A 71842-nucleotide genomic window follows, 5' to 3' on the forward strand; every position below is an offset into this window, starting at 1 on the left:
AAACAGGTTGATTTAATTTCCCTCGCAGGGAAACTTTCAACCACAAACTGAAAAATAATTTTCTTCAAACCAAATCTGAAAAGTGTTAGCTACCTTACCTCAAATGCTCAGTCGGTTATACTTCAGTGGGTTCTATTCAATGTTAGTCTGCGAAAATCTTCTATTTCCAGCGAAGTTTTTTCAATAACACAATTGTTTGTTGATTTTTTTCCTCTGGTGAACAGCTGCCTTAGTCAGCGAAACACTAGAGCTTAATTTAATTAGAGCAAGGAAGATCATTTGCTTTAATTATTTATAACATGTATATTAGGAATATATTATATCATTCGAATAAAGGCTGATAGTTTCTAAAGAAACTGTTTGGGGCTGCGTCAGTGGGGGTAACGAAATAATTTGAATATATCAACAAAGTTGAAATGGTAAAATGGCCACCGTTTAAGTGGTTGTTTACAGTGACGTAACTAATACTTTTCACCAATAAAGTATTGCAGACCTGTTGCTCTCGTTGCAGATGTCTGTATTGGCCCATTGATTTAGAAGTTGTCAAATGTCAGTGTTTATTCTAGGGTACGACTTTGCGGGAACGATCTACTTAGAGGCGTCAACGGGGCGCAAAAAATGTGTGCAAATATAGGACTACTTTTATGTACTATTTTTTGAAATGTGCATCAGACTGACTAAAAAGCTGCGTTATAGATTTTACCGCCTTTTACTACCTCAATTGCCTTTCTCTTCCTTGTTTATCCCTGACTATACTATACAAGTGAGTTCAAACACCATATTCAGTTCTCCCGTAGGACCTCAGCAGTCACATTTAAAACCTTAATAACGACCGTAGTCATTAAGTGCATCAATGTAATTTTCCTCTGTCGTTAGAATAAAGTAAATGAAAAAGCTATCTTTTGCATCATGTCTGCTTACATCAGTCGATCATTTTCGTATCGATGATTATTTTTAAAAGCAGGGTAAATCTTGCTCTCTTCCCCCCCGCCACTCGCACCCCCACACCCCCCCCCCCCCCCCATTCATCCTTGCCCGAGAGTTTGAAAATTCCGCATTTACGTTTCAGTCATATCTATGTGGAGGACTTCCTTGGGTCGAAACGGGTTGTACTGATTGAATGTTGTTTGGACTGTTCGCGTGTTTGCTTTTAATCTCGCTTAACTGTTTCCCTAAAAACTTATATATTTTCATAAAAATATGAGATCATGTCTGACACAGCCCCTGAATAACAGAGTCTTTGTAAAATCTTATCATAGTTGACTAATGTGGCTTCCCTACATCTCTTTATGACCTTTTTGGCGTCAGGAACCTGAATACAGCTCAAGCTTCGTACCATTCAGTCTAAATTAACTCCTGCATACTTTCAAAAAAGGACCGGAACTATACAATTCACACCACATATTAGATTACTTCTCAGAACAACTTTAGATCTTTACATGGTTTTACGTTTACCTACAACTCCAATTGTTTTTTTAACTCGGTCAGCGTACTCCCACAAAGATTTTACAATAGTTGAGCAAAAACCGAGTTACTGTTCCTAATCCCTTTAACACGACTGACCTACAGGCATGCTTTCTCCATTGCAATCCCAATGTTGTGGAACCTTTTTGCCTGATCTTATAAAAAAATCCTTGGTTTTAAGACGGTTATAATGACTCGTTTTATTTTTTTTCCTATTGCAATCTCCTTAATGCATACCTTAAATTCTGTTTTTCTAATCATTAGACTTGTTATAAGATTTTAATCATTATCTTTGTCACTATTCTCATCATCGTTTTAATTATCCTTACATAACTATTACTCTTAGGAAAATGTCCATTCTATGTACGACTTGACCTTGACCTTGTGGAATAAAGTATTATTGAAAACTTAAGCTAATAGAAAGTTTTCATAATCCCTTAGTTCTTCGAAGTTGTTGAATTACTGATAGACTTCTCGCTTGCCAGATCGTTCAATTAGAGCCCCGTACAGTTCAATACCAGAAAGGTTGATGCCATATTTACCTGTAGAGTTCTCGCCCGTCTGAACAATCCTGAAATACCGAAAAGCTCCCACTTCTCTGTCAATTGACCAGGTAGCGGTGAACTGTGCATGTTTCAAGGGTCTGGAAAGCTTTGTATCGTTCTCGTGGTTCTTCAGCACTTCCCAGTTAGACCCGTCTAACGACCCTTCGAGCTTCCAATTACGGAGGAAGGAGTTGCCGTCGTTGAGCCCGTGTCTTAGAGTATAATGTGTGAGATACAATGAGTATTTCTCACTCAAGGCAACACACCACCATGATCTATTGTCATCTTTGGTGCCGCTTTCCTTCCCCGTCTTATAAAAATAATTAAGCAGATCACTAGCCGAGCCTAATTTGTCAGAGGATCTTGTGGCAGTTACTCTTGTCGATAGATCACTTTTGCTGCTAGGGTTTACCCAGCTAGTTGTTCGGAAGCTCGAGCCCATCGCGAAGATAACTCCATTTTTGTCAAAATCCTTTTCGTAATGAAAAACACCTGCAGTAGAAAAAAAAGTAAGCGAAAGAAAAATTTCTCTAGTGGACTCTCAAGAGCATTGGCAGATCAATCACGGAAATTAAAAATTAAACAGTCATTCTAAGACTTTTACCCCTGAACTGGAAGGGTCAAAGGACAAAGAATCTGAAGAAACATCTTTTACATTCATCACGAGCTTGGAACAAAGAAAGAAATCTTAGTCCCACACTAGAATTCGAACCTTGGACCATCCGCGCGAATTCGCGGTCCTATGTTATACTGCTACATGTGCCCAAAGAACGGGAGAATCCTAACTTCTGATAACTGTCAAGTTCCGGCTGATCTTTCAACTCTGAGTCGAAATCGTCAAATGCCAGATGTACAGACCTCCACGCCTAACTTTCCTTGGGGCTACTTAGCGTATTTAGGAAGAGAGGAAGCATAACCAAAAACCATATAATTCAGTCTTATCCCCTTCATCAAAATCTTTGTCATAACTTTGCTGCGCTCTGCCTTTTAAAACTCTTAAGAAAAATCTACCCATTCAAAAATTGTCACCAAATGTACTGAAAACTCGGCCATGACTTGTTTGTCGGATAATCTACTGATATTGTTAGGAAAAGTTAAATATGTTACTCGCTCATTTTCATCGTTAAACTGACAATCCTTATTTATTACGACCTCTTATCATATGGCTGTGTCTCACAAGGACTGGGAACTATCGACTTCACGAATTTGATTGGCTGAAATCAATATTGAAAGAGGTCTAGATTTTCCCATCTAGACAGGCATCTAGACCGGTCTAGAAAAAATGGTACAAAGAATATAAAAATTTGGCATACAAGACACAGCCATATAATAAACATCTTATTAACCGAGCTAGGTCGGTCTGTATGGGAAAATCTTGACCTCGGTCGCTGGTACAGACCTCACTGCGTTCGGTCTGCACTAGCGACCCTAGTCAAGATTCTCCCATACAGGCCTCCCGCTCGGTTAATGAGAACTAAATTATAATTTATACAAATTCGGGTGCCCGTGCTTTATGCTAATTGCAGGGTTGTGCGCGCTGTGAGAGAGGTGCACGTGCGAAGGTGACAATTACATAGTGTAAAAAACATAACTAAATATTGGAATAAAGTGTTTATGAAGGGGTTCCCTTTATAACGTTGATTAAATTTAGAAGTAGACACAATGTTTGCTTACATCTATAGACCCTGAATGGACGTATGCTTACCAAAAACAGGATACTTACGTTTTAGCCTGTAATTTTTGTCATCAAAACCCTTCGTCAACTGTTCATTATCTTTTTGGAGATTTTTAAAATCCTTCAAAATTCTTTCATTTTCCGATTCTTTTTTCTCTAACTGGTCTTTGAACTCGGCCAGTTCTCGTTCCTTCGCACCAATTTGTGACCTCTGTTCCCCTTCGTTTCTCATCTCATCTGATTTCTCTTGTAGATCTCCGAGCTTAGAGTTAACTTCTTCGATTTGTTCTTTAAAAACAAACGAAATCATCATTAATTAATCAGAACGGAGGAAAAATCAGATATCTTCAAGTGAAGAAACAATTGTGGCAGACTAGCTGAAAATTAAGTAATTGCATCAAGAAGCTTGAAAACATTCAAGCCTCAACGAGATGAGACCCAGTGCCTCCCTAGTTGGGCGCTACTTCCAACTGAGCTAAGAAGCCATTGGTAGGCCTACTCTGGGGCCCTAAGTCGCAGTAACTTTGGGAGACTTTGGGCGATTTAGGGCGACTTAAGGCGACTTAAACGAAATTGGCAGAAAAAACAATGCGACTTTAGGCGACTTAAGGCAACTTAAGGCGACTTAAAGCAACTTAAGGCGACTTAAAGCAACTTAAGGCGACTTAAGGCAACTTAAGGCGACTTGAGGCGACTTAAGGCGACTTAAGGCGACTTAAGGCGACTTAAGGCAACTTAAGGCGACTTTAGTTTTTGCCTCGACTAATACAGTTTCGTTGCATTGTTATTTCAGTTAACGGTCGTTTACTGACTCGTTTTTTAGCCACTCGGTTGTTTAAGCTACTTGGTCGTTTTAATACACTGGTATTCGTCAATAAATCTTCGTTAATCGTCGCGTTGGTTCTCGTGATTAGCGACCCGTAAAATATTTCATAACACCTTGGAAACCATAAGCCCAACGCGACGCCTCGTTTGAATTTTGCTTCAGTCACCGCAAGTGTAACTCTCGACCATAACTCATTTGTGGGATAATCTATTGATATTATACGGATAAGTTAGACATTACTCTAAATCTTGGAATAAAATGGCGTGCACTTACCAAGAACAGGATACTTACGCTTTAGCCTCTTATTTTCGTCATCAAAATCCTTTATCAACTCGTCTTTCTCTTTTTGGAGTTTTTCAAGTTCTTGCAAAACGCTTTCATTTTCCAGTTCTTGTTTCTTTAACAGTTTTTGGAGCTCGGCTAGTTCTTGCTCCTTCGCATCAAGCTTTGACCGCTGTTCCTCTTTTTCGTTTTCCATCTCATCTGATTTCTCTAGAGTTGAGGAATTTAGTTTTACCTTGAAACGATTTATTCTAATCTTTGCGCTTTTGAATATTTTATAGAAAAGGCGCAATACAAATAATAAATGTTATTGTTATTGTTATGTTACAAGCAAACAAACTTATCATTAGTCAATCATAACGTATGACGTTCGCTTACTAAAAACAGTATAACAGTAAGGGGTCCCCTAGATAACTTAGATTAAATTTAGACGTAGAAACAGTGTTCGCCCAGACCTGTCTCCCCTAAAGGACGTGCACTTACCAAGAACAGGATACTTACGCTTTAGCTTCTTATTTTCGTCATCAAAATCCTCCCTTAACTGGTCATCATTCTCTTTTTGGAGTTTTTCAAGTTCTTTCAAAACTCTTTCATTTTCCGGTTCTTGTTTCTCAAACAGTTCTTGTGGCTCGGCCAGTTCTTTTTCCTTCGCATCAAGCTGTAATTTCTGTTCCTCTATTTCTTTTTCCATCTCATCTGATTTCTTTTCTAGATTTTTGAGTTTAAGGTTAACGTCTTTTACTGGTACTTGAAACCAGTCGTAAAAAAGAAACAAACTCATCATAAAGTAAACAGAACATAAAAATGTTTAACAATCATTCACTAAAGGCGGAATGAATATTGTTGAATAATCCCCGAGACGAAGTCGAGGTGATTACTCAACACTGTTCACTGAGTCTGAGGCGAATAACTGTTTTAGTATAATTTCCAGGTGCTTTCGAATTCTGTTGTTAGTTCTGTAAATAAGAGCGTGCAAATTCATATAATCACCTAAGCAATTATGCTAAATATATACAAATATTATATCATAAAGTGAAGAAATAATCCTAACGGGTTAGCCAAATTTTAAGTCACTTCGTAAAGGAAGCCTCAACTCAAGCCCCAAGGATGCGAACGTTAAAAACACATGATATTTACTTCCGGACCCTTCACTCCCTAAAGATTTCCTCAACTCCTCATTCTCTTCGCTAAGTTCCTCAAGTTCTTCCGAAAGTATATCAAACTGGTATTTAAGGTCAACTAATTCTTGTTCCTTCGCATCAAGCTGTAACTTCTGTTCCTCTTTTTCTTTCTCCATCTCATCTGATATCTTTTGTAGATATTCGAGTTTAAAGTTAACGTCTTTTGTTAGTTCATGAAATCAGTCGTTGAAAAGAAATAAACTCATAATTAGGCAAAGAGAACGTAAAGATATTTAACAATCATTCACTAAAGGCGGAGTGAATATTGTTAAATCATTCCCGAGGAGAAGTCAAGAGGATTATTCAGTACTGTTCATTGAGCCTGAGGCGAATAACTGTTTTAGTATAATTTCCTGGTGCTTTCGAATTCTGTAGTTAGTTCCGTAAATAAAGAAAGCTTTGCGCATGTTTAGTTACAATTCTGTTGATTACCCTTATCAAGATGAACTAGCAGTTTAGAAGGTTGATTTAATTTTCTTCTATCGCATTTATCAGTCTCTCGGGATAATTGATAAGACGCGAGGCAGCCATTTTGAAATTTAGTGTTTTTCCTATACTCACCTCGCGTGAGGTGAATATAACGAGATATAACGCAATCCTGGGCCAATCAGAGCGCGCAAATTTATATAATCACCTAAGCAATTATGCTAAATACATATAAATATTGTATTTTAAAGTCAAGAAATGATCCTAACGGGGAAGCTGAATTTTTTAAGTCGCTGCAAAAAGGAAGCCTCAAAAAAATTTAAGCCTTAAAATGATGCGAACCTTAAAAACACAGGATACTTACTTCCGGACCCTTCACTCTCTAAAGATTTCCTCAACTCCTTAATCTCTTCGTCACGTTGCTCAAGTTCTTCCGAAAGTAGATCTAAGTGGTATTTAAGGTCGGCTACTTCTTGTTCCTTAGCATCAAGCTGTAACTTCTGTTCCTCGTTTTCTTTCTCCATCTCATCTGGTTTCTTTTCTAGATATTCGAGTTTAAAGTTAACCTCTTTTGTTTGTTCATGAAAGCAGTCGTTGAAAAGAAAGAAACTCATTACTAGGCAAAGAGAACGTAAAAATAAATAACAATCATTCATTAAAGGTGGAATGACATTGCTGAATAATCCCCGAGAAGTCAAGAGGATTATTCAATACTGTTTACCTAGCCTGAGGCGAAAAATTGTTTTATTATAATTGCGAGGTGCTTTCGGATTCTGTTGTTGGTTCTGTCAATAGAGAGAGCTTTGCGCATGTTTAGCTACAATGGGTCTTTTGCAGCTAGAGATGACGTGCTTAGATACCGCATAGCAACGCCATACTGGAGAGCAAGCACTCCAGTGATCTCAGACAGTATGTAGGTCACAGAGGTCTGCATTTAAACAAAGAATACAGCGGATAACAGGTCAAAAGGTATCCCAATTCGGGAAATCCAGTAAGAAGTAATCAACAGCGTCCTCGGAGTGTATCAGCAGCAAAATCACACCAAAACTGGTGCAAATTTTTTCGTTTTCATTTCTCACGTCTGCGGCGCAGGATAAACAACATGGCGTCTAACCAAGGTATGTGAGAAGAAAAAAGACTTGTAAAATCAACTAAGAGGCTTTGTATTTTCATCGGAAACAAGATAACAACTTACTATTGAGTAAATTTTATTTTTTGTGCGAAAAACGAATACATAATGCAGCTGTAATCCGACATTTGTGCTCAAACTTCGGTGTCTTTCTTCCTCTTCCACATCAGCTGAAAACTCCTCACAAGACATAAGTTTCCTGCCTGATTTAACTTTTGCATTTGTGGAGAGGTATGCAAAGGATAAGTCTGGGTGCCAAAGCTAATGAGTTCTTTGCTGAGCCTGGATATTTACACGACATAAAAGGTAAAATATGTCTATGTTGGTGATTTCGCTTAATTGGCTCGAGTTCGCTTGATCTTATAATTTTGCTGTTCATATTTTAGTTTCTTATGAGTTGGATGCTGCTGTAATAAGTGCCCGATGCTACCGCTCAATGAAGAAGAGTGAGCCGCCACACAATCTAGAAGCTAGGAACAATCTTGTTGATTGTTCAATGTCTGGGAGATGTTCGTGTGTAGCTGGTGTAGAAGGATACTGTCAATAAGTGGTTGGACTTCTTTACTACATGGCTCATTGCAAACAGCTTGGTCTCTGGTCAATTCCTGATGCTTTGACATGCACCGGTATGCCACAAAGATGGAGTATACCAAGAGAGAGAAAACTCGAGCCAAAAGAGATTCAAGGCATCTTAGTTAAGAAACCGAAAGTAGGTGCTAATTATAACAAATTTATCAAGAGCACTCTTTACTCTCCATCAGATGTTTACTATACCATGACAAAAGAAAATTTGTATAACTTTGAAACCGAACCACTGATAGCAAGTAACCTTCCAAGAACAGAAAAACAGCAAGCTTCCTTATATGTTCTAAGTCTGACGAAAGAGGCATCTCTTGACATCCAAGAGAAAACAGTAACACAAAGCTTTAATGATCTTTGGCACATGCTACATAGGAAGAGAATTACTGCCAGTAAGTTTGGTCTTGTTGCAAGACTTCGAAAACCTTATTAAGCAGCTTAATCTGTCTTGTCGTGTTGTAACTGCACCAACGAGACGAGGCATCGAATTCGAGCCAAAGGCTGCAATGGCCTATGCCAACAAAGCCAAGCGTGGCTTTGTAAATTTGTTTCCATCTGTATTAATTATCCACCCTAAATGCCCCTGGCTTGGGTGCAGCCCAGATAGCAGGGTGTATGATCTACAAGCAGTTCATAATGGCTACAATCCGTTGGGTTTATTAGAAATAAATGTTGTAAAGGAGAGGGTGACTGACTTTGCTAATGTCAGTTATCTGACCCAGGATGCCATCACAAATGAGTATACTTTGAAGAAAACTGACATTGATTATCATCAAGTCCAGTGCCAATTACCCCTGACTGGTCTTGAATGGTGCATTTTTTTTCCTATACAAGTGATGATCTTTTTGTTTGTGTGAGGATTCCTTTTGATATAATTTTTTTTCAAGAAGCCAAAAACAAGGTGGACAGTTTTAATTTTCAACACTATCTAAATCAATCTGATGAGCTGTTTTAGCCTGATCCTACATTTATTACACGACTCGGGCAGTCAGAGGACCAATGACTAAAATCAACCAATCAAAATCCTCTATTGCCGGTCAATATTCTCTCAGTATTGGACCGGGCACTGTCCCGAATGGTCCCGAATGATACCGCATTTGTGCTCCCTTTAAACTTCAGTCGTATAATAAATCTCTTATTAACCAAGCTTGCTCGGGACCGTACTGGAAGAACATCGGCCCTCGGTCTTTTTTGTACGGACCTCGCTGCGCTCGGTCCGTACTGTCAAGACCTCTGGCCGATATTCTCCTAGTACGGCCCTCGCGCTTGGTTAATAAGATATATATAATACCCATTTTACCAAGACATGAACATGTGTAAAGCACTTAGTAAGGGAGAATATTAAAGTATGTATTTGAGGTTATTATCTGAGTCTTTGCTTTGTTGATGGGACCCAAAAACAAAAAACTACCAAAAGAACATTTATTTCTGTTCATTGTTTAACTTTGAAAACTAACTTGACTTTAATGAAACTTATGACAGAGTAACAAGAGTAAAGCTAGGAATTATTTCTACAGGATCTAATATACAAAATAAAATTCTTCTTAACTTGGCCTGGTTACTGCTGACTCCCATTTGGATTAGCAATCAAAGGGCCTTGAAAATTTGTGAGAAGAAATGCCATTGTGTCTATCTGATTGATTGAACCTAATGCATTTAGTGGCACATCAGAATAAAAAAATTATACTTTTTGATTCTCCTAGTTACCCTTTCCACATGAATACGAATACTTGCTATTGTTTTAGTTTGCTGTACATCCTTTGATGAAAACTGAGCTTGGCTCTGTAGGAAAGGTGTGATATTGAGCTGTACTCCTTTTTCTAATAGCAAATCTCCAACATCAAAAAACCTTTGTCTGCCATGACTGAATCTCCTCCCTCGAGCAAATCCAATATACCCCTACACCTAGTGATTTCCTTGTCAAACATAGCACCAGTATACAAACTAGAAACAAAGGAAACTGCTCCATAAGGAGTTATCCCAACTCAATATATACATACATTGAGATTGTAGTAAGAGAGAGCTAGGGGTTTGAAATCGTGCCCTTCGTCTCTGCGAATTTTGATTACCCATCGTTTACGAGTTTCTTCGCTTTCTTTTCCGCTTGGAATGCGATGGAAGACAAGTCCTTCATGATATCGCGAGTCTCCATTGCACCAGGGGACACAGCAGTGGTAACTAGATTTCCTTTTTCCTTTCGATGCAGATAATAGCTGTGTTTGTTCTGGAGCCTTAACTGGATCATTCGCGGATTCATCCAGTACAGAAAGACTTTGAAGTTTGAGTACAAATGTCGTATTACGGCAGCGTTATGTATTCCTTTTTCGCTCAAAAAATAAACTTTATTCAATAATAAGTTAATATCTTGTTTTTGATGAAAATAAGAAGCCTCTCAGTTGATTTCACAAGCCTTTATTTCTATTCACATACCTTGATTAGACCCCATGTTGTTCATGTTGCTCCGCCGTGAGGGATAAAAGCGACAAAATTAGCAACAGTTTTGATATGACTTGGTTGCTGACACACTCCAAGGAAGCTGTTGATTAAACTTTACAAGATTCTCGAATTGGGATACCCTTTAACTTGTTATTCCCTGTATTCTTTGTTTGAATGCAGACCTCTGGGATCTCTATTTCTTCTGAGATCACTGGAGTGCTTGCTCTCCAGTATGGCGTTGCTATGTATCTAAGCACCTAATCTCTAACCGCAAAAGGCCTATTCTGTTGATTACTCTTATCAAGATAAACTAGCAGTTTAAACAGGTTGATTATTTTTCTTCTATCGCGTTTATCACTCTCTCGGGATAATTGACATGACGCGAGGTAGCCATTTTGAAATTTGGCGTTTTTCCTGTAATTACCTCACGTGAGGTAAATATAGCGAAATATAACGAAATCCTCGACCAATCAGAGCGCGCAAATTGCCTGAGCAATTATGTTAAATACATATAAATATTGTATTTTAAAGTCAAGAAATGATCCTAACGGGGAAGCTGAATTTTTTAAGTCGCTGCAAAAAGGAAGCCTCAAAAAAATTTAAGCCTTAAAATGATGCGAACCTTAAAAACACAGGATACTTACTTCCGGACCCTTCACTCTCTAAAGATTTCCTCAACTCCTCATTCTCTTCGTCACGTTGCTCAAGTTCTTCCTCTACTAATCAAATTCATATAAATCACCTAAGCAACTATGCTAAATACATATAAATATTGTATCTTAAAGTGAAGAAATGATCCTGACGGGGAAGCTAAACTTTTTAAGTCGCTGCAAAAAGATTTCCTCAACTCCTCATTCTCTTTGTTACGTTCCTCAAGTTCTTCCGAAAGTACATCTAACTGGTATTTAAGGTCAACTAGTTCTTGTTCCTCCACTTCAAGCTGTAACGTCTGTTCGTGTTTTTCTCTCTCCATCTCATCTGATATCTTTTGTGGATATTCGAGTTTAAAGTTAACGTCTTTTGTTTGTTCATGAAATCAGTCGTTGTAAAGAAACAAACTCATTATTAGGCAAAGAGAACGTAAAAATATTTAACAATCATTCACTAAAGGCGGAGTAAATATTGTTAAATCATCCCTGAGAAGAAGTCAAGGGGATTATTCAGTACTGTTCATTGAGCCTGAGGCGAATAACTGTTTTAGTATAATTGCCTGGTGCTTTCGAATTTTGTTGTTAGTTCTGTAATTAAAGAAAGCTTTGGGTATTTTTAGTTACAATTCTGTTGATTACCCTTATCAAGATGAACTAGCAGTTTAGACAGGTTGATTTAACTTTCTTCTATCGCGTTTATTACTCTCTCCGGATAATTGACAAAACGCAAGGCAGCCATGTTGAAAATTAGTGCTATTCCCATAATCACCTCGCGTGAGGTGAATATAGCGAGATATAACGAAATCCTCGACCAATCAGAGCGCGCAAATTGCCTGAGCAATTATGTTAAATACATATAAATATTGTATTTTAAAGTCAAGAAATGATCCTAACGGGGAAGCTGAATTTTTTAAGTCGCTGCAAAAAGGAAGCCTCAAAAAAATTTTAGCCTTAAAATGATGCGAACCTTAAAAACACAGGATACTTACTTCCGGACCCTTCACTCTCTAAAGATTTCCTGAACTCCTCATTCTCTTCGTCACTTTGCTCAAGTTCTTCCGAAAGTACATCTAACTGGTATTTAAGGTCGGCTACTTCTTGTTCCTTCGCATCAAGCTGTAACTTCTGTTCCTCTTTTTCTTTTTCCATCTCATCCGATTTCTTTTGCAGATATTCGAGTTTAAAGTTAACGTCTTTTGTTCGTTCATGAAACCAGTTTTTGAAAAGAAACAAACTCATCATTAGATAAAGAGAGCGGAAAAAATATTTGACAATTATTCACTGAAGGCGAAGTGAAAATTGGTGAAATATCCCCGAGACGAATTTGTGGGGATTATTCAACAATTTTTACTAAGCATAAGGCGAATAATTGTTTGAACTCAATTCCTCAAGTGCTTTCCAATTTTATTGTAAGTTCTGTAAAAAAGTTATATTTCAAATTCTGTTGATTACCCCTATCAAGATGAACTAGCAGTTTAAACAGGTTTATTTAATTTAATCACCAAGCACTTCATGCCTTTTCTTTGAAAAGTGTTCCACCAAACGCGGTGGCATTTTTTGAGCTTTCAGAGGTTGAATTTTCTTCTATCGCGTTCATCACGTTCTCGGAAATATCGAAATATAGTGCTCCTGCTATAATCACCTCGCGTGAGGTGATTGTAGCGAGATGTGATGCAATCCTCGACCAATCAGAGCGCGCAAGTTTCTAAGATCAACTTAGCAATTATGCTAAATATCTATAAACATTTTATCTGAAAGTGAAGAAATGATCCTCGCAGAGTAGCTGCAATTTAAGTCACAACATAAAAGAAGCTTAAAAGAGTAGAACCCTTGAGGAGATGCGAAACCAAACGAGCTATTAGCAGCTGAGCCACGAAGCCACTTGCTGGGAGTGAGGCAAATTGCAGTGGCTTCTTCGTTCCCGTTAGAGGATCTGATCACAATTTACATTACTTAAATCATAGCCTCAAATGCAAGCGTCTTATCAAGGCGAGTTTGACCTGGCAACCGCTGACAACAGGACAAGATGGCGGCCATTTTTCGTACTCCGACAAGTTTGGCCTTAAATGCCGTATTTTTCATGCAAAAAACTTGATATTTATCACAAATTATGGCGGAAAGGTTTGGAAAAGCTCCAATGATACAACAGATATGTAGTACGAATTTTCGAGCGGAATTAAACTCGGTTATCCGTCTTCGTACTGTTGGTCGGTTTGAGTCACATGGAGTGAGGTATCTCGTGGGGAGGATCAAGCGGTATCCAAATTCGACCTCCACATTTCAGCTAACTCGTGTGGCAATAAGCGGGGATGTGTCTCTGAACCCCGGGCCCTCGGAAAAGCCCAGTGTGATGTGTGTTCAAGAACGCTGGCAAGAAATCATCGGGCTGTACTCTGTGATTGTTGTAAGGGGCTAAGTCACATTAAGTGTGCGAACGTGACACCCAGCGAGTACAAACGAATTCAGGATTTGCCAAACAAGACTTGGGTCTGCTCAGCGTGTATGACTATCTCCACGCATAACGATTTACCATTTCATGGAATTGGAAACACCACTCTTGAAGATTTATTCATGAATGAACCAGCTGTCATGGATTATACAGATCAGATTGACTCTCAGGACCGTGATTTTGAAAGTTTTATGGATGTTCGAGTGAAGTACAGCTCTAATTTCTTGATAGCACATTTGAATATCAACAGCTATCAGAATAAATTTGAAGAGATGAGGGAAATTATACAAAAGCTAAGAATTCAAACGATGTTCATTGGTGAAACCAAAATTGACTCTTCCTATCCCGATGCACAATTTGCTATACCAGGGTACCAGCTTTACCGAAGTGACAGGATGAAAGGAGGAGGTGGTCTCTTGGCTTATGCGTCATCTAACGTGATCTGCAAACGGTTAATAAAAGTTCCTGGCAGCTACAAAACTATTGAATCATTGGTTTTGGAAGTTGAGCTCAAAGGGAGACGTGTAATTGTGGCTGGCTTGTATCGCCCTCCCAAACCTCTTGTCAGCAAGTATCAACTGCAACTGGAGGAGGAGATTAATCACTTTTGTAACTGGGCTTCAATGCAGGGACATGCACTTGTTTTATTGGGGGATTTAAACCTTGACAGACTCCGCCCTGATAAGCCTGAAGGCAAGTTGTTGATTGATAAAGAGGAGACCCATGGACTTGAGTGTGTAATTACGGAGCCAACTAGGATTCAAACTAGGGCTGGTAAGACTACCAAGACCCTCATAGACGTTATCTTGACTAATGAAGCTCATTTATTTGTCCAGAGTGGGATTTACGAACCGGGTCTTAGTGACCACCCACTAGTGTATGGCTTCATGCAAGACACAGCAGCTAAAGTCAAGCCTAGAATTATCAAATTCCGTTCAGTTAAGAACTTTGATAAGGAGAAATTTCAAGAACACCTTAACTCAGCACCTTGGCATGTTGGGGAAGTTTTCGATAGTGTGGAGGATCGGGTTGGTTTTGTGAGTACACTACTGACGGAGATTGTCAATGACCTTATGCCATTTAAACAAATGCGTGTCAGAGATCAGGATGTACCATATATGAACTTAGAGTGGAAGGAGGCAATACGGGCAAGACGCAGGGCTGCTAGGCGATACAGGAGGACAAATGCTCCAGAGGACTTGATCAATCTTAAAAAGTTTCGAAATGAGGCGACTAGACTGCGTAGGAAAGCAATAAAGAGCTATTGGAAAATGAAAGCCGAAGATCTTAAGAACAAACCACAAGACTTTTATAAAACTTTATGCCCTTCTTGTCATCAAAGTCAAACTGCAGGCAAGTCTCAGACATTAAGTTTAATATTAATGGGCAAGCTAGTAGTAATAAGGTTGACATCTCCGAGGCTTTTGGGGAGTATTTTGCAACAATTGCTGATGGTATTGGCCAATTGGATATAAATAAGTGCTCTCTGGGTGATTTTGACAATCACAGCAGTTTGATGGCCATAAGGGCGGCTAACCACGATAATTGTCAGTTCTTCTCTTTCCAAAGCGTTAAACCTTGTGAAGTAGAGGACAGGCTTAAAAAGCTGAAGCTAGGCAAGGCTATGGGCTGGGACCTAATCCCCCTGAGGGCACTTATATCTGGGGTTAGTGAATTGGCTGTACCACTTGCCAATCTGTTTATCATCTGCATTGAGCAGTGGCATTGGCCAACTGACTGGAAGAAGGGAGAATGGACCCCAGTTCACAAGAAAGGCGATCAACTGCAAAAAGAAAACTATCGTCCTGTGACTGTGCAAATTGTTATGAATAAAATCTTTGAGCAACTCCTTTCTTCCCAAATCACTGGTAGCTATAATAATCGCCTGTGTGACCATTTGACTGCATATAGAAAGAGGAACAGTTGCGAGACTGCCTTGTTATACCTGACTGAGAGGTGGAGGCACTCTTTGGACAATGGTGAGTGTGTTGGTGTGTTGTCAACAGATATGAGTAAGGCGTTTGATTGTCTGTTCCCACCACTCATCCTGGCTAAACTAAGAGCATACAGTTTTGATGATGTCAGCCTAAGACTCATGGCATCATATTTTGAAAATCGCCAAGCAAGAGTGAAGCTAGGGAACACAACAAGCGGATGGAGGAAGGTGGTAAGAGGGTGCCCTAAAGGCTCTTCTCTTGGGCCTTTGATGTGGAATCTTTATCAGAATAATCTGACTTATGTAATGAAGTCGAATATCTCCATGTATGCGGATGATTACCAGTTTTTCGAAGCAAGTAAAGATGTCCAGCTAATCCAAACAAGATTACAGGAGAGTGCAGTTGCAGCAACAAGTTGGTATAAAGAGAACTGTTTAATGGGAAACTTTACCAAATATGGCAGCATGCTCATTAGCAAGTAAAAAGATGCCAATATCAATATTGACATAGACGGTAATAGAGTTTCCCACTATCAGAACATTAACTTATTAGGTGTATGCATTGATTCTCAATTGACCTTTAATGTCCACATAAGTGAGATTTGCAAAAAAGCTAGTCAGAAAGTGGGAGTAATGATAAGGTTGCGCAACTTGATACCAACCACTGCTAAGCTGCAGCTGTATAAGGCTGCAGTCTTGCCCTATTTGGCTTACTGCAGTACTGTATGGCACTTTTGTAGGGGAAGTGATGCAAGAAAACTGGAGCATGTCCAGGAGAGGGGTCTTAGGGCAGTTTTCCGTGACTGGAACGCTAACTATAGGCAGTTGTTAGAATGGGCTAAATTGCCCACCCTAGTGAACCGTAGATTGCAAGATATAGCGACCATCATGTATAAAGTAAAATTTAAGCTAGCAGCAAGCTATATACAAGATTTATTTTTAGAAAATCACACAGTGTATAACTTAAGAGTTAAAGAATTCACTATTCCAAGATTTAACTCTATTAATTATGGCAGGCATTCCCTTAGGTATTTAGGACCTGTGCTATGGGCTAAGCTACCTTCCCGCGTTAGGACGTTGAATTCACTAGCGGGTTTTAAGAGAGCAGTTAGAGGAATGGATTTGAAAATGTTAATGGACGATGGTGGCTGTGTGGGCTGCTTGGTTTGCAGTGCATGATTCTTAGTTATATCTTAATTAGGCTCATACTATTCCTCCTCCCCCCCCCCCACGTCTTTGCAGTGCATGATTGTTAGTTATATCTTAGGCTCAGACTATTCCTCCCCCCCCCCACGTCTTAAAGTCCCCTAGCCTAATTCTGCTGACTACAAATTTTATGCTATTTATTCGTATATTTTATGCTATTTAATCGTATATTAATACTTATTTATTATTTTATCTCAATTATCTTGTTGTGTCCTTACTTAGTGGTTTTATTACTGCTATTTTATAATTGACACATGAATAAAGTTCATCATCATCATCATCACTTGCTGGTGAAATTCGAGTGATGGATTGAGCATAACAGGTTAGCTGAAATGTAAGTTAATGCTTCTTTTCTGCAATGCTTTCACTGCGGCTATAGCTAGCTAGCCTGTGAGAATCATTCTTCTCACTTGAATTTTATCCGCAGGTAAAAATAATATTTATTTCAGTAAAGTTATGAAGATACATTTTACTACCATAGTTTAGCTGAGGTACTATGGCGTGAAGTGACTGGCGCTTTCACCTCTCCTCCCGGATCACATGCGAGCTCTGAAGAAGTTCCCTTCCGCCCTTCCCCCTTCCCTGAGTATTTTGATTGCCGTGTTTTCCTAACAGTTTGCTGTTATCTGTTTGTAACCTTGGGTGAAGAGTGGCATTGTGAGGCTAAGTCAAATGTTTTCCCCGAGAACTAAATACAAACACCAGGCAGTTAAGGCTTAAAGAGGACCTTTCAATCCGAACTTCGAAGTACAGCGCAAGAGGTAAAACAAATGAGACACAAACGCAGCGCTCACCCTCAAAATATCAGCAATAGGCAATGGCCAACCTGAGCATGGCAGTGTAATCCGTTAATTTGATAGCTCCTCTTCCAACTTTCAATGTCAGTCTATCCATTCCAGTTGCCGCGCAGTCATTTTACAATCAGTCAAGAGAATTGGTCTTTCTATCATGAAAGACAACACCCCCAGCTAGTACTTTTTTTTCCGATTCTTTTCACCTACTTTTTCCAATAGTCCAATCATCTTTTTGGAAAAATTTAATATATATGGTGGCAGCGCCCGTGGGCCATATGAAGCGAATCCTGTGTTCTGATTGGCCACCCGAGTGAGTAAGATAAGCCCATCTTGCCTGCTCAGATTGCCCTCTTGATCTCGCGAAAGAAAAAAGTTGTGAAGCGGACTTACAAAGTTCGTAAATTTTGAACAATGTCGGCAATGAAGTCGCAAAAAGCGGCAGAAGACAGTCAAAAAAAGGAAAGCATAAAGGACCCTCGTGGGTTTCTTAAGCTACAAAAAAATGTACATTGGCGAAACAGGAAGACGTCTAGATGACCAAATCCGAGAACACCTTCACGACCCATAAAGGAATAACAAGGACCCATCAAAACCAGTTGTTCGGCACAATTTAATCTATCTAGTCATTCTAAGCAGCCTATGGCAGTCTGCGGCCTTTACCTACATTTAGGTAGTTCGGATAGCTGCAAAACACTTGGACAAAATTTTATCTTGAAAATCGGCACTCTCGATCCCATAGCTATCAACGAACGTTTTTCATTCTTTTCTCTAGGTTACACTTTCAAATCTTGAAAAATTCTGCTACACGAAGTTCGAATTCCGAGCCTCGGACGTTCCGACGTCGCGCTTGAATGCTCTTCCAAAGGAGAGCTCTTTAAGCTCGACAAAATTATTGTTTGTATCCAAGAGGTTGTATCATGATAAAAATGTACCTGATCCCCCCTCTGCGGTATTCTGATCTATCCGTCAATGACAGTCAATTTTCCACAGTAGAACTGATCCTACTCAGTTCTCCGAAAATAAATTTTCTGACATACCAGATCATATATGGTTAACATCCTTACCTTTTGAGTCTAATTTAAAAACTTTGGATATGAAGGAATTTAAAATTGAATATTCCGAAATCAAACTTAAGGACTAGTGATTACAGTTATTAGTTATAGGCTGGTTGGGTGGGGCGGGGGGGGGGGAGATCTAGGGGGATCGCATGTTTGACTCAATCAAGACGGCTCTTCTTTAAAATTTTTAATTTCGGTCAAAAAATCCCACCTTTTTTGTATTTCTCGTTCTCAGTCATCAGTGCTTCGTAGTGGCTTGTTATTTCTTGGAGTTTCTTCTGCGTTACCTCATGCTCTTTTTTCTCATGTCTCAAAGCTGCTTTAGCTTCATCAGCTTCGTTTCGTCTCTTCGCACTACTCGCTCTTTCTCTCTTTAGCTCTTCCGACATCATTCCCATCTCTGAATAGGAGATAATCCAGACTGTTTAAAATGGATACAATTTACTCATACCTAAAGTTTGCTTGTCATAAGGAAAGATATGACCATTTGATACGGACGAGTGTGATACAAAAAAAGAAAAACACTGAACCAGTCGAAGACTAGTCGCGAATTCGAGCATCAGACCTTTTCGATGTGTTTTGTTGCGTTATATCACAAGTAGGTTAATTACAACAAAAGAAAAAATACAAAGGGCTTTTAAGGCTTAGGCAAAAGGATTAAACATGTCGGTGAAAAATCATACAACATTTTTGGGTGCGATATGATGCACTCGTTTAGCCATCAACAAAATTTTGCCTGTTTATCATATAAAAAAAATAGATTCCACGACGATGATAAATTTTAACCTTGGTAATTGAAGTGAAGGAAAATGTTATTCACTAAATGACACGGGTATACTCGGAGAGAGAGAACTCCGAGAACCCCCAGTAGCAGTTCGACGAACCTTCCGATTGGTTCATCGGACCCTCTACCACTGAGCCATAGGTGACGCGTGGTAGGCTAGGCCGTTTAACAAGGTCCTTGGTGACAAACTTCCTGCACACTGCCACTCAGAATGGCGTAGGTTCTACATCACTCTTAATAACGCACGGAGTCCTTTTTCTGTGAGTATCATACTCAGCTGGCAGTGCCTGTACATCTCCCTTCAAATAGACTTCATGTTGATGTGTGTTTGTTCAATGTTTGTTCAATGTGGCAGGAACATTAGTGGCGCACTGAGCTGCGTCTTGTGTGCCCATTTATTGTTCTTACCACATTTAGATATTATTTGTGATCTATTACTGACAACAAGAAATAGATCCATAATCACGATTTCTTGTACTTTATACTCATCATTTTTCCGATCTACATTCTTTTTTGAAAATAAAAATTCGAGAAATGTTCATGGATAAAACTGCGGTGTTCAAATCACATTTATCTACTACAACAGAGCAACCTTACATTTTTCTATTCTTCAGCTGACGTACTTAAATTTGAAATCAACTTCTCGCTATTATTTCCGCTCCCATATTTAAGAACTATTTTAGCTTATCAGAATAACATGAGCGCGTGCGCAAAATTTTAGCTTTTTTCACGCGATTGAGCATCTTAACGTTTCAACTCGTTACTTACCTTTGCTTAACATTTTGTCAATGATTGGTGGCGAATTCAACCTACTCGTAACGTCCTAATAACGTAGAGATAATGTCCATCCACAGCTTCACCGGAGATAACAGCCCCTCCCCCCCCCCCGTACTTATTTTACAATTGTATCAGGCTACCAAAAAATTTCTACCTTCATCTTGCAATGTTGTAGCCAAGTGTGCTTGTGTTTCTTGCAGAGCTTTTACAAAGATGTCAAAAGCTTTTGGCCCTTTTCGGGGAAGAATTTCTAATAGAGCGTCTACGCAATCCTTTCTTGTGGATATTGCCTTCAAGTCTTCGATGTCTGAGTCGTCCAATACTTCTGTTAAATAAGGAAATAGCTTCTTTGGCTCCAGGTCTCTTCTGAGCTTTATCCAACATTTCTGCAAGACTTTCCGATGCCTTTCATCCATTTTATTCCAAACACAGATTTCCTCTGAAAACAAAATACCATATAAGTAATAGTAGTTTTTTCTTGTTTCTTTTTTTTCAAAAGGGAAACGGTTTTTCCATCTCTTAATAAATGGAGAAGCCTTGACTGTTCTCTGTTCTGTTGTAAACCACGCAAGGAAGCGGCTAGAGCACGAAAGAAGTGACGGTAGAAAGAAACACGAGACGTAGTAATTTAAGGCAAGGTCAAGGGAGGTAGAAATTTGTCCCTAGTTAACTATAGCTGGCCCGTTATAAAATTGAGTATGCAGAGTTTGAGCAAGAGCTTTATAAAAAGTCTTTTGTCCAAGCAGCCTTGTCCATGATCTAGCAATTCCCTAAAAAGATCTTATACTTTTTCACTGTCGTGCCATCACAAATTTTGGATTCTTTACGGGAAAACAGAATTATATTCATAAATCTCGTGTCAAGCGACCGCAGTAAATTGGTTGAAACTCAGTATTTCTCGTCTTCTTAAGATAACAGTTGGGGTCAAAACCTAGTATATAACCCAACTTAATCGAAGAAAAGCTCGATGAGTGATAATTTATTTTGATGAAGGGATTGATAAAGAAAACGAGTCGGAAATAACAACTAAAGAAAGGAAACTGTTCAATGGAACAAATTGACCACATGCTCTATGATAAGTGTAGCAGTTTTTCATGATGATGAGTGTAGTATGTTAAGTGGATGTAACCCCTGATAGAGAAAACCAAAAGATTAAGGAAACTGTCTTATTTTTTTCTCAGACCATGAGCGGCCAAGACCTCGGACACAGTTTTTCCAATACGGACCTAGTGTCTGGTGAATAATATGCATAATTACGGAATATTTGACGTCGAGTGCACCATTACAATCATGTTGTATTTTTTTCTGCGAATCGTGAAAATTGAACATTGATTGCTGCGATTCTTTACTAGTAGAAGAGTAGCGTGAATAAGCTGGATGAAATAAGAGTTTCAGTTATAAGCCAAGAGACGTGCTTCAAACAAGGCCATTTTCGGGGGCCCTCTATAGGTCAAATAATTCGTACAAAGTGAGATCCTTTATCAAAGGCATAACAAGCTGAAAGTCTCATCCACATTCATGATGGACAGGTTAACCCCTACCTATCACCGATTCTTAATAAGTATGAAGTGTAAGAATCAAACCCAACGTGTGTCACTTTTCTTCCTGAAATGTGCCGAGTCGGCTTAACTTCAATGTTCCTAACTGGAACAACTTGTTCGCAATAATGTAGCTTTGTATAAAAAGAAATAAAAACGTGAAGACAGATAAGATGTCAACCAATCAAGGGCGGTTCCTTTAATGCTAAAATGGTGAGAGAGTCTAGATAATAACATCACATGGTCAACAATGTCGAATGCCGCCGATAAATCTAAAAGTAACAGTATAACTGATTCATTTCGATCTAGGGCACGTAAAATGTCATTTTGTACTTTGAGTAGTGCTGTTTCAGTAGAATTAAATGCCTTGAAAGCAGATTGAAACTCCTCAGAAAGACGATTAGTCATGTCGTATTGCGTTAATTGAAGGGATGCAGCTTTCTCAACAAGCTTAGAAGTTGGAAATTGGACGAAAGTTCTCAAACTTGGTGAAGTCAGCATCAGGTTTCTTTAAGGTAGGTAACAAGGCAGCAGTCTTCAAGGCATCGGGCATAAGACCATTAGACAGAGACAAATTCATAATGCTAGTCAAAACAGGTACTAGTATGGTAAAGCACTCTTTCAGCACCATAACAGGTAAGGGATCAAGATCACAAGATTTAGTGATAGATTTACAAGCGAGATCTTGTCACCACACTGACAAGCATACTCTTGTCGATCTACTTCAAATCTGGTTTTTCGCCACTTTCCTTCAAGAAGTCGTCGTTTCCGCTTCTCATCAGTCACTTTCGTTGTATACCATGACGAAGCAGGTCTCACTGTGACCCAGCCTTGCTTAAGAGGAGCATGCTTGTCAAGTAGTGATCTTAATACGGTGTGATACTGATCAACCAAGGTTTCTAGGTCAGTAGAATGGTCGTTAACTAGCGAGGAACTTGACACGTCCCCACAAAAGGAATCAATATCCATCGAATCCCGTTTCTGGAAGCAGACAAGCTTTCTCCTGCACTGTGACTTCGGCAGAGAAAGATCACAAATCACTGCAGAATGATCAGATATACCAGGATTATGGACCATGATGTTACGTGCTATGTCATCATCAGATTTATTGATGAGTAGGTCAAGGGTGTGGCCACTGAGATGAGTACTTGAACCAACACGTTGTTTAAGATTAAATTACTCCAAAGTATCAATTTATTGTTTAATATTCAAATCATTTGGGGAATCCATATGTAAATTAAAGTCCCCAGTAATTAAAAGACGACCTGAAGACTCCGTTATACACCGAATGCAAATATGGCGTGCAATTTGAATTGCCATTGTTGTGGACTGACTAGCCTCGTCTTCACGTGGAAACGCAAAAGGTTTATTACATGTGTGAGGGGCTAGTCAGTCCAGAACAATGGCAATTCAAATTGGACGCCATATTTGCATTCGGTGTATGGTGTGTTTAAGTGGCGTAGAAAATTCGCCAAAGAATTGATTGAGAGATGTGTTATCGGGGGGACGATAGATAACTAGGATCCTAACAGTTTGAGGGTTACGAAGACAACCATCCATTAGCTCACAGGTATCAAAGGCGTCGGTCAACGAGGTGTTAACATTGAGAGTCTCTTTAAATAAGATTCCAACGTCTTCACCTCTGCCATGTTGTCTAAGAACATGTAAAAATCTGTATCCAGTAGGACATAGTGTTCCAATCTCGATGTCATCAACAATACCCGGTCTAAGCCATGCCCCAGTCAAAGCCAGTACATCCACATCACTGTCTACAACAAAATCTTTCTCCGCCATTGTCTTGTTACGCGCATAACGAGTATTTAGCAGAACAAACTTCAGGCAGCATAATGTAAGATTACTGCAACGCTGTTGGATATAATTGTTATTTTATGAAATTCGAACAGGATTGCATACCTTCTGCAGACACAGAGGTTTGATCTGGCCCAGGCTGCGGATGCACATCACCACTCAATATTATAGATAGTTCCATGAAGTTAAATGATGCATCGGAGTTGCAATAATAGCTTACACGGCGGTTAAACCACGGCTTTCACGAAGTTGTTTTGGCTGCAGATATATTAACTTTATTGGCAGACTGATTTGATATATAATCCGAGAAGTGATGTCGTACGTATATAAACGTAGCGAGGCATGATGCACACTGAATCATCGACGAAAAGTCATCCTGTTATTAAAGTCTAATCGTTTTCTTCTTGTTTGTAGGGTGGAGAAGTGTGCTTGCCTTACGTTATAGTTTTATTTTAATTATGTGTATTTCATTTCCGATCTGTTAAACTACCTCGCTGATTATCTATTTCTCAGCTGTATTCAATGATTATTTTCATAAAAACTTCAACGACTTTTCCTCCAGCCCAGACTGGATAAACGCAATGATTTGTGATACTATATAATTTCGCAATCTGTTTTTATCTTGTCCACCTTTTGTAATCCTTGTTCTTTCCTGGTTTACCTCTTTTGTCCATTTCTGTGTTGATGAACTCATCTTTTGCATTCTCCTTCGAGGTGATTTTACGCGTCACATAAAGTAGCCAATTCGAAATACCGTGACGTTCTTTAAGACATGATATAAATGGAAACAGACAGGGCTCGATAAGAGTTCAATGGATGTCAGCTGTCTGAACATGTAAAATTCTTACATTAGACACTTAAGAAGGAAATAGCGATGACGCAGGATCATTAACAAATGGTAAACACCACAGCGTACACTATTGAGTTATGGATGCACGCGGGAGGTTGCTAAGCACGAAAGAAGCGTAAGAGTCGCTCGAGGCGATAGCCGAGAGCGACTCAAGCTTCTTGAGTGCTTAGCAAACCTCCCAAGTGCATCCATAACTCAATAGTGTACGGTGTGGTGTTTACCATTTGTTTTATAACATAACATTGATACATTGTAGCTAAAGAGTTCCCGTTTATTTAACAAATCTTACGTGACCAGAAAAAACAAGCGCGCGCGGAAAAAGAGTCTTTCCATTTGCTCACGTCAGCAGCGTACACCCATGGGCAAATTGGGGACGCTAAATTGACCAATCAGAGCGCGCGCTTTACTTTGGTTATGTTATAATAGCCTTTCGGGACGTCGACAGGAAGCAACAGAGAGGAATGAGGAACAAATTATGTTATGAATTGTAAACCATATTAGTGCTTGCAGATAACGAACATTTCAAAGATATTTCACCTCAAAGTAATGACTTCAGGTGGATTGTCCAACACCTCCTTCGTTTACTCTGATTTGATTAAAAAGCCCAAAAGTCCAATGAACCTCTCAAGAACCGAAAATTCTTGATATGGGAGTCTTAAACAAGAAATATGTGGACGAGTGTCCCTGTTCCTATGCATTAGCTCAATTAGTAAAAGAACCGTACACTCATCAAGAACTGAAGTTATGAAACATCTTTTGGGTAAAATATATCTTGTTAACACAAACAAATGTTGTTAGTATAAATATTCTGTAAAGCAGATGTTATCCCTTGACTATTGTGTAAGATAACAATTGGAATTATTTGAAAAAAAGGAATTTTAAAATTATATTTATTTCTATCGACGGAGATGCAAAGAGAATAAGCAAAACTTAACAAAATTGGAATTAGCCGCTTCAATGAATATTGTTTCGATAAGTTTTCAATTGACTCAGCCATCATGTTTTCCAAAGAAGCTAGGTCGTGTAATGGCAGAATTTTACTTAAAATTCATTTTAGAACTACACACGTTCAGGATTCAGTAACCTTGAGTCTAGTAAATGTCACTTTTCTACGAAAGCTTAAGTCGATAACATATTGCAAGCCCATGATTAGTTCTGTGAAAATCAAGAGGGTGATTTTACGAAAGAGTGATGATAGTCGCTAATGGTTCTTCGCATTCTCGACAAGTGAGGTTCGCTTAAGAAACCTTGCTGAGACACAAAAGTTAGAATTTTTAGGGATCGTTTACGACGATCCCATACCATTTCCTCCATACCACCTAAAGTGCTTTGCAGTTGTTAAAAACCTCAAGTTATGGATGCCAAATGTATCATTCATCATCTTTGTCTATATCAGCCAAAATCATCTTAACAGTCTAGTGGTCAGTACTTATCGTATATTGTACTAAATACAACCTTTTATGATATTTTATGTCAGATATGTGACTAGTTTTTCACATTTTTAATCTTTAATTCTATTGTAATTTAGCTGAACTTTTAATCTTTTTATCCTGTAACATTAGATATATATTTATATCTAATGAATAGTAAAAGCTTTTATTATTATCATTATTATTATTATCACTATTATTGTATGGTGTTCTTAGGTGTAAACAAGTTGATTTCAACTCTCCAGAATGTATTGGCATCGAATAAGCGCAATGAAATAACACTGTGGGTCATATGCTATGAGATGTATTTAGAGCAAATCGAAAACTGCAGCAACACGAAAGGTCAAAATAATATAAAACGGAAGGCTTAGAGGCAATCAGTTTGTTCGAAAGCAGCTATGTAAAGCTCCATTGTCAGATTTATCAACAAAAAAGCAAAAATCGTCCGAGCTCAGGATCTACTGGTTGAAAACTTACCCTGCAGGGACACCTTCACCCAAAAACCGAAAAAGAATCTTCCTTAAAGCAAATTGAGTTAGTGTTAACTTTCTTACCTCAAATGCGCAGTAAGTTATACTTCAGTGGCTTCTGCCTCATTGTTGGAACCTGGGACACTCTTCTCTTCCCAGCGAAGTTTTTGTCAATAACTCAACTGTAAATTGGTTTTTTTTTTTTTTCCCTAGTGAACACCCGCCGATAATCAGTAAAACACTAGAACTTGATTTCATCAGAACAAGAAGAATCATTCTCCTTAATTATTCATAAGGTGTATTTAGGAATATTATATAACATTACCTCTCAAGTGGTTGATACAGTGACATAGCCAGCATTTTTACCATTCACGCGCCAAAATGTTGTATTGAGGACCTGTTGCTATGGTTGCCGATGTCTATTTTGGCCTATTAATCTAAAAGTTGTCATATGTCAGGGTTTATTCAAGGGTGCGGCTTTGCGAGAAAGATCTACGTCTCGGCATCAATGGGGCGCATAAATTGGGCGCAAACGTACGACTATTTAAAGGACTTGTTTTTTTTTAAAAGTGTGCTCGAAAATATACTGAAAACAAGATTTATAAGGCAGCTGTAATATAAAACTCACGTAGGACTTAAAGAAATGGTATTTGATTAATAGAGGCAGACAGGGTTCGATAAGAGTTCCATGGATGTCAGCTGTCGTAACATGCAAAGTACTTAGTACCCTAAGAGGTAAATTGTGACGCCGGAGAATCATAGTGTTTTGGGATAGAGAACAACAGAAATGAATGAGGAACCAACTGTGTTAAGAATTGTGAACCATAATAAACCTTGCAAATAACCAACATTTAAAACATATTTCATCACATAGTAATGACTTCAGATGGATCGAAAAGCACAAAAATTCCAGTGGACCTCTAAAGAACCGAAAATTCTTGATATGGGATTCTTAAACGATTAGCAATTAGTAATTAGTAAACGAACCGTACACTCATCAAAGACTCGAATATGTCTTGTTTCGAGGTTCAAGACACAAACGTTGTGAAATACCCAGGTTGTAAACACAGAATGATTATGTGTAAAATTCGTATGGTTAACAAAAACAAATATTGTTTCAAATATTGATAAAAAGGAATTTTTTAAAATTATGTTTATTTCTGTCGACGGGGAAGCAAACAGAATATGCAAAAATGAACAATACTTGAATTAGCCGCTTGAATAAATATTGTTTCAATAAGTTTCTAATTAACTCAGTCATAGTATCTTCAAAATGGGTTGTTTAACGACAGAATTTTTATTAAAAACTTATGGCGTAACTACACACTTGTAGGATTTAGTAACCTTTAGTATAATAAATGTCACTTTTGTTAGAAAGCTTAAGTTAGTGACAAATTGCAATCCCATAATTAGCTCTTTGCAAATCAAGAGGGTGATGTTAAGCAGGAGTGATGATGTTCACTATAGATTTTCTCATTCTTGATGAGTGAGCTTCGCTTTAAGAATTTCTTTAAAAATTTTTACGGATCGATTGCTAAGTTTACCCCATGCCATTTCCTGCATACGGCCTACAGAACTTTGTACTTGTTAAAAACCATACGTTATGGCTGCCAAATGTATCATTCATTATCTAAAGTCGTCCCAACGGTCTCCTATGCACTTACTTACTGTACATCGCATAACGTTTTTAGGTGCAAACAAGTTGATTTCAACTCTCCAGGGTGTATTGGCAAGATTGAATGGCAAATGCTATGAGCTGTACTTAAAACAAATCGGAAAATGCTGCTAACTGAAAGATTAAAATAAAATTATAACCGAAGGCTTAGAATTAATTAGTTCGTTTGTGAGAAACAATACTTCATTGTCAGACTTCTCAGCATAAAAAGCAACAAACATCCAAGTTCAGGATAGACTGATTGACAACCTAAGACGTCCCGATTCCTTTAGCCGCACACCGTAAAAGAATCGTCCTTAAAGCAAATTGAGCACTGCTAACTTTCTTACCTTAAATAAGCAGTCAGTTATACTTCAGTGGGTTCTGTTCCAATGTTGGAATAAGCGACACTTTTCTCTTTCCAGCGACGATTTGTCAATAACACAACTGTAACTTGATTTTGTTACCCTTTGATGGACACCTGCCGTAAATTCGTGACGAAAGAACTTGATTTCATTACAACAAAAAGATGATTTACTATAATTATTTATAAGATATATTTAGGAATATCGTACGTTACCTCCTAAATGGGTAAACACCGTGACGTAACCAGTAATTTTTACCAATCAAGTGCCAAAATGTTGTTTTGACCTGTTGCTATGCAACGTTGCCGATGTCTGTATTGGCCCACTGATTTAGATACGTCAGGGTTTATTTCAGGTCGCAAATTTTCGGAAAAATTGTTGCCTGAACCTCTAAGGACTATTATTAAGAATCGATTTTTGAATGTGTTTTGGAAAATAAAACTGACGATAAATTTGATAAGTAAGCCGCCATAAAAAACTCACTATACTTTACAGCCTCTTACTGTCTCAATTGACTATATTTGTTAGTCCCTGACTATACAGTACAAGTAAGTTAAAACATCAGACTCAGTTCTACCGCACTATGCCAGCCGCCATATCTAAAACATAATGGATGTAGTCAAAGTGCGGGCATCGATGTAATTTTCCTCTAGCGCGCTCAGTGATGAATTTAAGTCACTACAGAAAAGAAGCCTCAAAAAAATTCAAGCTTTAAGGAGATGCGAACCTAAGCCTCTCAAATTCTAGACGAGTGCTATTACTAATTGAGCATCGAGGCCACTTGCTGGGAGCGAGGCAAATTTCAGTAGCTTCGTTCCCGTTAAGGAATCCGATCCCAATTTACACGAGTTAAATAATGTCTTGACCTGTGGATTGAGCTTAACAGGTTACCTAAAATTGAAGTTAGTGCTTATTTTCTACAATGCCTTCACTGCAGCTAAAGCTAACCAACCCGTGGCGATCATTCTTTTAATTGAATTTCATCAGCATGGTCGTTACTTCTCATCACACTGCTCGCTCTCTCTTCCTTTAGCTCTCCCCTCATCAGTTCAATTTTTGAAAGTGAGATAAATAAGACTGTTTGTTTAATTTTAAGTGCAATTTAACTGCTAAAATAGAAAAAGGCTGTTGTATCAAAAGCTGCCATAATAGTCTCACCTGTGTTTTTCAAAGTATTAGCCAGATGTGGCTGCTCTTCTCTCAGCGCTTTCAAAAAAAACATCAGAAGCATTTGGCCCACTCTATGCACGTGGGAGTAATGTAAGGTTTGCCACATTCACAGGGAATCCTGTAAACTACGCCTTCTTGTTTAGCTGGATCAACAGCTTCTTTCGCTCTTACTAGCTCTGATCTTGGTGTAGTTTCCAAACTCATCGCCTGATGAAGAATAGCAGTAAGCAGTCGAAACGTCGCGATCCACATAACAAGTGACTATATCGTGAGATAAACGATAATACTCTATTATTAATCTATTATTATTATTAATTATGAATCGTCCGCTTCCTTTATTGTAAACGTAGCGAGGTATGGTGCACACTAAATCGTCTACGAGAAGTCATGCTGTGACAATATTGAAATCGAATTTTCGCTTGTTGTATGCTGTGAGTAAAGTTATAATTTGATTTAGGCTTCAGTGAGTACATTTTCATTCCCTGTGTGTTAAACTACTTCGCTGATTATCCATTTCTCAGTTGTAATCAAACAGTAGACCCTCAAACAACTGAACTGACAGCCCTCATAATTATATTCTTCGTCCGTTCACACATAGATTGTTCTTCACCAGCATCTATTCTGCTACTGACCGTCGATAATACCAGTATTACGATATTCGTTAAAACTAAAGGCATCCTTGAAACTAACCTTGTTGCCATGACTGTAACAAACCTTTATTCTAAGCTACTTTGTCCCTACTGCTTCTCCATAGTCTTTTCTTTTTTTTGAGGCAGACATCTTATATTTTCTAGGCACCTTCTGAAAAAACGTCACTGTCCTAACGTTTCGTCAGCATCAGCTGAAAATTTCAAAAATCCTGAAAAATTTCTCCACGACCAATCAAAACGATCCTGCCGATAATTTATTTTGAACAACCTCACAGTACAAGCTGGGGTAATTACATACACTTTTAGATAATGCACTGTAAGCTGTGAAGTCAGATGTTTTTTTCAATTTATGTCTTCATGTCTTGTTTCCTTTAGGTAATTTTAAGCAAGTTAAAGAGGTTTGGAAATATCGTAGTTTGAATAAATTCAAAGGCGACCTTGTTGGGGAGATGAATGTATCAGTTACAAAAGGTAAATGTTCTCTTACCTTTAATTTCATACAACCCTAGCCCTAAGCCTAACCCTAACCCTAACCCTAACCCTAACCCTCATATACATTTTTACGATCTCTTTTTCACTGAAAGTTATGTTTTTTTTTTTTTTATGGCAACATTTACACTTCTCCATTTCCGTTCATAAAACATACTGTCAATGTTTACCATCTGGATCCAACAATGATTTCATTTTGCTTTTTATCTTCCGGTGAGTTGTTTTGGAAAGTTCTCGGTCATTTCATTTTATTAGGAATCAAATTCAATACGAAACAAATCGTAGCACTCAGAGGTATCCACTTAAATTTTTCGCGGAACAAAGTAAGACGTACCGAATACACTCGTCGCGACTTTATTGATGGGGTGTTGACTTCACCATCCTCCTTTAGCTCGTTAAATAAACTTTTTTTTACCACTTTCGGCAAAAGCCCTGCCATCGAAACATTTTCCTACCTACTTTCAAGAAGTAAACTTTCCATTTTTGTTTCTCAAACAGCCACTTCCGCTGGAAACAATAGAGGTACCCGGCAATTTTGAAACGCTCATGGCAGCCATGTTTGTTTACAACTCGGCAGTGGATCTGATCGCGCGCGCCATCGCTTATTTCTCTCCCGAGTAATTTGCTTGCGTGTATCCTGGAATTCATTCTCCGCGCGGTCAAAAAAAAACCGTTTCGAGCCTCCTTAAATGTAGAAAGAGCTATAGTTTCACGAGTATCGAGCGGAATATTGTTCCATAAATTTCCACCATTTTTTCGACCAACGCAGGTATTTTTTCTTACACGATGGATTTTGACACACGTGGAGTTATCCATAAAATGAACAGAAATGGACAGACAAGAATAATCGCCACTCGATCCTCCGACGGATATGGAGAGACAAGTGATGTGCTCGATCCTCGGCTTAGGGGCTGAGTAACTAGTAGCACCAAAGACGAGGAGAAATCATGGTGGTGCGTTTCCTTGAGTGAGACATGGGTATTGTATCTCAATCTTTACACCCTGAGACATGGGCTAACAGTTGGCGATTCGATAATCCGTCATTAGAATCTCGAAGGTTCCCTAGATGGGTCGACATGGATACTGTAGAGGGAACACGTTAGAGATCACAAACTCAACGGGGAACATCCTTTCTCTGCTGCCTTGTCAATCGATGGAGAAGTGGGAGCTTTGCGGTATTTCAGGATTGTTCAGACAGGCAAGAATTCTTCCGGTGGATACGGCCTTCCGGTGGATACGGTGGATACGGTGCTTATCAAACGGTCCGACAGTCAATAAGTTTGCCAGGAAGTCGACAACGTCGACGAATTTAGGAATTGAACAGGATTATCCATTCTCAATATCACGAACCACAGCTGGTGGAAGCCTTAACTGAGTACCCAGGTCTCTCCAGGATGCACCTACGTCATCACATATTAACAGCATGTGATTTGAATTAACAGTTGTATGTCCATACCATATACTACTTAGAGTGTCTGTGAAATACGAGTATATACGATTGAAATTCCAAACAATTGTTAACAGAAAGGATGAGACTTTAATTCTAATTCAACCAGAAACGGTAAAATTAAAATAAAATATTCATCTTAAACTTGTGAGAAAGATTGTTGATATTTCACTCGATAAACTGTAAATTACAACTACGAAAATGCAAACTCACATTTGTTAAGAAAGCATTGCAAAATTTGTTTTGTTTTCCATTTAAAACAGAATAATGAAAGTTCACGGCCATGACAGTGGCAAAGAGAAAAAAATGAAAATGAAGCCAAGGCTTGTTCATACCTCTAGTACCTTGAAAAATATAGAAATTCGCGAAATCTGTGACGACCAACAAATTACTGTTGTGTATGAAACCCTGATTTCCGCTTAGTTTGACGCTCATGACAATCTGGAAGACGTCAAAGCAAATTCTTTTAACTCCAAATTGTTTTCTCTCCTCCACTTCAAATTGCACGCAAACAATTATACGGTCAATCATGGTAAATGTGCATCGCCGAATGAGGCCTTCGATCAAGCCATCTTCTCGGAACAACGACAGGATACCATCCAGACGTCCGATGGAAAGCTTCATCTTTCGACAAACATGGTCCAGAAGCTGGTAGAGGCTGGTTTGTCTCATGTTACACTACAATCTCTGTACGAGAAACTCAACATTAACAGCTTCAATGTTGTACTGGCATTGGCGCCACCTTCAAAATCAACTTGTCATCTTATATCGAATTCCGCACGAGAATTCTCTCCGGAATGTTCTTACATTTCCAACTGTCGTAACGGTGAGCAGTCTGAGTCTCAAATGATGACTTATTTTTCAGGAATGTGTAAAATCACGAAACAATGTGAATCCATCTTGAGGATGTACGATTTTTTCCGCGTTGAGGGCATCCACCGATTAATCGCGCGGACATGGACTCATCCTCGCGAAAATGAGCCCTGGAGTCAGCGGTATCGTTTAAAGCGCGTGACAGGATATAAAAGTGTGAGCTGAAATTGTAAAAACCGGAAATAAAGCTTGCTAAGTTGATGAACTTATATCTCGAAAATTAGTTCGGTCACCTACCCTGAATTTTTTGTGTACAAATTATTTTCATCATTACGCATACGTGAAGGAAATTTTAAAAAAATTTATCTAGTGGAAAATTTTTTAAATTTTAAAACAGCATTTTCCTATATAATTCAAGTTCTACTAGTTAGTTTTTTTTATATCACGTATACAGATAGAGAATGTGATGATGTTAAATAAATTTGAAAAAAAAAACTAGGTCACCGACTTGGTTTTTGAGATATCTTTCAAAAACTGAGTTTTAGGTCTTTTAGCACTACTGTACTGTTGCCATGGCAACCGATGATGCCTGACGAGCTCCCTTAACAGATTGCCCTAACATAGTGTTAAGCATATGTCAAGTCATTATCCCGATGATAAGTTTGACACTCCTGATATCTTTTACTGATTGGCACTTGCTGTTAATTGTGGAAAACCCTTTCGAGCCTCCTTAAAGACCGTCTATTTAATTATTTCTTTAACAAATTTATCGCTAATTTTTACACATCTAGAATTCAAACATGGAAAACAGTCTCCCCACATTGTCGCTCAATTAATAGAAAGAACTGTTGTTGATTATTGTTTTTCTTTACATATGTTTTAGTTTAAAACTAGCATATAGTATATTAGTATATACTTATGGGGGCTGACCTCGCAGGGACTTCGAGTCCGTACGTTAGTCCCTCATTTAGCACCTTTTTTTTTACTCTTTTTATCATTATTCTTTGTCACTAAAGGAAGTTACTATAAAAAAATAAATAAATAAATAAAACAATTAGAATGATAATCATTACCATCATTATCATTAGATTTTCCATTAGTAGTTATAAGATAAAGTTAAATAAATCCTTACATTCTAAAATAGAAAGCCGTCAATCATCACTGAAAAGCGGGCTTTTTCATGAATAGCCCTCATCTGGGTTCAAGAGTGTTCTGTAAGATCGAAGAAACGCGAAGGAAAACTACTTTCCAGAGGTTTTTTCGAAGAAAATCCGCCATATCTATTTATCCTTAGCAGACACCTAAACGCGCAAAATCGCGCCAATACGAAAGATAACCCTACTTCCTGCGTCAGTGCAGTTTCAATTGCAAGCTTAGTTTGTAAATCCACAAAACAATGAGAATTCAATTCCCCTTAATCAACTTGAGAAGCACTTGATCTTCTACTTCTCGGCATGATCCGTGGCATCTGCGACCAGTATGACCAGGGGAGGGAAATGTCCTGAATTTCTGGTAATGCCAAATGGTTGAGTGAGAAGATTGAAATGGTACACTATTAAGCATTGTGAAAAATTACTAGGTCAGCTAAGTACAGTCGCATCCCGATGGCTCGAACCTTCAGGAGAATTGAAAAAGGTTCGAGTCTTCGGGAGTTGAGAACAAAGGACTGGAAATGAGGAAAAAACGTTGTTAACTTTTTCTATATTCATGCAGTATACATTTCAATCCAATTTCATTATAGAGAAGTCCAGTGAAAATGGAACACTAGATTACTATTGAGATTAGAACATAACGAAACGGTGAGACTAACACGTTCTTTTAAAGCAAAAAGGACAAAGATTGCAAGACTGCTTCAAAATTAACTGCCTGTACACACCGCCACACCTTACGGCGAGTCCCAGGCGCGGTTGTTTAACCCCAGATTAATTCCCACTGACCAATAGCTAGCGTAAGATCTCACCATCCGCAATCGGTAAGTGCGGTATTTTCAAGTGCCTTTACAAGCGTGCAAAACGTCTGGCAACAAAACCCAGCGTGATCTCCAATGACCAATGAGAAGAATATCTGTCATCTATTCTTGTTTCTAATGTTTATCCTTCCTCTATCGAGCAGAGGGTAACCAATTAAACCGATCACCAGCACTGGACTCCCCCTCAACCGAGATCAGATCCACTGCAGTCCCACCCTATGTCAAAGGCCCCTCCGCATTACTGGCAGACCTACGTAGGAGAGAATCAAGGAACACGAAAGGGATATCCGGTAAGACGCAGAACTCCGCTGTCTCAAAGTACGTCCACAACACCGGACATCGCCCACTCTGGAACGAACTAGAGTTTATTGATCGTGATCCTCATTTCTATGCACGAAGGGTGAAAGAGGCACTTCACAAAATAACTCACCGTAACAACATTAACAGGGACAGTGGAATTGACATCCCGGAAGCCTAGATGCCGACGATCAAATAACACAACAGCAGGAAAGCCGTGCGACAGCGACCACGGAGGGAACCGATTCAAAAGTTGCACCAATCACAACCGTAGACTTCTATCCAATCATAGCTGAGCACAACAGCATATAGGTACCGCATATAGACTTCTATCCAATCATAGCTGAGCACAACAGCATATAGGTACCCCGTACTCAGTCGACTTCATGAGCCGAGGAAGACTAGCAGTATGCAGTCGAAACGTCGCGACCCACATCCCAAGTGAGACAAATTATTACACTTCTCTTTTAAAGCGTCATTTACCACGATGACTAACCACAATCGATACAGAATACAGTGATCACTTTGATCCAAAGCCTCTAAACGATCGTTTACTTTCATAAAAAAGGTTACGTACGACCAGGCTATTCTCTTAATTTCGCCAGTTCATTCAAGGCATCTCTTTTAGCTTTAGTTTCTACCTTTAACTCGTTCCCTGCTTTTTTTATGGTCGTGTTGTGACCTGAAGATGAAATGAAAGTGATGACTGACTGAGCCTAACAAGTTAGCTGTAATTTCAATTGCTTCTTTTCTGCAATGACTTGAAAAAATTAAAGCCTGAACAAGATGCCAACCCAAGCCTCCCAGCCACTACCTCAACGGCGCGCTAATACCTACTGAATTACGAAGCCAAATGTTTGGAGTGGGTTCTTCTTTCCCGATAAGGATCTGATGGCAATTTAAATGGAAAAAATCTTTTCAGCTGTTTGACAGATAATCCATCGATGTTAAAAGGAAAAGTTGAAATAAATTACTTCTTGGAATTAGGGGTCTGCTAAAGAAATTAGAGAACATTGAGACGTACATACTGTGTTCACTTACATCCGTAGCCCTTCAATAGACGTGTGCTTACCAAAAACAGAACACTCACGTCTGGACTCGTCTCTCGATATTCCAGTAAATTTAAGGCGTCTCTTTTAGCTTTGGCTTCTACCTTTAAGTTCTCGTCTGCTTTTCCAAGCTTCTTGTGTTGGGTATCTAATTCTTTCTTTAACTTCTAATTCCATCTTTTAAGTTCCCCAAGTTCTCCCGAAACTTTCTTTAACTGGTCTTCGAGGTCGGCTACTTCTCGCTCCTTCGCATTTAGCTTGGACTTCTGTTCCTCTTTTTCTTTCTCCGTCTCTGTTTGTTGGATAAGCCATTGATGTTAAAAGGATAAGTTTGACATTAATCACCTCTTATAATCAAGGTTTCCGCTAAATAAGTCAAAGTACATTGAAACGTAGATACAGTGTTCGCATTAGATCTATAACCCTTTAATGGACGTGTGCTTACCAAAAACAGAATTTTTACGTCTGAAGTCTTCTCTCGATAGTTCTAGTTCATTCAAGGCATCTCTTTTAGTTTTAGCTTCTACCTTCAACTCCTCGTTTACTTTTTTAAGCTTCTTGTTTAGGATATCTAAATCTTTTCTCAACCTGTCATTCTTTCCTTTAAGTTCCCCACGTTTTTCCGAAACTCTCTTCAACTGTTCTTTGAGGTCGGCTTCTTCTCGCTCCTTCGCATCAAGCTGTAACTTCTGTTCCTCTTTTTCTTTCTACGTCTCATCTGATCTCTTTTGTAGATATTTCGAGTTTAAAGTTAACGTCTTTGACTTATTCTTGAAACCAGTCATTAAAAAGAAACAAACTCATAATTAGGTAAACAAAACACAAGAAAGAAAGACATGATTCAAGTGAAGAAGGGATCCAGGTTAGCTGCAATCTATGTCAGTGCACAAGGGGGCCTGAAAAAATTCAAGCCTTTACCAGATGCGAACCCAAACCTCCTATATGCTAGAGGGTGTTATTAATAACTGAGCTACGAAGCCGCATTTCATTCTTTCCCGTTTAATAATCTGATTTGGGAAACAGGGATGGCGTAGTGGTGAGTGCTCGCCTCACACCGCTGTGGCTGGGTTCGATCTGGGACCTTGCGTCATATGTGAGATTAATTTGTTGTTGGTTCTTTTCTCAATTTAAATGAGATCCCTTTGCGTTTATAATGATGACTCCGACTCCGTCGGAAGTAAAAACCAGTCTTAAGGGATTGTTGGTGGACATACTTACAAAAGAAGAACTATCTTTGGCATTATATTTAAGGCTTTAAGCTCATCATCATTTGGTTTGTTCTTTTCCCATGGGGCGCGTTCCAGTCGACCAAAATTTCCGGAAATTCTGGTTCAAAATCGAACGGAACAGGAAATTTCCGGAAATTAGTCTCGAAAATTTTAGTCAGGCTTCTATGGTTTTCCATTTTCCGGAAATATTCTGAAAAGTACATACAAAATGTGAAAATCGCAACTCCTATAAAATCTAAAATGATAGAAATTTTATGCAGAGGACTCCTTCGAAACTACTGTTGAATTAAGTAATTAAGTAATTCTTTATTTAATGTGGCACCACACTTAGCTACAATCTACTTTCCAGGAGGCTCACAATAAACAACAGAAACAAATAATTCAAATTGAACATAAATTTTTAAGAATCTCAACTGGCCGGAGGCAAACCAGTTGGCTATATTACAAGCGTGGCCGAGGATTTGAACTCGGAGCTACCGTGAAACAAATCCAGGTAGTGGCCAGAGCGGGACTCCAACCCGGGAGTAGCGGATTGCGAGTTCGACGCGCTGACCGCTCGGCCACGCTGCCTCGCTCAATAGCTCTTTTTCGACTTTCAATTTCTGGCTATCCCCTCTAGTTGCTGTATAGTTCATATAATCAGTGAAACTCAAGGCGGTGGTCCACTGGAGGCCGGCAAGAGATGAAGCGCATTTGGAATTAACAAATTCTGTATTATAATTAAACACCTGAGACGAATTGGCATCTTCTGGCATGGTTTTCTTAAGAAACTAACTGCATTAGTCTGTATCCAGCCCTGCCACAGATGGCACCAACACAAAAGACAACAAAACTTGCAACTGCCGACAAAAGAACACGTCCCCACTTAACGAAAAACATCAGTAATCAACCAAGCCACCGTCACACTAAAGGACAACAGCACCACTGAAAAATACACCGCATCATTGCGACACATTAAACACAGAAACTCTACTGAACTCAGCAAATATATCTGGACTCTTAAAGAAATAACCCTTGACTACTTTATTTCATGGCGCATCCTTTCATAAAGATCACCCCACAGAAGTGCAAGTAAAAGATGCAACCTCTGTCTAAAATAAAAACTACTTATCATCTGCAGACCTGAATTATCATCACACTGAATCTTTTTCTTTACTGAATGGATGGCCCTTGGGGTATTAGGTTGTGCTTTTTTGTGGAACTTGGTGATATTTTCTTCTGGCCATACTTTTTCTCTACAAAGAATGTCTTCCTTACCTAACAGCCTATCACCTTCTACTTTGCTCAAGCCAAACCGTGTTTTATGTTTTCTGGAAAGAGAAAAAGATTTTTTCGACTGCAGATCATAGTAAGATCTGCCTCCAATGATGATCGTTCATCTCTGCCAGTGCATTGTTGTTATGGCGGACATCCGCCAGAGATGTTAAAGTGAGAGCTGTCGCACCAAAGAATCCTCTGACCCAAATCCTTATGCTGATGCGCGATTGACAGAAAATTGAAAGATGTCAAAACAATGAGTATGCTAATCAATACCTTGTCTTAAAGTGCAACAGATTTTGACGTTATACTTGCGTGGAACCAACTTACAAAATTCTGATATTAAATTCCTTTACCAATACGTCCGACAAATTGCGGGCTCGGAAGGACATATTTTTTACTACCAGAGTTTTACGCGTATTCCTAAATTTATATTCGATGACCTACAGGGAAAGATATCTACCGACCATTTTATATGTTATCGCGTATATTTATCACAACTAATTACTATTATCATTATTATATCATTATTATTATTATTAGAACTTTTAACATTCTTCACATTACTATTATTACTTTCTTTTTTATCTTCTTCCTCTTGAAAGTTCCAGAACTAAACGTCAAAGAATTGTATCTCCGTTATTTTTTTTAGATCTTTATCAAACATGTTTATGTGTTTTTCGATTTTTTAAGGATTTTATCATAATTTTTGTAAATATTTTTAGTGATTATAATTAATAAAGGTTTAATTTTTAAAAAATTATTTTTTATCATTATTATCATTGTTATTATTATTATAAACTCGCAATAAACTCGGTAACCATGACGAAACTGTTACTCTCACATAACTGTACCTGCACTGCGAACGGTGAAGATATCTGGTATTTCACTGATTTGCTAAAAATACCGAAATATCGTTATGTTACCTTGATGACTGGTCCAGCCATGGCCAGTGCTCTTTTGGTACGATTTCTTCCCCTGTTTTGGCCTGTCATCAATTGTCTCCAACTTCGTTTGGCGTCTACTGTCTTCTCCTGCGTCCTTCTCTATCTCCATGACCACTAGCGCGGAAACTCTTCAGAAATATGAGAAAAAAAAAAGACCCTTTAAAGGTACCATGTATTGCTCCAACAAGGCTTGACTTACGCTTTTACTTTCACTCGTTTTCAATTCTTCGAATAAAACAAAAATCGAATCAAAATAGACAATTTCTCCAACCTTACAGTCACTTGTGGTTTTGATACACTCATATCTGATCAAAGACCTTCACGACCAGCAACTAGCTCGATTTCATAACATATAATTAGGATAGAAGCTATGATATTTTTTCAGCACTACTTTCCCTGGTTATGTTCACTAAGACAGGAAAAGCCGCAAATAGTGAAAGACTTGAATATAGGTATACTTGTGATGCTCTCCTAAGTTTGCCTCAAAGGTCTATTTTCCTTTTTCATACTCTTCCTCGGAAATAAAGGTTCTCAGGTCCACCTCAGTGAGACCAAGCTTTTCCAAAACTTGTGGCGTTATTGTGTCTGCTCATTTTTATGTCCAGTCTGAAGCGTAATCAGTATTTCTGATGATAAAAATTAATACAATAATAATAGATCTTTTACTCAAGAAGACAACTGACACCTGAGCTTCAACGCTAGCCGAGTTAGAGAAAATTCTTAATTCTTAACGCCCTAAAAAGCTGTATCCACAAAAAAAGAAAACGAAAAAAAAATAACTTGAACTATGAAACAATCACCTGAAAAACACGTTCAAGATTCAAACTCATACTTCATTATTAGTCTCATTGTTAATCCTTTTACAGCCCCTTTTGATATTGAAAAGTTTTCACCATCTCTGTGAGTTTTTCGACTTCAGCTTTTAGATCCCTGTCATTTTGGTACCACATGTTAAGTTCTTGGTTTTTTTGTTTTTCTTCGGGCGTTAGAGGATTGTGAAGGAGATCATCGATGGACTTCTTCCACTCATCTCTCTTCACAGCACTGATGTTTGCTGCGATTCGCAACAAAACCTCACTTATACTATTCCAAAGGCGAACAAACTCAGTGGGAGATATTTCCTTAGTTGGACAGTGACGATGACTTCATTTCGATAATATTTTATTCGTACTAAATCTGTTTCCAGGCTGTGATATGTATTTCGGTAATCCGTCCCATCCGTCAGGGGGTGGGGTCAGGTTACAAATTTTCCTTAATAACTTGAAGATTGATGTGATGTCAAAATTCTTTGACTTGCCATACAGTCCCGTGGATGGATACGGACAGTCCCACTCTGGTTTGGAGAGTTTCGCTCTTCGCAGCTCTGTCTGTACAACAGGATCACTTAGCTTCAAAGGCAGATAGGCTGGTGTGTAAGTGGAATCAAACGTCTCCCGTAAAAGCTTTACACCGCCACACATCGATAGTCGTGTCAGCCGATGATAATTTGCTTGGCATTTGTTGATTTTAAGGCTTCTTCAGCGTCGTCAAGGGACGCCATGTAATGGAGATTTTCTATAATAAAAGGAAACTGGGCTTGAAATTCGATGGTGGACTACGATTAACTCGGTACTACAGACTGCAATCTTATGGCTAAACCTCTGTTTTTCTATTAGTTTTCGAATGAATAGTATTTCGTTTAGTAGCTGCAAAGAGTAGTTTCCGACTATTTTGTTTGTTTCTATTGGCTGCGACGCAAAAAGAGCATGAAAAAGTGAACTACAAAATTTGCATTTTAATTTGATATTTTTGCCGCCTGATCGAATATCGTATAGTTCGATAGTATCATTTACAGAGTGGTGTAATCGCAGAAACTTGGCTTTGGTATGTTGAAAAGCTACTTCAGCCCTTTTTAATTTATGGTAGAACTACACTCGTGTAGGACTGAGCAGTTTTTGGTTTCGTACCTGATAATGTCATTATTTTTGAACAGCTAAAGTAAATGACATGATGCAAGCTTGTTGGCTCTGTGAAATCGAGAGGATGATTTTACATAGGAGTGATGATACACGAGTCCGAAAATAACTGCCATTTTGTCTAGTTTACTTTGTATTAGCGACAAGAGCGCTTCGAAATTGCCCATTTTTACAACTTCCGTGGTTAGAAAAACGCCATCTTGGATATTACGTCATTGTGACGTAGCAATAGTCAAACTTTGTTCGGCACTTTGTCCTTGTTGACTAGTTTGACCTTTTGTGAAAAAAAATTTCTAATACTCCCAATAGTTGAAATGAGGTGAACTGTCCTGTTGCTGAATGTCAAAATACATACTAAAATTCAAAAGGAAAAGGTGAAAGCCTCTACAAGCTACCGGAAAGTGAAATATTAAAGAAAAGTTAGCCGGCAAAATTAACCCGCGACGACGGCTTGCCGAACTCTTTAAAACCTCAGAACTACCAAAACGAAGACTTCCAGTGAGCTATACAGCCATGCAAGTTTTTCTTGTTGACCTTCGTTTCGAACTGAGAGCTATGCTTACCTATTCCATATTCAACACAGCTCTCAGTTATTTATTGTATGAGTTTTTTCAAACCATTTTATTGTAAGCGAATACTCAATGAAGATCGTAGTGGTGGTACACGGTGTGTGGTAAATTTTTAGTCGCCACCCTTGACCAAAGCCGATTTTCAGCATCATGCGCTTTACCAAGCTGTGTACAAATGTATCTTGTCTTTCCTAAGTCTGTTATGAGTCTATCGAGTAAATTTTCTTTACCCCAACAGTCACATTCTCCTGCTAAGAAAAAACTACATGACATTTAATACACCGCTAGCAAATTATCAAGACAGACACGCTTGTGACTAATACAAATTATTAAAAACTGGATCATTGGATAATGCAATTTAAGACTTTGTATTGGCTTAGCCATTATGGTATATGAGCCCATATACCATAATCTACAAATATGGTAAGCGTACGCATCAGCTTAGAATTAAAAGAGAGCTAAAAATTTAAGATTTGGTAAGATTTGTCCAATATCTTGGGAGCGTTTTTAATAAAACAATCATCCTTCGTCAGGCAGGCGCCCATATTTCACTACATCATATCGATTGAACACGATAAAAATAATATGAAAATATTTATGTCTTCCAACCAACTACTTGACGTAATTATGCAGTGCTTATGCTTTCAAAAGAAATCCAAAGTTTCATTTTAGCTTCAGTTATTTTAAGGTAATTTCTAATGTAAACAATGTGTGACAGAAGCGACTTTCCGGCGCGTGTCGAAAATAACAAAGCTCTACTTCTCACAAGTCGCGACATTTCAAACATTTTAGATTGAAAAATACTGCGTTGAAGCTAATTCGAAGCAATGAAGATAAAACACAACTTTGCAAATTAAAGGTAAATGCTGAAACAAACAAAATTTAATTCGTAACAATTAACTTCTGCCTTTTGTCAGCGTTAATTTTGGCAACGAAGTGTTTGTACTCAATTTTGTCAGTGTTTACGCATACGAACAATGATCTTCAAGTCTATCATTTCTAACTAGTTGCATGCCAACTGGGGCTGATCTTAGTTCCAAATGGCTCGTGTTCAGTTATACACCGAGGCTGGGTTCCTATAACTGCAAAAATAGTTCATCTCATTCCGAGGTAGCAATGTAAAATGAATCCGTAGCGGGCACTGCGGTCTTCTTTAGCAAAGTAACTATCACTCCACAGCTAGGATTTGTTTGAGGAAAAAACCTTTGCCTTTCAAATTGAGTCGGTGTCCTGGGGCATTTAATTCTTAGAAGGATACATTCTCGTTTTCCGTAGGTTTCTCTTGACAGTTGCCGCAAGAGAACCCCTCGCGATTTCCAAGACGTGAGCAACTGAGCGGGTCGATGTTTCTTCTTGAAATTCATTTTCTTGAATTTCTCTGTCTTTCTCCCCAACAGAAGTATCTTCTTTCCCTGAAGACGACCCATGTTTCGTTTGAAACATAAATGGATGTACTACATCCTTTCGGCTAGATTAAAATCCAAGTCGAGAATTCAATAGGTGGCGCCCCCATCGTCTCTGTTTTCCCTGTCTACGTCCACTTCAGCAAGGGATATAATTTAGCATGTTTGACTACTGTTACGTCATAACAAAGATGGCGGATTTCAATTTGAAAATGCCAAATTTTGGAACGTGATTGTTCGCAACTAAAACGCTTTTAGCTCAAATGAATAACCAGTTAGGACACTTTGAGCTAGGAACTTTTGATCTAAGTAACTTTTTCTAGACCGTACTTTCCGTTTAAAATAACTTGAGATTTACAAGAAATTTCCCAGAGAGTATCGTTTAAACATGAACGAGGAGAGAATATTTGAAAAGCGCAAGTTGAGCCATTTTGAGAACCTTTGTCGCAGCCATATTTGGATTATTCTCGAGGAAACGCAGCAGTTAATGATGAACATCAAGGGCGCATGTAGTCGAACTTTCTGACAAAAGAAATCTAGGAAGAAACTTGACATATCTCTTACCTCAGTTGCAACTTTTGGCTTGATATCAAGTCGATGAAACAAATTGAGACCACGTATGTGGTGCCTCAGTTGCAACTTTTGGCTTGATATCAAGTTGATGAAACAAATTGAGACCACGTATGTGTCATCTACGTTCAAGATCATAATAAACTGGATGAGGCCCGTGAAAGGAACATCAATACGATCGTTTTGATACTCCGTGTTTAAGCTGTCAAACAAAGGATGAAGAACCTTCCAAGCCACTAAAGGATTGGAAATAACCGTCGATTAAGAAGACCAAAAGGTTGAGGAAACTGTAATGTAGTACATTTGACGTCAAGTGCCCCCTTAAAATCATTTTGTTTTCTGTGAACCGTTGAAATTGAACATTAATTGTCACGATTCTTTGATGAACATTTTTAATACCCGTGAAACGTGCGAGGCAGTTTCCCTCACTTCACTTCTGTAGATTTCGGCCCGCGACAAAAATTGTTCATTGTTATCAGTCACTGCTTTTAGGGAGGTACTTAGAATATCGTTGAAATAGTTGTCTCCGACAAGAGTAAATGCTTATTGCTTACCTAAATTAAGCGTAAAAAGGTTATTAAAACGTGCCTTTGTGAGATTGAATGTTTCAGTTGCGTGAATAAGCTGGATGAAACGGCAATTTCAGTCAAATGCCAAGATACGTGCCTCAGTATAAAGCCAATTTCACGGCCCCTCAAAAGGTCACAAAGGTGTTCTTACACAACGTTCCGAAGAAATTAGTTCGTACATCATAAGATCTTTCAACAAAGGCCTAACAAACTGAATGTGTAATCTATGTTCAAGATAGACGAGTTAACAACCTACCTTGTACTGTTTCTTTCAGCAAGAAGTGTAAGAAGATTCGTCTTTGAATCAAACCCGATGCGCGTCAATTTTCTTCCTGAAATACGCAGTCGGCTTAACTCCAGTGTTTCAATATAGAGCATTACAATCACGTAACTTTGAATAAAAATTCGTAGCACCGATGAGATCTTCCGTCAATTGGTGGAACAATAGCACCTAGAATCATCAGAAAAATGCCGATAATCAGCCATAATTCTACAGAAAATACAGTTACTACATCATGTAAAGCTAGCTCTCAGTTGTGTAGTTACATCGTCCTCATCAGCCATTTTTACCAACCAATCCGCAAACACTAGAATGCCTTACTGACCTGTTGTCTTGGTTGCTGATATATTAACTTTATTGGCAGGTTGATTTGGGAGTTATTACATTGGAAAAATTTGCTCCCAACTTGCCGTGGAATTTTGAACTTTGATAAGGTCGTACACTGCAGTATACGCGTAAAACGATTAACTGGCTGTCTTCCCTCAAGTGTTTTGACTCTTCAAAATGCCATTCAATTGCTTTTATCCTTTCAGTTCTATGTTCTTTTTACCCGCTTCCGTACACCTTTTTGTAAGTTGCTTGGGAGAAATTTCTATTTCATCAAGTTATATTCGGAAAGGATTATTCAGTTACTTCAGTAGTCTCGTGAACTGTCTCCTTGACAAAGTACATTCGTTGCGAAAGGAAAGAATATAACGTAATCTCTCCTTCAAGCAGGCGTGAATAAGACAACATCTAATTCTCAATGATATATGGCGGTGATTTTCTCCCGATGATAGCTTTACCTATTCAGTCGACTGTCATTCGTGACTCTAAATATAAAGCAGACAAGCAGAAATGCATGATACTCCTCAAAGGTTAGCAATTTTAGGGCTCACTCATCCATTTAGTCGCCGGATAAAGGTGTAAAGTGATCGGAGTATTGACCTCATGTCATGAGGCAGATCATATGGCTAAGAAGAAGTTATTTTTCCTGTTATCGTAACAGCGAGTTTTGTTAGCACTCCAAATGGCGGCGGTAAATGCGCAAGTACCCGAGATGAGGTGAGTGACGAACTCTATAAGAAAAACAATTGTTGCAGAAAATTTTCAGATAAAGATGCCTGAATAAGCTCTGATTTTAATCGATAACCAGGTTATGTTGGGGAGACGGTCAATCTAGTGTCCTGAATCGATCACGACAAATGATTATAGAATAAACGAATACCTCCGCTCTTCAGAGCTACCGAGATGAGTGGTCAACGGTCAGTGATAGTAAAAGTTTCGGCTACGAAGGTTTGAGTAGCATCTTAGATTTGGTATCAGAAGGACATTACTATCCCTTAGGAACCTTCGACTTACAAAACAGGAAAGTATAGCCGCTTGAGATGAATCAATAACACCAAACTCCTACAGTCAAATGAGATTTTAAGGATTGGAGAAGTATTTTCCTTCTTTTTGATCTATTTCATTTCTCGACCAGCTATCCAGTTCTGCGAATTGACGCCGGTCAATGTATTTCTATACAAATGAATGAAGTGAATGCTTGTTTTATTGTCATTCCTCTCTGACGTGCGTTGTTAACCCGATTAAAGAAAACCTACAAACAGACATAAAAACATAGCAACTGTATAGTAACCTTTGACGAAACATGTGGCAATAGGAGAGACCTAATCCAAGAACCCCTATCAGTTGTATCCAAAAGTTTAATTTTACTAAATCTAGGACACTTTTATCAGAACAAGACTTTTGACGACGAAACAAAAATTTGCTACTGAAGCAAATTAATGAATATGATCGCAAGGCCTATGCGAAGGAATTTAATTTTCAAGTGACTAATTAAACGCGGAATTCGGAAACCACAGCAACCACACTCAAAATACCAAGTTTCCATCAGCCTTCTCCCTTTTTATCCTTTTATTCTTAGCCATGATGTAAATCGTCCGCTTCTCTTACTCTAAACGCAGCGAGGCATGATGCACACTGAAGCGTCTACGAGGAGCCATGCTGTGATCAAATACTAATCGAATTTTTCTGTTTGTATGCTGGGGAAGTGTGCTTGTCTTAATTTATAATTTGATTTAAGCTAGGCGCATTTCATGGCCGACGTGCTAAACTACCTCGCCTCGCTGATTATCCATTTCTCGGTTCTAATCAAACAGTAGACCTTCAGAAAATTGTAACAGCCCTTGTGTTTACACTCTTCGTCCGTTCACAGGTGGACAGTTCTTCACCTTCATCTTTTATGTTACTGACCATCGATCGATATTAGCTTTCGTGATATCTAAAAAGCTACAAGTATCCTTGGGACTGACCTCGTTGCCATGACGGTAGCACCCCTTTGTTCTCAACTGGCTTACATTCTCATCCCATTTCTTCTCCGTTTGTTTTGTTTTGTATTTTTTTTGTTTTTGTTTTTTTTTGTATTTTTTTTGTTTTTTTTTTTGTTTTGTAGTGTTTTTATTTGTGGCATATTTATTTGTTTTCTTTACGCGCCTTCTGAATAAACTTCACAGTCCTTACGTTTCACTATCTCAGAGAGTTCATGAATGATTTGTCCAATGTTTTCCCACGATCACCTAGACCACCTACAATTTATTTTGGAACAACCTTAAGATAACGCTGAGGTAATTACATACAGGTCTTTGTTAATGCCTTGTAAGCTGTAAAGTCGGATGTCTTGTTTAACTTATATATTTCGTTTCCCTTAGGTTATTTTAAGCAAGTTAAAGGCTCGGATATTATCGCAGTTTGACTAAATTCAAAGGCGATCTTGTTGAGAAGATGGATACAACAGTGTCAAGCAGTGAAGGTTCTCAGACCTTTTAATTCACACAACACTATCAATGTAACTACTGCTCTTTCCACGTCGAAGGTTGTTGTGATAGTTATGACAACAAAAGGAACCGGGGCCCGTTTTTTGAAAGTCCCAGTGGCTTAACGGGCCCGGAGCCGTATTCTAAATTCACCATTTTAAGAATAGAGAAGTACGTTCTGGCATCCCAACCAGCTCATTTTGTTTTTCTAGCTGGTAGTTTTATTGTATAACTTTCAGAACTTTTTAAACTCTCATCTTAAATGAAAACAGGAAGGCCTTTCGGGCCCGTTAATTTACTGGGACCCCCGAGAAACGGGCCATTATTTATTGGCACTTAATTAGCAGTCAATTTTCTGTGTCCCTCTTTATACTCTGTTGACCCCGACTGTTCCCCTCCGTTCTCTTGAAAAAGCCATACCCTCCCCCCAAAATCTTCCATACCTCATTCCCGATAAATCATAGCGACTGGTCCCTTTGTTAATTTTATCCGGGTCGCTTCTTTGTAACTCAATAGTGTACGCTAAAGTTTCTACTATTTGTTAATTGGACATATACTTATTTCGTAGACACTTCAAGTGGTATACAGTATGGACATGCAACTGTCACTTCAAGCCACATGATGTTAATATGTGATGACGTTGGCGCATCCTGGAGAGACCTGGGTACTCAGTTGAGGCTTCCATCAGCTGTGGTTCGTAATGTTGAGAATGATTACACCAAATGTCGAGAAAGGGCGTGGCAAGTCCTTGACAGATGGAAACAGAGAAACGGAACAGGAGCAACTTTAGGAAATCTTACCGATGCTCTGGAGAAGATAGGGAAGCGAAATGCCGCTCAAAGGCTGGTTGGTATGCGATTCCCTGTTTCCAGGGAAACTCATTCATTTCCATATCTATTCTTTTGAGTTGGAAGAGAGGATCAAACGGATACTATCATAGCAATATCATGAGGTCCCATTTCCTATTGACGCTTTTCAGGTAGTTTAAACATAGTTTGCCTAGGTAAGAAAGGATTATTGAGATGGCAAGAATCTCGAAGTAACTAAAATGATTTATAGTCGGTGGAAGGCAATTGCTTCTACGGTCCATTAACTTGTCAACGTGCAATTTCTATGAGGCTGAAACATTGCAGTTCCTGTTTAGAGCCTCTTTAGTCAAAATTTAACTATTTTACCACTAGCTATAGATTTTTTGATAAGAACCTGTAAATCTGATCAAGCGATTTAACATCAAATGCTACTGTTTTGATTTTATTTCAAAAGAAACAGAGAAAGTGGAGGCAGGGTTAAATTGCGCCCGAGTTCAAAGTTCAAAATTACGAAGGGAAGTTGACCTTTTGAGGACAGGTCTACAGAACGAGAAAAAGAAACAGGACACCACAATCAAAGAACTCCGAGAATTTACCAAAAGTCTGCAAGAAATGCTCACAGAAAAGGGTGAAGATGAGAGACAACACATAGAAACAAGGGTCCAAGGCTTAGAAACCACAATTAAACGGCTGGAAACGTACCTTTCGACTGAAAAAAACGCCGACAAAGAAGTTCTGATGCAGGAAACGACCCGCTTGGGAAAAATCTGCGACCAAATGGAAGAGGGTCTACGGGTTGTGCAAGAGAACATCAAAATGATCTCTGAAAACCAGAAGGAACTCTCAGGAAAGTCATTAGAACCCGACAACAATGCATCGGAGGATTCAACCGAGAGGCGCTTAAGTGCAAGACAGCGTGGCCAGAAAGACGCCGGGCAAAGATATGGGGACAGGCAAAAAAACGAGGGAGCAACTATACAACTTTTGTATGAAGGTAAGTATGAACTACATAGGTTCCTGTAAACAACGTTGCATAAGTGTACTGAACGTATTAACTGACACTGGACTATGGATAGTTATTAATAAAAAAAAAAGTAAGGGAAAACATTTCTCATGCCATTTGTCGGTAGAGTTGTGCTATAATTGGGTGTTGGTGTGTTTATTTACAGGCAGCCAGGCATGTTTGCGATGTCCTGATTTGGAAAAGGAACTCAACGATATAAAGACAAAAAGAGAAACAATAAAAAACAAAATCAGCCAATTAGAGCTCAAGCACAAAGAAGATAAGAAGAAATGGGACGAAGATAAAAAAGAAAAGGATAAGAAAATCAAAGAAAACGAGCTTGAGATTGGCAACTTAAAGAAAACGACCGAAAAACAGCAGAAGCAAAAAGAAAGACTCTCCAAAAAGAAAGCTGAAATGGAGAAAAAGAAAAATGAAGTCATGGAAGAAAATAAGAAAATCATGGCACGGATTGACAGGTTATTGGCCGAGAAGGAAGAGCTGGAAAAGGCGTTACAAGTTCAAACCGGTGCAAAAGAACAGGAACGACTAAAAGCTGAAAACGGTATGTTGCTGACTAGAATTGAACAGCTCACCAAAAAAATGAACAACAGTGAGCTGGAGTGCAAGAGGCTTCACGAGGAGCTTAAGAAGTACATCAACTTCGAAAGTCGTAAGTACATGTTCACGAGCTAGTTGTGAAAGACGAAAAACTCTTCCACAGGAGACCAATGCCTTTCAATCGATTGTCTGTCAGTTTTAAGCTAGAAGGGTTCAATTCTTCGTTATTACTTATACCACAGTATGCTATGCCTCTGTGGTGGTCATCACTTAATTCTCGGTTTAGAAAATGTATGTTTGAACGAAATTTATGGAAAGACGAGGTGTCAGAGGGACTGATGGACAGATGGATGGATGAATGATTTAATAAACTGATGAATGAAGGAATAAATGGAGAAATGGAAAGAGGAGTGGAAGGCTAAGTAGATTTAAAGAGGGATAGACCGATGGTTGATGTAGAGATTTTGGACCGATAGATGATGGATAGACCAATGGATGAACTGATGGATGGATGTAGAGATGGATGTACCGATAGATGAATGGACCGATGGATGGAAAGATGAATGGTGGATGGAGGAATGGATGAATAGATGAATGGTTGAACGGGTGAATTACTGAATGGATGAATGGGTGGAAGGATGACTGTAGGAATGGATGAGTGGATGGATGGAAATAGGAGATGGATGGAACGATGAATGAATGGATGGATGGATGAATGAATGGACGGATGGATTGAGGAATGAATGCAAATTTACATTGCTCTTGATAATTGATTAGACAGGTGACTGTTTTATAAGTGACTATATTGGTTAGATGGCTTTTCTATTCTTTTGTTAACTTACCTTTCTTTTGTGCTTCCCATTAGGAGTGTTCTTACCTACTGGAAAGGAGTTTGCCACAAACTGCCCTGGTGTTATATGCAGTTTGAAGAGAGATGCTTCATCAAAACTTCTTGCTTCTAGGTCTTCTGATGGGCCAGGAAAAGCAAGCGACATATTTGACCATCAAAAAGGAACTACGAGTGGAACAGAAGAGAGGAAAGATTCATGGTGGTCCATCGATCTGGGCTCATGCCATCGGCTTGTCATCACACACTACTCTTTGAGACACGGCAAAAGAGATGGAGAGTCAGTCCTTACCCATTGGCAACTGGAGGGATCCAATGATGGAATGAACTGGAAAAAACTTGAAACTAATCATAAAAGGGGAGATCCACCCCGCTTCAGAGATCCTCATCCATATTATACAGGCACCTGGTCGGTTGAAGGCAAAATGGGAGCTTTCCGTTTTTTTCGAATTTTCCAAACGGGAAGAAATTCCTCCCACAAATATGGAATCTACCTGTCCGGAATTGAGCTGTTTGGGGTACTTCTTAACATCTAGAAGCTTCCAGCCCTAGAGATCTTCATCTTTACAACTTTTAAATAGTAAAGGCCCAAGTAGTTCACTTAACTATCAGAAACCAACATATTGGTATCTAAAGCTACCAACAATTAAACTTTTAAATTAGATTCAGCGGGTTACACATCCCTTCAATGTAGAAACATTATAGGAGGATCTTAAAGTCATTTTTAGTCCTATTCTTGTCTTCGTACAGTCCTTGGCTCCATATTAGTTCTTTAACTTCCAACATCTGACTGTCACCTCTAGCTGCTACACATTTCTCTTTGGATCAGTTACAATATACGAGAATTAAGTGTTACATCAAGATAACAACCTCTACCTGATAAGTTTGAGTATTCTCATTACCTGTTTGCGGGATAATATATAGATAACAGAGGGAGAAGTTACCTGTTAATCAGTTCCAGGAGTTAAGGGTTGATATCGGTGGCTGAAAGGAAAAGCCAATGCGAAGGCACTTTACATTCGACCGAAAATCCTCGTTTTGAAATTACGTTCTATGAAATTTTTCTGTGATATATTGATCCTCAGCACTTTTACGTTGAGCGCCGAAAATTCCAGTGATTGAGAAATGGTCCTCGATCAGCTTCTGCTAAAACCTTTAAGTTTTAGTCTGAAGACAAAATGTCCACTAAAGCGGTTAAAATTCATCCCTACTAAAAACATTTAATGCTAATATATACTTGAACCGATGGGAACAGAGACATATGGGATATGTATACCTCTGAAAGTTGTCAATTATCTGCAGAAAATATCTGGTCAAAACGTACATACCACATCCATTTTAATCAGTTGGACTGCGAATTTTGGCTGATTGGAAAGTGCCTCTTTAGGTTTACAAGATATCGAGATCCATGGTTGTTGAAGCAATTTTTCTTCTTACAAATGCGATTGAAAGTAAATGTAACTGCAACCTTTTCTCAGGTCCATCCAATTAAAAATTAAGATTATTTTTTTCTGAATATCGATTGACATTACAATCAACAATGACGAAAATGGAATGTATTGTTAAAGTAGTAAACAAAGTTGAATTCCAGCAGACTTAGATCAATACGGCTTTGACAATGCACGCGGGCAAAGAGGCCCACAAAGCGAAATATTATGATGTTTTACTGTAATTTCCATTCTGGATAGGACTTAAGAACAAGATGTCGTGTGTAAGCACACGCGAGAAGCGAGGAAAAGGGCAAGTGTCTCCTCTTGCTCGTGTCTTTTCAACTTTTGAAGAAAGAGTTACGTTTGATAAAATAGAGTTTCGTTTGGAATGAGAGCCACTCTACCAACAAATCCGAATATAATAATAATATTTTAAAGGCCACAAGTTGCTTTTAAATTTGATGAATTCAATTCAATTACTGAGATGAAACGTTTTCTGAACGATATGCTTATTCAGTTGTTTTGATTACATTTCAAGTCAGGTGACTGACGCCAAGGAGATCCCATGATGCCTCAGTGATACCTTCGGTGCGGGAATTAAGCTATGCTCTCTGCGGTTTAGTCAACGTCCTTCAACTTACCTCGATTTTTCATGCTTGTAATAATAATTTTCACGTCTACGTTTTGGCTCACTCATTACGAAACTTACAGGTGATCTTCGTTTCAGTTCGAGTTCATTTGGGTACAAGCAAAATACTTTCCCCGTGAATGGCAAATAGGAAAAAAGATGCTCGATAATAGCGTTTTTCAGAACGAAAAGTATGCATTGGTCCGTATCATTTGATATCTTGTCTGTATAGAATATCTTTAGGCTACAGCGTCCGAAAAAGTATATGATTGATTCATGTGACGGCCGTGCGCTCATCGATAAAATGAAATACTTTGGGAGTTTGGGGAGCAACTAAGAAGCTAGCCAGCGAGCAGTCCCTCATTGTTAGCGTTATTACCGCACCCCGACCCAGGCTACCACTGGTGTCACTCCTGCAGTGTTTTTGTTTAAATGTACGGTCCATAACAAGCTTCCACAAGCTAAACACATAAACACAGTGTCTGAGACTGTTTTCAACCATGATACCTCACTGGAAGCCAAGATCAAAGTTCGTGTCGCGTTTATTAATTACGTTTGTCCATTTAAGCCATTCTAAGTCATCTTTATTTGAGAACATTACTAGCAAAAGTGTTGCATGAAATGAAAGATTACAGAACCCTCACTGCTTGTGACGGAATTATCCATCTTCCCAAAAAAATTGCTTTTGAAGTGAGCCAAACTGCGACAACTGAATTTGCAGGCCTCTAACCTGCTTATAATTACATTAAATCTGAGATTGTTCAAAATGAGTTGTACGTGGAATCAGTTTGAGTGGTCGTGAGGAAACGTCACACGAATCATAACATCTTAGAGCTGGTGAAACGTGAGGAAATTGGCTTCCTTTCAAAAGGCGCATACTAAGAAACTATGAGTATATGCGACGAAAAACAATAGAGAGGCAAAAGGGATAAAGATGTACCGTCATGGCTACGATGAGTCCGAAAGACGCTAGTAGTTTTAGGCAATATCTGCATGAGGATCGATATTATCTATGGTCAGTAACAGAAAGCATGCAGGAAGTAACTATGTATTAACTGACAAAGAGCCGTGCACTTGCAATTGTGGAATGGATAATCAGGTAGCTTAGCACGTCGGAAATGTACTTAGCTTAAGTAAATTGTAACGAAGACAAGAACACTTCATCAGCATCCAAACAAGGAAAATCTATTATACTTTTATCGCAGAATGACTTGTCCTAGATAATTCAGTGTGTACTATGCCTGCTATTTTTACGGTAAAGGAAGCGATCGATTGAAATTCTGGCTAAGGATAAGGGAATAAAACTTGCAATGACTTGCGTGACGGAAACTTTTTTGTTTTGGTTTCAGGATTCCGCATGTGATTAATCACTTGACAATTCAATGAATTCCTTCGCATAGTTCCAAAGTCAGGTGAATATTGTCATTAACTTGCCATGAGAGAACACTGTTTAAAACAATTGAATTTATAACTAAATATGATGTACAATAATAAATATCAATATGACTAAATTAACTTCTGAAGTGTTTTCTGAATGTTTTCGATTTTTTTAATTTGAATTTTTGAATTTTGAAATTTGTTACTGTAATATCACCATAATTCTTATCGCCAAAGGTAATAAATAAAGGTATTATTATTACTATTATTATTATTATTATTATTATTATCATTATTATTATTATTACTATAGGTTTGCCTTATGACTGCATTATTTCGTCAACGGTACTGATATACCTATCGTAATTACAACTGAACAGCTTCTAGAATAAGTTGAAAAAAAGGCAATTAAAAGTTTCTGCTTATCAATGCAAGGTTGGTGTTAAGTTTGCACGTATGAAAGGAACTCAGAATCACGAGTATAAACTCAGCAGCCAACTACCATAAGAACCAGTTTTGCCAGAAAGATCACTAACGCTTATATTTACCTAATATTTCACCAGCATTGAACAGGAAATATACCGACAAGCAGCTGCACAACGAAGACAAGGTGACGATGCAAAATCGATTTCCAAACATTACTGTAGCTTTTTCTATATTTTTAAAACATCACAATGAAAGAAACTCACTTGAATTGAAAACGGCTAGAATACCGAAAACAACGACTAACTAGGCTTAAACAACCACACGGAAAAATTACTAATTTTTTTTCCGAAAACAATTGGTAGCTGGAGGGATTCAATGATGGAATGAACTGGACAAAACTTGAAACTAATTATAAAAAGGTAGATCCACCCCGCTTCAGAGATCCTCGCCCATTTTACACAGACACTGGTTGGTTGAAGGCAAAATGAGAGCTGTCCGTTTTTTTTTTTTTTTGTCTTTTTTTAATTTTCCAGAGAGTAGAAATTCCTCCCACAAATACGGAGCCTATTTGTTCAAAATTGATGGAGCTGTTCGGGGTACTTCTAAACATCTAGAAGCTTCCAGCCTTAGAGACTTTCATTTTTACGGCTTTTAGCGAAGACTGAACAGATTTACTAAACTTTCAGAGACCAGGATATTGGTCTACCTCCCAGCAAATTTCAATAACCATAATATATTAGAAAGAACTCGGCTAGTATCCATCCATTTTGACCTCCCTCTTAGTCAATAACGCATTATGACATGGGATCGCATTCAATGACACATCCAAAACCATCCGACCCAACCTTCCCCCCACTCCCCTCCCCCTCCCCTCATTCAATGAATAAAGACAGGTCCCTCACGGGCACCCAGTCTCTATATTGTTTGAGCTAGCATTGTTTGTGCTGTTCGGAGTCTTTTTCAACTATCAATCGCTTTGTTCTCGTTTCGGCCAATATAGTTCTGAAAACTGTCGATAGTAATCATAAAATACAAAAGCTTGTCCTCAGTGAAAGGCGAATGCCATAAAGTTAAGTCCCCGAGAGTTAGTCTTAAACTCTAAGTCGAAATGTTAAATTCAAGTTTGGGCGCGAGTGAGTTTGAGAGCGAGTTAGGTCTGGAGGTTTTTACAACAATTCAGTTCAGGTCAGAGGCTCCTCGTTAAAATATATTCGGTTTTGTTTGATGGATTTTAATTTGATGAGCTTTATTTGGATCTGTTGTTCGACACTCACATCATTTTGGTCACTTCTGACTCTTCGATTAAACCTTGTTCTGTTGTATCGCCCTTGTTCAATTCTCGTGCTTAGCGTTTGCAACTTATCAACCTTAAGATTCATCTTTCACTGAATTCTTAAGGAGTACCATTCCTCGAATGGGCTGATCAATTTAAAGCTTCAACATAATCCCGCCCCCATCAACCCACGGGTATTTGACTGCTGTCTGTACCCAGGGGGCTGCCTGGCTGGGGTGGAAATCTCAATTGAATAGGTCAAGTCTTTCCGGAGTAATAAAAATGTAAGTTAGGGAGCGAATGGTTCTGAAGAATAGGTCTACAAAGTCTATGCTTTAAGCCTTGGTCAACGAGTAGTCACAGTCGCCGATTTTGCCTAATACAAAAAAAATGACCGTCAAATCCAGCACTTGAGTGGGACTTTTGAACACAATTTTGGCCCCAGGGGCGTGAAATTGAACGAACCAATCTTCAAAAGTTCAAATAGCCAAAGAATTGTTGAATCTTGCGATCTGATTTGCTCTGGCAGTGTGAATTATTTATGATTCGCACTATTTTTTACCCTAACTTGCATATTTTTCCCAGCCAATGAAAAAGCAACACGAAAATGAAAACACGGCCAAACATATTTCCAGGCTTTTCTTTAAGTAAACAATTAAATTGCAGGAAAATGAAATATAAAGAAGCCGTACTTGTGATTTCTAATCGAACCTTCGCTGTGCACTTGTGCGAGTTTTGAAATCACTCCCCTGCCGATGATTTCACAACAAATTGCACTCCACTCCATTCAATTACCATCATGAACTAACTTCTAGTAATCGTTCTCACTAGATTTTATTTTGCTAATAGAAACTTTTTGGTTAGAGAAGTGTTGGAAACTGTACGTTACATTTATTAGTCTTAAAGTGATTTCGTTAAGTGATTTCGTTTGTCTATTACGTAACCAAACCGCATGTACGCAGCACGTGTCTTATCGCCCCATATATGGTGCTGTTCCACGTGCTTACAATGAGACGTGGTGTGTGTTTTCGTGAGAGTTGTGAGTGGGAGTTAAATGAAGTGTAATAGCAAAATCGAGTCAAGAAAATAAGTCGTGACTACAGCTTTTTCACGTTTTCGACAGAAGTTTGAAGGAGATTTTTATTCATCCAGCGCAGGGGACATATAGGATTCACTTTATCCGAAGTTACTATAGCGCATACCATTTGTAACGGGCGGAAATTCATGGTAGTTTCACTTTTGCTAGTGCTGTTGCATTGTTTCGTTTGTTTTACTTCTCCAATTTTAAGGAAGTGTTCACAACTACTGAGCGGGTTTTAGAAGCATTGCCCTTTTACAAACGTAACCTTGCAATATGTTTGATTTTGTATTGGCAGCATCTTTTCGTCTCCTGTAGTCGCTGAAGTTAAGTATAGGATGAGTGCTAACGCAGACTTTAGTGCCCAGAGATGAAACTACCTTAGCTAAAATTTCAATTCCACATCGTAGAGAGGGTCTTAACTAAAAAAAAGAAAATAATTCACCAGTCTATTTTTTTTTCAAATGACGTAGTCTAATAAAGTCTTTGAAATCAAGTAAAAACAAATAAGGAAGTATATTTCAAACTCGCTAAAAACTTATTCGAGGACTAACTAACAAAAGTGCAAGTAATGTTCGTGTCGGGTACTGCTACAAAAAAATCATCGTTGTTAATTTGACCTGAATAATCATTTACAATTGATTGTGAGAAAACAAAAGAAACAATTCAAATAGCATCATACAAACTCTTAAGCAAAGGGATAGGGAATCCTTTAAATCATACCTCATTCTAAAAACACTCTGTCCACCTAATAGCGAATGTATCAATTACAATATGAAACCTGAAATATACACTTTGACCCTATATCACGCAGCGGAAAACATGCAAAAAACCAGTCGACCATTATCACAGACGTTTGATATATCTGAACAAAACTGATTTTTTTAAAGACATTTCAGTTCTCGTTCTCAAAATAAAATTCCCTGCTTAACAATTCAGTCTTCCACCCTAGTTTTCCTTCGAGGATCGCGGGTGAAGCGCCGCGCTGCGTTTCCATGACTAAAACAATTGTGACGTTGAAATCGCAGCTGCCGAGGTAGCCATTGACATTGTTTAATGCTTCTTAACAGCTTTGTACATAGGGTTCTAGACTTGCCATTCGCCTTTCGCTTTTCTGTATAGTTTTAGATATTTTTTTACTTATCAGATTTAGATTTTGAATCTGTTCAGATTTTACTCCGTTATTTATTGTTTTCCAGACACTTTGATATCCAAAAAAAGAGAGTAAATGTGAGCCGAAAGTGAGTTATTTTGGATCGTTTTTTACGCTGTTGAGATTTTGTACTGTAGAGGATTTTATAAGAATTATTCCTAAATAAAGTTATTATTATTAGTTTTACAAATTTTAAAGGAAAAAAAAGTCTTCTACCTTAGTGAGCGATCTGGGTTTATATAATACGGCGCAATGATGTTTGTTGAGAGGACGTTTATCCTTTTGACTAGTCTAACAACACGCGATCCTTTGATGTGAAATTACCCGAGACCACTTCTCGCGCCTAGATAGGAAATTTCTTGATACGACTATGCTTGCCTAGATTGTTCAAATCGAGATCATTTCGCCTTCTATAACAAAATTTTTAACACTTTCATAAATATACACCGTCGGGGCTCCCACGATGCCTCCTCGGGTTTTTGAACGAAGGCTAAATCACACACCAAAGAAAAATTAGGAACATACAAACAAAGAGTTATCTGACTCTTAAAATCCGCCTTTTATAGTTATTAATGTTGTAAGGAAGTCGTCCACAAAACCTTCTCTATTTCAAAATTTTAGGACCGGAATTAGCAAAAGGCGATCTTGTTAAAGATTATTAATTACATGTATCCACTTTCTTTCAGATCGTAGTTGTTAAAATAGTAGGGATACAAATGAATTAAGTTCCTTTTGATACCGGTACCACTTCATTTATAACTTTTTAAGTTTCAACTACAGCTGATTTAGCACAAGAGGATAATTTCTTTATGCGTCCTCCTTCGAATCAGCGCCCCCTCGCCAAAATTTGAAATAAGCGCCCAGGCATTCATTCGAGGAGATACGGTATGTCTATAATGTTATTATGTGTTATTAGTTGTCTGAGCTATTTACTGCGTGTTTCCTCATGTATGAATTGAACTATTGCACTTCTCGTAGTGATAGCGTTTTTCCTCTTCTCTTTCTTCCTTTTTATGTGTTATCTTTTTGACCTGTAATCTACTTTAATCAAATGCTGATGTCAACTGGCTGCCTGGCTCCGCTTGCCCTGACTCCGCTTTCCCTAGCTCCGCCAGCCCTTATGGTTATTCCAGGCAGCCGGCCGTCTAGTTCTATTTTCACCTTTTTTTGGAAAAACTTAGAAGGAAAGAGAGAGTATTAATAAAGAGTGTCGCTGTTGTTGATGTTGTTACACGCCAAAAACTCTAAGTCTAAACCTGCTGGGTTTTGAGTCTTTAGGTATATAGAAGCATTCCGAACAGCTCAATCCCAGATAAATATATTCCATATTTGTGGGAGGTATTTCTACCTGTTTGGAAAATCCGAAAAAAACGGAAGGCTCCAACCTCTCCTCCAACTGACCACGTACCTGTATAAAATGGAGGAGGACCTTCGAACTGTATGCCATTTTTTTCGTGAATAGTTTCAAGTTCTTTCCAGTTTTTTTCATCATTAGATCCTTGTAGCTGCCATTGTGTAAGTGCTGACTCTCCATCTTTTTGGCCTTGTCTTAAAGAGTAGTGCGTAATTACGAGACGGAAACTTGAGCCCAGATCAATGGACCACCATGAGTCTTTCCTCTCTTTTGTTCCACTGATAGTTCCTTTCTGATGGTCGAATATGTCATTCGCTCTTCCCGGCCCATCGGAAGATCTGGAAGCAAGCAGTTTCGACGAAGCATTTCTCTTCAAGAAGCATATAACACCATGGCAGTTTCTGCTAAATTCCGTGTCGGTTGATAAGAAGACGCCTGATCGGAAGCAAAAATTAAGGTAGTAAACAATTATAAATACAACGTAGTCCCCAACGCGATCATTTAATAAACATCAACTATCCATTCATCCTTTCGTCACTTCATTGATGGGTAAAGTTTACCGAGATACTGGGTGCAGTCTGATCACTCAAAAACTGATGGATCGAGATTATCTCAGTTAGGAAAGCAATCGATCGACTTTCTCCGATCGGTTTTTCGACGTAACGCATCTACTCTTGGAATGCTAAGAAAATGTAGGTCCAAAAAAATTTGATTATCACAAGTCCTTTACTCGTGCCTCGCAAACTTTTGCCCGTTTCTCTCCAAATTCTATGGAGGTATAAAATTGACATACTAAATAGTCCCTTTTACAGTTGTGGACTTGGTGGCCAAGCCTTTGAACAGGAGTGAGGCTAAGTGTGACCCTGTTGTGTTAGAGACCTGTACCTAGTTAGCATGATAACAAAGTAATTTGCATTTGAAAAGCAGCAACATCTCTATCATAACAAGGTCAGCCTTAGCCTCACTCCTGTTCAAAGGCTTGACCACCGAGCCCACAACTGTAAAAAGGGACTATTTTGCAAACCTTCGAGTGCGTCTCGGGTTTCTATAACTTTCGAGAATTCTCCTAACCTTGCTTAGAGTATTAGATGAAAGTATGTAAGCAAGGAAAGAGAAAACTAAACCCTAAGTCAGAATTTGACAAATTTTTCTCCATGTCAAATATTTGTTATTTGTACGTGAAAGTACTTTGCGAGGATTGCGAATGCTTTCAGTCTAAAATGTTATCAAATTGTGCTGGGGAACCTCAAAGCGTGACATCACACCCACGTTAACATACTCTCATCTAAACTAGCCAATCGACCAACGAGAGCACGCGTACATCATTTTATTATGTTATAGTGTAAGGGAACGCGTGGCTGACAATTTTAAACTAGAACAGATTAGCCAAGTACAGCACTGTTATCTTTGTGCCTATGTACTTACGACTTCGGAAGTCGAGGTTCCTTAGCCTATCGTGTAGCTTTTGGCACTCCTTCCGACTGTCGTCCGCTACTTTGGTGAGCTCTTTTACTTTAGTCGACAGCTTGTGATTTTCGCTCTTTACCCGATCCAGCTTTTCTGGATCAATTTGATCTTTTAACTTCAATTTTAGTTGCTCGTTCTCTGCTTGTAGCTTTTCAATCTGTTCCATCATTTTCTTGGTTTCTTCCACAACTTCTTCTTTTTCTTCCAGAATTTTCTTTTTTTCTGTCTTAATCCTTTCGATTCTGTTTTTTAACATTTCTATTTCTTCCATTTTAGTTTTGCTTCTTTTCTCAAGGTTACCGATTTCCTTGACTATTTTATCCCTGGCGTCCTTCCATTTCTCTTCATTGCCTGTGCGCATGCGCCCAAGTTCTGCTTTTATATCGTTGAGGTTCTCCTCCAAATTAAGACACAGCCTGCACATCTGGTTCCCTAGGTAAACAATTTCCAGGTTAGAATCACTCAGTTAAAAATAATGTAATATCAATGAGAACTAAGTCACAAACACTCGAAATACCCATGTTGAGGGAACAACTACGGCAGACAGAAGAATTCCGTCTTTTCTCGATTCAAAGTTCACGGCCCTGATATGATTAAATTCGATCGGTTGGAGTCAGCATCTAAATGATCCCTGCGTTTCTTAACGAAATATAATTTTTCGACATTTTCTTTTGGATGACTTTTATTCCTCACCGGTATTTTCGAGTTTTGATGATACCCCAGCAAACTCCCTCCAGTCTTCATAGATCATTTTAAGATTCTCCAGTAAATTTTGAAGATCTGCATCAATCTGGTCGCAAGTTTTCCCCACACAACTGGTGTCCTGCTCCAGACCATCCTTGACGCTTTTTTCAGTTGACAGGTCTGAAACGTACATTTCCAGCCGTTTGATTGTTGTTTCGAAGTGTTGGACCCTTGTTTCGACATTCTGTCGTTCATCTTCACCCCCTACTTTTTGCATTTCGAGGAGGATTTTCTTCAGTTCTTTCTTTGTGGTTTGTTGCTCGTTCTGTACATCCTCTCTCAGCCGTTCGAAGCTCCTTCGTAACCTCCCACTTTGTATCCGGGCGCGTTTTAACCCTACCTCTACTTTTTCTAATCCTATTCAGATAAAGAAACAAAAAATCGTAGATGAAAGCCCAAGATAGCAAGGTAGCAGGCTCTTTTTCAGATTTGTAGGCAAATATTTTCAAACTAGTAATACTGCGCTGGATTTCATAAGGAATTCCTGGCACACTGCATTTCACGTACATGCCCATGCATTAACAGTAAATGTCGAGTAAATGATTTGAATCCAGGGGTAACATGTGAACGCGTGGTCTATCCATCCAGGTGACGGTAGTTCTGAGGGTAGTGGTGACTGAAGTTTCGTCAGGTAAGCTGTCAGTCGTGTTGCAAGTGACAGCTTATCCGATAAAATAAATACTTTGATTGTATCTACAACAATATGACTGAAACAAACGAAGTCGCAAGTCCTACGTTTATAAGACTACACGGTACATATAGGCATCTCTGAAACCATCTCGCACATCCTACAACACTTCAATATCCGCGTAACCCACAGATCAATCACTACACCACCGGTGTGGACGAACCGATCTACAAACAAGGAGCATCGACTGCCAAGCTTCCTATATCGAAGAGACCGACTAGAATCCCAAAACAATACCGATTGAACGCAAACGAGCGACAAAGTTAACAATGAAGTCAACAATCAAATTGCTGAAAATCATCGATCGACTCCCGAACTACGCTACTGACTTGAAATATGCGCAAGGCTTAACTTACACTCCTGAATTCTTTCAACGACTGACTCTGGAAAACTGGTTCACTAACTTAGATCAGACTCCCACCAACAGATTTCGACAATTACTGGTACCATAAAAACGACTTATTCACGACATTTACATAACAAACGACCTAACATAACCGAGGATCAAAACTTAACAATCACGGCCGCCATACACAACTTGAGTCTTCAAAAACACCAAAGCAAAACGGCTGACAAATAGCAGTTCACAGGTACTTATAACACTTCACTGACAACAACTGTTCACTTGACTCTGATGATGACTTCCGCTGAGGTTGTCGAAAAGCTATTCACTGGACAATAGTCTTTCTCCGGATTTTCGGCCTTACCTGAACGATCAGACTACCCGAAGAAAAGCATATACATTTGTTGTGGCGAAATAGATAATTCTTTTTCAACCTTTTAAACGCATTTCAAAGTGACGTTAAGCCTCCGCTGTAGTACTTTAATCTCGAAAAACTGTACATTGAAGCCAATGGACCTCAGAACTTTTGCCTTTGGGACTTTTTTACATGAGTGAGAGCTAAATTGATTGAGACTGAAACGTCCTTAATATAACCAGTAAACTTTTCATTTGACGATCCTTTGCTAACCAAGGTTGAAAAATGGCTTTAAAAATAGATGGAGTTAGCATTGAGAGAATTCCCCTTAAATTAGGAGGTTACATACCAAGTAGTTTTTGAGCGACATCTCTTCTCTTCATCTCTTCAAGAGCATCGATAAGTCTTCCAATTGTTGCTTTATCTCCTTCTCTTTGACACCAAGTTTCAAGGACCTTCCACACCTTCTCAGAGCATTTTTCGTTATCAGCTCCTATAATGTTTATGTCAGCAAAGGATAGTTTTAAAAGACCAGCCAGATGTTTCCAGTCTTCACCAACGTCATTCGAAATTAACGCTACGTGGAACGGAGTGACAGCACTCTCTCCATACTGTACATTCCTAGTGGTGTCTACAAAATAAATATACCATGTAACTGAAAACAAAAATGCTTGAACAGAAAGTAAGCCAAAGGTGCTGCTAAATGAGACGAAGTCCAATAGATTATTCATAATAATCACTTCGACGAATAATTGCTTTTATTAGTATAATTACTCAGGTATTATCGAATTCTGCTTTAAATTCATTTTAAAGTTGAAACCATTCTGATGTACCGAATTTAATAGAATCTTTTGTTCTCTTCGTGACATTGACAAAACGTGAGGTAGCCATTTTGAAATATAGCGTCCCTGTTATTATCACCTCGCGCCAGGTGATGATTTTGATCTTTTTTGCGCGGGATCAAAGCGGGCAATCCGGAGCAGACGAGATGGTCCTATTTTGCCTGTTCGGTTAAACTATCAGAACACAGGATTTGCTTTCTATTGCCCACAGGCGCAGACAGCAATAATATATAGATTAAGTTTCGCCTAAAAGCGGAGCTCGCTTTCTTTTTTTTCCTGCATGTCTCGTCAACAAAACCAAAGCTCCTACTATGGATGAAGTGCGTGTTTATAAATTTTTTTCAGCTTGATGGGTTACTACTACTTTTTTGTATAATTATGGGACCATTGCGAGGATGAGCCCGCACAGCTCTCGGCTGCGCATGCTTAACGTACCATCCACTAAATTCATCTCGAACCCAGGGTCTCTTCGGCTATGTACAAGTGTGGCGCAAGTGTGGTGTTCAAACGCCCGCTGGACACGACTAAAACCGTGGCGTTGGAGCGCCCGCGGTACATGCTAAAAGTAGTACCTTGTACGGTCGCCCGTACGGTCATAAGTCCAAATTTTTTCGGCTTGATGGGTTACTACTACTATTTTTTATAATTATGGGGCTACGCTGCGCGCGCTGGGAGCTCCACTGTAAAAATATGCATTATTGACCTAGCGTGAGGTCAAGATGGCTGGATACTGGACGAGCTCTTTTTTGCCCTTTTATAAAACAACAAAAAAGAAAAAAAGAACGAGGCTGACTGCTGTCTGTCTTTTGCCACCTTTGCGACTCCGTCACTGACATTGTCCAAAAATTACGGGCTTGGTAAGTCCGTTCCACGCAACATTTTTCTTGCGCAGGATCAAATCTAGCAATCCTGAGCATGCAATTGGGCCCAGCTTGCCCGCTCAGTAACCAATCAGGACACAGGACTCCCTTAATATTGCCCACAGTTGCCTCCAGCGATGTAAATATACAAATTATTGATAATAAGTGACTTTTTGGAGGGGACAATTAGTAAACCTGATACTTTTCAGTATGAAATTATGAATTTAAAAACCTTCATTGCCGGCATCTGAATCATCCATCCGTCTAGGAGGAACGGTTGTGAGTGCCATGGAAGTCCAGATACCTCCGGCTTCTGACCCGGCAAAATTAGCTAAAGGAAACAAGAAACATCGGTGAGGACATCAGTTAACCTGCGATCAGTCCTTCTTGTTTTGGGGGGGAACGCAATGGTGTGACAGTGCAAGAGTCGAGAAAACGAAGACTAGGGAACAGCCCATACAAGACGGCACGAGCTGTCTACTGCCAGTCTAAACTGGATCCAGCCTTTCTTTTTCCTAGGGAAAACACGATAAAGAGAAAGGGAAAGAAAAACTTTTCCTCGATCTCTGAAGTTTTTTCAGGCTTCTTTTCCGCAATTGCTTTCCTCCTGCATCGACCATTTCTTTGCTTAATTCCCTTCCGCAAACAATTGTTAATCTAACATACTGTACTACAAAATGATTTTTTTGGATTTAAATACGTACCTATATTATGGCCCAATAATAACACAATTTAAAAGACCATTCATTTCACAAGCTTAACAGTATCAGCTTTAGATAATCATTCGAAATTCATCAGCATTACAGAACCATTAGCAGAGCATTACAGAGCTTCATTTTTAATTCTCTCGTAATTTCTAATTCCTTAAAACATTCTCGCCTCCCTATATCCTACATGAAACAATGGAAAAAGACTGGTAGCTATAGACGTGACGGAGTAAAGAAAACTCGGTAACAAAAGGTAGCTCTTGCTTGAGCTTTGCCTAGTGGCCGCAGTATAACTGTGTCAGCGGTGGAGTCACAGTTGTGGCATTCTCTTGAAGTGAGCCACGAAGCAAGACAAAGGGAATTAATATCAGAACACACAGACATTCCATTTATATCGTCGTTGAAAAAAATTGCTGGATTATTTCCTTACAAACATAAAATGTAGGTCGGAAAATATAATCGTAGAGCAAGAAAAGTTTGGGAAACATGGATTTGATAGGGTGTACTTGAACAGGTGAAATTCCTTTGATCAAGTGCCTACTTCCCTGTTTTTAGACTAGAACATTTGATTCTCCCGATGCTGATTAAAAATGGTAAAATGTTACCTTCGACCCTTCCAATGGCCGCCATAACTTGACTCCGATGATGTTTTGATCCCACTCACTGAGGTTGTCGAGAAATCAGAGAGCCATTCGTTTTTGGTGGAAATTAATCCTGGCTTAAGTATATCGTGATGAGCCTAAATTTACAAATAAAGTTGCATATTTAAGTTTATATTCGGCGTTAAGTCAACGAAACCCAATAACCTATTGTAAACTCTGGTAAACTTTGGTATATTTAGAACAATTCGGGATAATTAAATTTTTTTTCAGGCCTTATTTCCACTACCAGTGGAAGAGTGATAGGTGAAAAAAGCGGGTAAGTTTCTAAAGAAACTGTGATGCTGCGTCAGGGGGAGAAGTATGACAAGACAAATTTTGTTTTATCAACTGAGTTAACAATGTAAATTGGCCTCCTTAGATAGTTTCAAAGCTAACATTTCGAGCGTTAGCGCTTCGTCAAAATGAACAAGTTTAGTCCTAGTGCCATTTAATAATTTACATATTAACCTCGCTCGCTCGAGCCGTACTGGTGAAAATTGGCCCTTGGTAGTTTTATGCGGACCTCACATGATTTCGAGTGTATTTTGGGATAAATCAGCAGAGATTAATTTTCCGAAGGCTTATTAAATTGTATTCTTTGACAAATTTACGGGTGCTGATTGATTCCAAATTGCACAAGAAAAGCATCTGATTTCTAGTTAATAATCTACAAACAAAAAAATTACTTTGCATGTCATGGCTCACTAGTTCTGGCCGCTTGCCTTTGTCTTGTTGTTGAAGTGGTCGGGCTTTTCCCTCAAGACCTTGCTTCAATCGTCCTAACTCTCTTTTACGATTCAACAAGCCTATGTACCATTCCTCCGTTAGGTATTGGTCGACAATAATGACCATTACACTAAAGCCATCGCGCTGGTATTCGTCCTGGCTTTCGTACGAATTGTTACGTAAAACTCCTCGAGAATTTTATTCGGGGTCTCTGGTTCATTCTTTCATAGCCATTTTTGGATGCAGAAGACTTTCAGACTTTTAGCCGATTGTTTTTCCTTTGTTGGGTGTCTTTGTTTTTATGTATTCTTGCTCGAGTCTGAATTATCACCTCACCTTTCCGCCATTTTGTTTGTTGTGCTTTCGCGACTTACCTGTCAATTAACATTAATCACTTTTCTTCTCTCAATTTTTGTGCACTCAGTTTCAACTTTCTGCTGTTTTTGGATTTAATTGACGCGTTCTCAGCCGGTGAGCACGCCAAATGTTTTGCATGAATATTGTTAGGTCTGAAACAATAGATTGTAAACTGTTTATAATCTCTTGGTCTTGTTCAAAATCTAACCAGCATAGAATGCGAGTTCGATCTGAAATCACAAATATGATTTCAGGCTAAAAAATTTCACGATGCAAAGTTCAATTACCACTTTATTGCACCAGTACAAATATATCAATTGATTGTTTACAAAAAGTTGCAAAACTTCTCACGCGATGGCTTCTTTGTCTTTCATTTATCTGAAATTTGATTGGCTAATATAAACGAGTCTTAATCTAGCTGGCTGTTTTTTTTTAGTGTGGATTTCTTTCAAGTTTACGTTCGTTATGAAATTCTTCCAATGCAAAAGTTATGGTCAAATACCATACAATTTCACAAAAACATTCTAGTTTGCCCGTTTCAATGGTTATGAATGATAAATGATGTCTAAGCATTATGCGTGATTTTAAGTAGTATCTTAAGATAATTATAAATCGCTTCAATTTCCTGAAAATTCCAGAACCCTAATAGATTTGATGTTTCATTTTCTCATAACTTCTCATGCTATGAAACATTCTTGCATCCCTATATCCCTTATGAAACGAAGGAGTCTAACCCGCGATGATTACGTCTACATGATAAATCATCTAAATCGCCGCATTTCTCTTCACCCGGTATCAAGTTATCTTTCTCAAAGTATCATTTGATGGGGTACTTCAAGGGAAATTGGGCCACGAAAAGCAGCTCTTAGCTGAACTTTGCCCGTTGGCCGCTTTAACTCCGTTTGGTGCACAGTTGCTGTGCACTTACGTTCGGTTTGTCGGCATTTTTTAGTCTGGGCCACGAAGCATGACGAAGGGATTTACTATCCGAGAACGACAGTCGTTCTATATTAGCGTCGTTGAACGCCATTGCTGGTGCATTTCCATAGAACTTAAAACTAGTTTGGAAAATGAAATCGTGTGACAACAACCGTCTTGCGTAAAGAAGGATTTGATTGTTTGTTCCGCGTCTACTCCGATCTCGAACATCTAAATTTCATTGGATGAAGCGCCGACCTGGTAATCAAACTACACGATCGCCATTTACTCCTAGGTTCAGCGACCATGTATTGACTACTCTTAAGATAAGGCTTACCGTTTACATCGATCCTGTCTTGTGCACCAGAAACGTAACTTGTTGAGAGGCTTACGGCACTGCTCTTTGACATAATTAAACTCACGTGATGCCCTTACTGCACGATGCTGCTCAGTGTAGCCGACCAGGCGTCGGGTGATGGGAACTCAAGGACCGATTACAAACTCTGGCATGTTTTGATATATTTAAAGTGATAATTTGCACATGAATCAATGCATTGCTGCTAATCAGCAGTTCTTGTAATAATTTTTTTAAAAGAAACTGGTTCACAAGTTTATATTCTAGTAAAGACTTGCCTACCTCCCTGGTCAGTAAAACAGAAATGCTGACTATCCGCTACATTTCTTTGTGAGAAATGTTTAGGATAACTAAACAACATTTTATCTTCGAATTAACCGGCGTATTAGTTGGATGACTGCGAAGGCATTCCACAACAATTCAGTTCAGGTCAGTGTTAGTGATAGTATCTAAACTGAAACTGTTTAACCCTTACACCCATAAAATCTTAATATCAATTCGCTACACTTTCTCTAAGAATGTTGTGGTGAAATAAAACAATATCCCATATTTTTCTATCTTCTCCTCCCCTTTTTGCTTGAAAATGTGATGAAAGTCAAAGAGAAGCGCACCATTGGTCTCTCATGAGAGTGAAAACGTTAAGCAGATAATGAACTTAAGATTTCTACCGTGTGAAAGTTTGATGTGTACGAAGCGAGAATAACCTGACAAGTTTGGAGATCTAAAGCGAATGACCTAATCGTTTATATAAATCTACCAATCGTAAAAAACTTAATTAACAACACAGGCTACTCATTCGTTTATTTAATTTTATTTCCTAACGCAGACTTTTGGGTTACTCACCACCTGTCATGGAATAAATAGCGAGTAACGTGGCCAATCAGATTGCAGCGTTTGTAAGAAAACCAGAGCTGCACGACTTTATTTAGTTTATCATTTTCGACACTGAGTCGCAACGTTTGCCTGTTCATGACTTTTCGAGCAAATTCTTCTCTCAAGAGTTACTTTATGCCCGGTTTTCATGAATTATCCTTACTCGGCACTTTATTTAGAGAAAAATACTTCGTTGCGTTTAAACCAAATCAAAAAGTATTTGTTTTCATTAAAACTCTCTGAGCCAATTAAGTTGTTCTACTCCTACATCATTTTCACGTTTGTATTTCAGGCAACAAATAAACACAAAACAAAACGTCGTTTATTTATCCGCTTTAAGTCTCTCAACCAAAAGCTCGTCCAAAATACTGACGTGCTGACAAAGATACATAAGAGAGGAAAAGTAGCAACTAAAAAGATAACACTTGTAAAGCCTCTTTATAAAAGAGAAACTCCATAAATTGTTTTTAATTATTACTAACGTTACTGAAAAATAGGAAGACATAATAAAAACGGTAAAAATTCTTTCCTACTCAGGGTTTTTCAGGATTCAATAAGCTATAGCTCTCGGAGAATTTTTCGCTTTTCGGAACACATATGCTGTCTGTTGATAAATATCTGTTCATCTTTTCGCGCCAAATGGAGGCTTCTGTGTTCATTATCCTTCAAATATTTGCGGAATGCGTGGTACACAATGTTTACAAACTGCTTACCGATTACTGCGTGCGTTGTTCACTTTCGATGTTCTCTGGTCCAAATGTATTAACAAACACACATGTCTTTCCTTCTAGAACGACAGAAAAATGCTCCCTCACCTAGAATTAAATTTTATCGGCTTTTATTGTATTCAACGTAAGGTTTGAAAATTGGGGAATGTCACTGGATATTCCCAAATTTTTCATTGGGGCAAAAATGATCACGTGACGCATTTAAACCAAACATTTGCGAGCAGTACAATTTTATGGATTATAAAAAAAAGCTGACAATATTCTAGGCACTCGAAAAGCTACAGTCCGTATCACCATTTTGAAAATGCTCATAATTTTCCCCTACTCTCCGGTTATGGAGAATCCAATAACCTAACAATTTCCTATAGGAATCAGTTGTTCTTTACAAACTCGGACAGACAAAAATGCAAAGATGAAACACTCAATCGCTTAGGTTGTGTGAGGTGATTATTTACATAAATACTCCAGCAGCATAGGCAACTCGCAAGCTATTTCACTCACTTACTTTTCAATGTCTACAATTTCATGTAACTGTTTATAAAATATTGATATGACATGCCCTTTTAAAACTGATCACAGGGGATGGCATCTTAACCTTTTTTAAATTACATTTCATTCAAAACCAAGCAGCGAATTGCAATCTCCTAAATGTGGCAAAACGAGAGAAACATTACACTCTACATGAAAATATAAGAAGATACAAAGAAAAACTTATTTGGCCCCTCAAAGACAGTTTTAATGGGAAGTCGTACACAAACCTTGCTTTCTGAGAGTTTACCATCTATTTTGGCTGCTTGATAAAAACTTTATAGGTTAAAGCCTCCTTAGCCGTTAGCTCACAGATATTTAGAAGTACTCCGTACAGCTCAATTCCAGATAGGTGTATTCCATATTTGCCAGAGGAATTAACACCCGTCTGGAAAATTCGAAAAAAGCGAAAAGGCCCTATTTCCCCTTTTACAGACCATTTGCCAGTACAAAATAGAGTAGGAGCTATGAACTGTGGATCATTCCTGTCGTGAATAGTTTCAATGGTTTCCCAGTCCTTCCCATCATTGGATCCCTTCAACTGCCATTGGGTAAGGACTGACTCTTTCTCTCTTTTGCCGTGCCTTAAAGCGTAGTGTGTGATCACAAGCTGATGGCTTGAGCCCAGATCAATAGACCACCATGAATTTTCTCTTTCTTCTGTCCCACTGATGACACCTGTCTTATGGTTTAACACGTCACTCGCTTCTCCATGGCCATCGGAAGATCTGGAAGCAATGGGCTCAGCGCCGCAGGGTGCATTTCCTGCCCTGTGTTTTAGGAAGCATATGACACCAGTGCATATGCCGACAAATTCCCTTCCAGCTGGTAAGAAAACGCCTAAGTAAAAACGGTAAAATTGAAGAACAGTTCCCCAAAATATCTGTCGACCGACTGTCGGCCGACTGTTGGCGAACAAAACACAGAAAAACACAACGAAAACACAACAGAAACACAACGAAAACACGGGCTCGTGCAATTTTGCGCAACGAAAATGTGT

General features: G+C 38.7%; 3 protein-coding genes and 1 pseudogene across 9 annotated transcripts in view; 1 reads left to right on the forward strand and 3 right to left on the reverse strand.

The window, feature by feature from the left end:
- Positions 1–1638: 1638 nt before the first annotated feature.
- On the reverse strand, positions 1639–45796 carry LOC111326242 (uncharacterized). 3 transcript variants are annotated; one of them, XM_088741214.1, is made up of 15 exons: positions 45302–45796; positions 44953–45147; positions 39610–39758; positions 29472–33103; positions 28299–28429; positions 20352–20636; positions 18848–19036; positions 12183–12386; positions 11188–11262; positions 6764–6940; positions 5930–6133; positions 5294–5500; positions 4784–5002; positions 3733–3972; positions 1639–2501 (listed from the first exon to the last, which is right to left on the reverse strand). In XM_088741214.1, exons 6-15 carry the CDS (start codon positions 20611–20613, stop codon positions 1924–1926), a joined length of 2355 nt encoding a protein of 784 aa, XP_088597340.1. In that variant the 5' UTR covers positions 20614–20636; positions 28299–28429; positions 29472–33103; positions 39610–39758; positions 44953–45147; positions 45302–45796; the 3' UTR covers positions 1639–1923. The 3 variants fall into 3 exon arrangements, with proteins under 3 accessions (XP_088597340.1, XP_088597342.1, XP_088597341.1); XM_088741216.1 differs by lacking the exon at positions 5930–6133 and having other exon boundaries at positions 45302–45794; XM_088741215.1 differs by lacking the exon at positions 5930–6133 and having other exon boundaries at positions 5294–5539; positions 45302–45794.
- Positions 39806–41170, reverse strand: LOC148719041 (E3 ubiquitin-protein ligase DZIP3-like; annotated as a pseudogene).
- Positions 45797–45866: 70 nt separating the features above from the next.
- On the forward strand, positions 45867–52581 carry LOC111326255 (uncharacterized). 4 transcript variants are annotated; one of them, XM_022930214.2, is made up of 6 exons: positions 45867–46020; positions 47667–47767; positions 48340–48621; positions 49035–49574; positions 49750–50256; positions 51010–52581. In XM_022930214.2, exons 2-6 carry the CDS (start codon positions 47740–47742, stop codon positions 51525–51527), a joined length of 1875 nt encoding a protein of 624 aa, XP_022785949.2. In that variant the 5' UTR covers positions 45867–46020; positions 47667–47739; the 3' UTR covers positions 51528–52581. The 4 variants fall into 4 exon arrangements, with proteins under 4 accessions (XP_022785949.2, XP_088597349.1, XP_088597348.1 ...); XM_088741223.1 differs by having other exon boundaries at positions 49750–50148; XM_088741222.1 differs by lacking the exon at positions 47667–47767 and having other exon boundaries at positions 45956–46020.
- A 5119-nt stretch (positions 52582–57700) lies between these two features.
- Positions 57701–71842, reverse strand: part of LOC111326252 (uncharacterized) — a 20904-nt gene continuing 6762 nt past the window's right edge. The window contains exons 2-7 of one of the 2 annotated variants that reach the window (XM_088741224.1): positions 66322–66455; positions 65242–65340; positions 63657–63938; positions 61871–62278; positions 61136–61609; positions 57701–60145 (exon numbers count right to left, since the gene is read on the reverse strand). In XM_088741224.1, the coding sequence (XP_088597350.1) occupies positions 59631–60145; positions 61136–61609; positions 61871–62278; positions 63657–63938; positions 65242–65340; positions 66322–66346 (1803 nt within the window). In that variant the 5' untranslated portion in view covers positions 66347–66455 and the 3' untranslated portion in view covers positions 57701–59630. Of the gene's footprint in view, positions 60146–61135; positions 61610–61870; positions 62279–63656; positions 63939–65241; positions 65341–66321; positions 66456–69886; positions 71683–71842 lie in introns of those variants that run through there. The other variant, XM_022930210.2, reaches the window with a different exon arrangement.

This window comes from Stylophora pistillata, chromosome 12, assembly GCF_964205215.1.
Source record: "Stylophora pistillata chromosome 12, jaStyPist1.2, whole genome shotgun sequence".
Taxonomy (NCBI): Eukaryota; Metazoa; Cnidaria; class Anthozoa; order Scleractinia; family Pocilloporidae; genus Stylophora; species Stylophora pistillata.

Bases quoted from the DNA above. Each gene is read 5' to 3' on its own strand.
- LOC111326242 (XM_088741214.1), bottom strand. From the start codon at position 20,613: ATGGATGAAAGGCATCGGAAAGTCTTGCAGAAATGTTGGATAAAGCTC. The intron at 6,941-11,187 runs GTAAGTATCCTG...TCGAATATCTAG, and splicing joins AGAGAGTGAAGGGTCCGGAA to AAAAGAAACCAGATGAGATG. The intron at 2,502-3,732 runs GTAAGTATCCTG...TTTCTACTGCAG, and splicing joins CAAAAATTACAGGCTAAAAC to GTGTTTTTCATTACGAAAAG.
- LOC111326255 (XM_022930214.2), top strand. From the start codon at position 47,740: ATGGATACAACAGTGTCAAGCAGTGAAG. The intron at 48,622-49,034 runs GTATGCGATTCC...TTATTTCAAAAG, and splicing joins TGCCGCTCAAAGGCTGGTTG to AAACAGAGAAAGTGGAGGCA. The intron at 49,575-49,749 runs GTAAGTATGAAC...GTTTATTTACAG, and splicing joins TATACAACTTTTGTATGAAG to GCAGCCAGGCATGTTTGCGA.